The sequence below is a fragment of the Ceratosolen solmsi genome, unplaced genomic scaffold (genome assembly GCF_000503995.2).
Source record: "Ceratosolen solmsi marchali unplaced genomic scaffold, CerSol_1.0 scaffold10, whole genome shotgun sequence".
In the NCBI taxonomy this organism is placed as follows: Eukaryota; Metazoa; Arthropoda; class Insecta; order Hymenoptera; family Agaonidae; genus Ceratosolen; species Ceratosolen solmsi.
The window spans coordinates 3,543,120-3,603,563 of NW_011948412.1; the positions used below are offsets into that span (position 1 = coordinate 3,543,120).

Genomic DNA, 60,444 nt, shown 5'->3' on the forward strand with positions numbered 1-60,444 from the left:
TAAAACTATATTTTGACAAAATAACACAAATTTCATGTTTAGCTTATATAATCAAGCATTAATTCAATAAAATATTCGGAAAAATAATAATAAAATATTTCAAAAATAATTTGCATATAATACAAAGTAAAATTAAATATAAATTATTTGAAACTTATCGGATTTGACAATTCGTATCAACATTTAATTTTGTATATATGCATTATTTATATTCAACATAATTTTTTATTTATATAATATAGTATAATTTTTAATATTTGTATTATCTATATATAGCATATATTTTGACTATAAATTCCTTTCCAATGTTCACAATTTTAAGTTATATCAGTCTTTCTGATTATTAGAATCCGTACTATTATATTAGAATACATCCGTATTACACGAATATTTTCATTTTCTTTATATTGAAGTGAAACATGTTTCATTCTTCTTGACAGGCTCAATATGCGAATATTTAAATAACTTTTTTAATATTAGAAAAATTGATAACTATTTTGATACAATTAATTCAGTAACATCCTAATTTATTTTTATTTACCGATTTGAATAATATTTCCTGAGCGATTAAAAACATTTATTTTGTTAACATTTATTAATAATTACATATATAATCATTGCCGTAGTTATATAAATTTAACTAATTAATAAATTGAAAAATTAGTAAAAATATTGATAATACATACTTAATCTTGAATACAAAAACTAATTAGTGCATTTAAATATAAATTTTGTAAATAATTTCAATTTCAATATACTGATTAGCCTGTCATTTATTTAATTCTTTCGGTGCTAGTGTAAAAAATCATATTTGGAAATAGATTTATATACACCAGTCTTGTATAATAAAATATGTTAAAATTTAAATTAAATACATTAATCCCTCAGTACAACGAAGCATTTTTTCTATTATATTAAAAAATAAAGTAAACAAAAATAATCATAAAAATTGGACTTAAAATTATATATTTATTTGATACAATAAAATACCATATTTATTTATTTTAATTATAATTATTTTAATTTAAGTATCATTTGCTGATGAATTATATAAAAAAAAAATACTTGTATTTTATTTAGAAAAATAAGTAGAATCATTAAAGTTGATAATGAATGATGGAGATAATAAAAATGAAAATTATTATTATTTTTAATTATATTATTTTCTTAATACACCATTTAGCATATGGCTTTAAAATTTTATGATATATATAATCAAAAATAAAAAGGATTAACATTTCTGTAATTAATTTGATCAAATAAATATATAATTAAGTTGACACTACAAAAAGGTAACAGTTATGCTTAAATTAAGAAAAAAAAACTAAATTAAAAATAAAGTAGACGAAATGCTGCATACAACTTCTGGGCATTTATACTTGAAAAATCTAGGCAATACAATATTCTTCACATATTTAATGTATGCAAGTTCAGAATTACTTATTAATTACAAAAACAGTTACTTTATTTAACTTTTTCAATAACACTGTACATAGTTACTTATAACTCTCCATATTATGCCAATAAAATTAATTTATAAAAGTTTTAAAATTATTTTATAGTTTCAATATTGCCTTTTATATATAATATTAAGTTTACTTTTATATAACAAAATATTTTCAAAATATTTCAATTTAATCCAAACCATTCATGCCCATTTTCATTTAGTAAATTCAGTTAGAAAACATTAAAAAATCCTTATTTGTTAAAAAGCTAAAAATTATCCAACATATACGCTTATACGTACATAATATTTATGGCATCCTGAATGTCTCCTACCAAGAAGCACCAAAACGGGCGCCACAACTGTTACAGGTTCATTACATAGATCGGCAACTTTTTTGTTTAATCATTTTATATTAATAATATGTAAAATATTTAATTATACATTTCTTTTTATACAAACATTATTAGTATATAGTTAAATTTTTAACTTTTTTTTATAGTTTTAAAATATATGTTCTTAACGTTGATTAACAATATTAATACGTTATTATAAGTATGCGTTCATCCAAAATCGTATCCACAGTGAAGAACAATTTTTTGAAAGGCCTTAATTTTTCATTTCACTAAAATTAAGAATTAAATTTAAAACAATTTTTTCCTTAATATTTAACTTAATAAGAAAGAAATCTGTAATTTAGTTAAGATACAAATTTATTTGTGAAATCAATGAAACAAAATAAGTCATTGTCTTGATAAAAAAGAAATCTTAGCATAAATCAATCTACTTATCTAATGTTATTCTATATTATTCTATTCAATTTAAACTTGGTATAAAAATTATACAAAATTTTATTTTAAAACACAATATATAATGGTACGAATGATCTAAAAATAAAAAAGCTGACGATCTTTGTATTTATTAATAATTAACATTTTTAACGGTTTTTATCATTCTATATTATATTGATTTTAGCAAATCGCACTGAAACGCAATTCTTGTAAATCATTTTATTTCCTACCTGCTTTTCTTATTTTTACATGTAAGTTTCACAATATTTTTATAAAAGAGATTCGCTACACATTATTTAGGCATCGGATGATGCACTACGACTAGAAATAATGCTTGTGTAATCATCTTTCTTATTAAGCGACTTACGAAAAATCTTGTTGCTTTCGACTTACATTTCAATTTCTATTTCAGTAAAGTAATAATGTTTGTAATCGAAACTGTTGTAATAATATTCTTGATCGTACACTTTTTAGAATATAATAATAGCAGGTTGCTTTTTATGCTATGACAAGTGGCTCATCGTCGGAAAAACCACGGATCACAGGACTATCTTCTTCTTCTGTTGGGAAGAGAAAATATCGTTATTGGACATTATTTCAAATTAATTAATAACAATGTAATATTTATACATAAATTATATTATTTTAATTTTAAAAAATTTAATGTAACAAAATGACAGCACTTTTGAAGAATAAAGTAAATAAAAGTAATAGATTTTATTATTTTCATGCATTAAATTCATCTTTGAATTTTATATTCAAAAATTAAAGAAGAATGTTAAATAAAATGTATGAATCTATAACAATATTCTTCTGTTAATAATATTTGTAATAAAAGAACTAGAATTCGTCATTAATACTGTATATTATTCGATAATAAACACGTATATTTTACTACAGCTACGAAATGAATAAAAATAAAGTTGATTTTCTATCTTTAAAATATATATTTCAACACCTCAAAGTATTGTTTCCAGTTTAAATAAATGTAATAAGGATTTATAATATGAAAAATGAGTAAATAATTGTTTTTAATTAAAACAATGATAATTACCTAAACCAGCATCAGCAGTACCAGGAAATGTTGCTTGACCTCGTCTCGTATCATAATGACTATTAGCAAATTGTGTAAAACTATTAGATAATCTTCGATGTCGTATAACAAAGTATGCAAGTGCTGCCCCTAGGGCTATCACAAGAATGCAAATTGGTATGGCAAGAGAAATAATGCTTGATGCATTCATTGGTGCTGGCCATGCTACAACTAAAGAAAAAAATAATAATTTTAAATTATACATTCATAACAGAAATGTTAGTACTATGGTTTAATTTCATAAATCATTCATTTTATTATGTATATATATATATATATATATATATATATATATATATATATATATATATCATTTAGTATAATATTTACAATGTTCTGTATTAATTTATTTTTTCATTATAGACCATTATTATATAAAATGCTTTTATATTGATATAATGAAAACTTTTAATGTTTCATAGTTTTTTAAAACAATCTTTCAAACTCAATTTGGAATAATTTCAACTTTTTTAAGTTTTAAATTAAAGATTGTCTTTAAAAAATTAAATATTGATAAAAAATATATATTTTTTATACATTTAATTAATGTATAACATGTTTATTTTAATATTTAAGAACTTTGAAAATTTCATGATAATCATGAAACTGAAGACTATATTATTTTTTTCCTATATACTAATAAATTAAAAAATGCTTTTTTCAGAATGAATGGAAAAGGTAAAGATTCATTGCTTAAAAACTACTTAAATGATCACTACATTATCAAAAGAAATAAAATTTGCTTTTTACATAAGAAAATGAAGTATATAATTTACTAACATCGAGGTTGTTGTGTACTGAAGACTTCACTCTGGGAGCTTCTATATCCCTCTTCTGTAACTAATCTCACTGCGAATGAATAAATTGTATCTGTCTTGGCATTTTGATAAATGTATGGTGGCTGATTGGCTTTGAAAATCATCGCTGTGCTCTCATTAATTGTCCTCTCACCCTCGTTCACCAATATCTCATAATGATAGTTCGTTGTTCTGGAAATGCTTTCAGGCAGTTGGTGCTCCTGCCAATAGATAAAATAACTACCGTCTTCATAAATAACACTAAGTTGATGAGGAGGAAGAATGGGCGGAGCATTGTAAATGACCCATTGTCCGGGAATCGCACCGTCAACGTCAGTGGCTAGACTTATATTATAGCGACCACCGTATTTGATACTGCGGAATGGATGTTTAAGAAGCGTCTCATTCGTAGGTGGCAGAGTAAAGACAGACGTTTTATTTAGTGTTAATTCTGTGACTGTTAACTAAAAAAATTAATTAATCCTCATGTTAAAAATAAATTAAACATCATGGGTTCATAATATTTTACATTTAAAATGTTTGTTTTTATTAAGATTTTATTATGTAAGCACACATTGACTTTTTCCAATTCAAAAATTATTAATATAATTTTTAAATATTTAGGTTTAAAAGTCAATATTTTCATAAAAACATCTTAAAAATTTCTAGTTACATAGCTTCAAGTATATGAATTCCTTACCGTGTAACCGATTTTCTCATCTATAATTGGACAACTTGAACTCCACGAAACAATCATTGTATCGGCTTTTTCGGCTCGACTAACTCGGAGCCTCTTAGGAGGTGCTTTGGCATTGAAATGTGTTGTAATAGTTACAGGCTGACTTAAAGGTCCGGCGCCGTATTGTCCTCTTACTCCGACCGCAAAGATATATGATTCGCAAGCTTCAAGATCACGAATCGTGACAGTCAAATTCATTGTTAATAATTTAGGACCTGAAAATTTCAACGACTAATTATATTACGATTCAATATTAATACATTTTTTTGGTATAATTATAATTTTTGTAAAGAACGAAATTTATTCCATATAACTAATAATTATTTATAACATGTTAATACACCGATAACACATATAAAATGTATTTACTCTTGTAAAGATCCACCATGTTAAGAGCATAATGTATTGCATATTGCCACTTGATTTTTCTGTTTCCTTTCGGTGGATCCCAACTCAACTTCACAGTTGTTCCATGCGACTTCAGTAAATGTGGTTCCAAAATTGTCATTGATGGAAGTGGATGATCTTTTGTCATTCCAGTGATCGTAGCTGCCTTACCTACATAATTTTTCTTTGTTGCTCCTACTTCAAAAATATACCTAGTTCCAGGTGCTAAGTTATCCACAACGAAAGTATTAGACTTTGTGGTATCGCTATCGAGAGTTGGATAAGATGGTTGACCACGTGGAGTAATAATGTAACCATCAGCGGATTCAATTTTCTTCCAACTAAGAGTCACCGAATGATTGGTCATATCAATAACTTTCAAATCCTCAATATTATCAATATTAGCCGAACCATCGAAAGTAATAGTTGCAACATTAGAAGAGTCAGACTCGTGTTTTTTATTTTTGGCAATCACCCAGAATGAATAGTTTTTATCTATAAAATAATTTATTTATCTATATACTGATTGAAATACATAAAATAATTGAAAAACAAAAGTATAATAGTTTTAAACAAATGGCTATTGGTCATCTCAATTGAAATATAAATAGTTATAATTTTTATGAAATTTATGAAATTTAGAACTAATCCATGATTTAATAATCGTTTTTATTTGTTGATAAATTGTAAAAAATTTTTAAATATTATTACTTCCGAAATCAGAATTTTCATGTATAATAGTCATAAGTTATAGATTTAATTACAAATAATAACTTAAAAAAAAAATTAATTCTTAATTTTAACAAATTATATATATATATATATATATATATATATATATATATATATATATATATATATATTATACAACAATTATTTCATATTTTATTAAATATACTTTTAATTTTCATCTCATTTATTTTGTTTGTTAAAGTTGTTAACGTTATAAACTAAAACAGAAATATTCCTTCGTTCAGTAGTTGTTACCTGCTTCAAAGGCTTCATCTATTATGACAAATGTCTTCTGTTGAGAATGGACTGGAGCTGGCGGAATGGGCGGCGTCATAAAAATATCATAGCCAGTGATAATACCATTGGGATGCATTGGCGGCTGCCACGAAACTTCGATGCGGCTTCCATTTCTTTGTATAGCTGTTACATTCCATGGAGGACTAGAGATACCCTCGCCGGTCATTACAACCAAATATCTGCAATTATATTACAATTTACAAAAAAAATAATGTTATTCTTCTTCTTATTCACTAAATTGAACTGTATAATTACACATTTATTAAAAAAAAGTATAAGAATTTATATCTTCTATCTTTAACAACATGAATTAGTGTTTCTATTAATCATTAAAAAGAGAACCGTTAAATATATATATATATATGTACGCATAAAACACAAGCTACAACACATAAACTTAATTTTTTAGATTACCTTGAAGTTCATAAAGTTCACATTAATGAATTTAGCATAAATTCCTTTTTTTTTTTAATTTCATAAACGAACCTATATTTAAATAACATCAACTTACATTTTGTGATTTACAAAAAATTTACTTATGCATTTCATTACAATATATATACATTTGGTAATTAATAAGTAGTCATAAATAATTGAAAATAAAACTTATTATTCTAACATGAATATTAATATGAATTACTAAACAACGTTGTAACATAATACATATCATTTCCAATTCTAATGGAAAATTTTAATAAAAAGTAAATATGACCATTGAATACAAATTTTAATTTTAATTTGAACTTACCTAGCTGGAGGGAAAATAGTTGGCTGACCTTTTAGTTTTACATATACTGTTAAATTGTAACGTGTATAGGGTTCGAGTTTATTAAATTGATATTCCGTGTCCTCAATCAATTTACTAGCATTTGTCCATTTAGCATTGTGCTCCGCAAGTGCAATTGACGGTAGGAACTCAAAAGTGACATTGTTTGGTATCGGCATCCACCAAAATAAGAACAAACTCGTAGCATTCGTTGATCTCTCGTCTACACCAATATTGAGTACCTTCAATAAATATATAAGAAATGAAGAACGTATTATACAGATTTATCAATTTTAAAAACTTAATGCTTTAAAAGCTTTAAAATTTAATTAATTTTAATTTTAAATTAAATCTTTTTATTTGAATGATGTAATTATAATAATTATAAAAAATAAAAAAATTCTTACTTGATAAACTCTTGTATTATTTTTTTCACAGTTGCTTTCGTCGAATTCATCGTAACAATCCTGCTTTCCATTACAGTAGGCCGATAGAGGGAAACACCTAGTTTCATCGCAAGGGAAATAACCAGTGTCACACAAAACGGTCGAAGGACTTGTATGATGATGATCGCATCCTCTTTCATCACTACCGTCTGGACATTCGGCGATTTCATTACAAATCTTCGTAAGAGGAACGCACGAACCATCGGTAAAACACTTAAATTGATCTTCATTACATCTGCAATGATTAATTAAAATTTATTACAATTTTGTAAAATTTATTTAAAAATATAGGCATGTGAAAATAAAAATTAATTTTTAAATGCATATTATAATTTAAACAAATTGACTAAATTCTATCAGCATTTTCTACACATAAAAATCTTGTTATTCAAATGATTAAATATTTTTGTTTTCATGGTAATGTTCAAAATGAAGTTCCCGTATTAAAACATTATGTTTTAAAACTATGTAATAAAACATTCAATATGAACTGTTATTAATAGTTGATAAAATGGTTCTTAAAGTTTTTCGATAACGATTTATATATATACATATATATTATACAATACATCATATTATAATATGTTATTTTGCAAATATTAAAAATGATTTAAAAACTTTTTCAATAATTGAATACATACAGTAAATAAAAATTTCTATATTTGATATTTTCATTTTCAATTTGTTTAATTATTAAATGAATTGCTTACCCAAATCGTACATGACTGCAATAAAGTTCATCTTCTCCAGTGGCACAATCTTTTGACCCATCACACATCCAGGCAGTTTCGATACATTCCCCATCAAAGCACTGATATTGAAAGTCCCTGCAGACGTGTGGATGATCGTCTGTAGTAGACATAGTAGAACCCGTGATACCAGGAGCTTCGGGAAAGCCACAGCCTGTCTCGTCAGAGTTATCACCACAATCATCGACACTATCACATTTCCACCAGTATGGGACGCACTTCTTATTTTTGCACATGAACATCCATTCGTTACATTTACTGGAATTTGTAGGTAAGGGTGACGAAGCCGGCAATGTGGTGTATTCAACAGACGTACAATTCGCTTCATCTGCGCCATTATTACAATCCTTATCACCATCGCATACCCATGATTTATAGATGCAACGATGCCTCTTTTCTAAATTATAACAGTCAAATTGCCAAACCTACAATTAAGATAAACCATAATATTACAAATGTTTGATTAACTTCGCAATTGTTTAATTAAATTAATTGTTCTAAATAATTAATATTTTTATTGAGTTTTTGTTGGAATTCAAAACTAATGATAAAATAAACTTATATTTTATATTTTTCATTAACAAATGAATTATATTTACTTCGCATTCAAAACCTTTGCAGTCATCTTCATCACTGCTGTCTTCACAATCGGGTTCGCCGTCGCATTTCCATGTTTTCGGTATGCAACGATTATCTGATTTGCAAGCAATTTCATCAGATTTACATGTACTAGGTGTATAAGAAATGGAACAATTCTTTTCATCTGAATCATCCCGACAATCGTTCTCACCATCACATACCCAACGATGAGATATGCAACGACCATTCTCGCATCTAAAATAATTCATTGTAAAAAAAAAATTAAAAACAAAAGTTTCAATATTTTTTTACAAATAATATGTTGTGTAAATTAACCTAAATTGTGATTCAGCACAATTCGTGTATGTGCAATTCATTTCGTCCTTTCCATCTTTACAATCTCTATCAAAATCACATACCCAGTATCTTGGCATACACCTTTCTTCATCACAAGCGAATGTGTTTGGTTGACACTTGACCTTATTGCAATGATTCTCGTCCGAGTGATCATCGCAATCATTATCACCATCACACTTCCAGAACTTTGGAATACAAATACCGTTATCGCAGACAAATTGATTAGCAGCACAACTATGGGCAACTTGCGGACAACTTGAATTGGCATAAGGTTTAACTCCACCAGGACACATACATATGCCGTCTTGCATAACCATACCATCGGGACAAAGGCAAACGTAATTATTATTCGGAGCTCCGAGACAAATGTGTGAACATAAACTGCTATTGGAGCATTTATTTTGGCCAGATTGTACGCTATGTGCAAACACCTATATAATAGGACAAAATATTGTAAAAAATATACAGATTTAATCAAGTTGATTTTCAAAATATCAATATTAAATTAATACTACATATTATTTATAAACCATTACGGAAACTACCTTTAAATCCATAAGACCAGCAAGCTGACCGATAATACTCGTTACGCCAAAGCCATGATCTTTATCTGCTACAAAAATCATCGATTGCTTCCAGTCGTCCCAATACATATTATCTTTAAATACGGCCACCGCAAATGGGTGCGATACATGTTCATTATTTTGTATAATTTTTTTAAAACCATTGCCTTGAAAGTCAGAGGATCCGATGTAATCTTGACGAGCATCCACCCAATATATTCTTTCAGCAATGTGATCAATAGTAATACCTTACAATTTTAATTATTTGTTAATTGTATTAAGTAACTTTTTTCTTAAAATAAAGTAATTTGACATCACTAATAAAATATTTCATATCGTGAAAATAAAAATATAAATTATAATAGTTTTGTACATACAAATAAGTACAACATATAATTTTTTATGTTATGTTTATATTAAGTTTTACAGTTTTTATTTTGTTTTAAATAAATCAATAAAACTAACCATTAGGCCATTCAACTCTAGCATGAAAAAGCTGTTTAACATTGGATCCGTCTAAATTAGCTCTATTAACCGATGCGTTGCCAGGTGCCCAATCAGTCCAAAACATATATCCCATCATAGGATGTACAGCAATACCTCTTGGTTTTTGTACATTGTTTGGACCTAGAATCGTTCTTCTCATTCGTCCCATTGTAGATAAGTCAGTCCTAATTATTTGAATTCTCATCCTCACACCATCCACAAAATACAGGGCATTTGAAACCCAATCGAGCGCCATACCTTCGATCGAACTTAAATCGGTTTCCACAAGGATTTCGGGATAACTTTTTCCATCTTTAAAGCATTGGCGGCCAATTGTATCGTTTACTATGTCTGCCCAATATAGACAATTATTTTTCATATCAAATTCGATTGCAATAACATTTTTTAAATCATGAACTGGAAGGACTTCGAGCTTTTGTTCTTTTAAATCGATTCGAGATATACGTTCACGCTGTGCTACCAGCAGAAATTCTGACATTTCTTCCATAGGGCATGGTATCTATTATTTAAGAAGATTGCATTTATTATTACAGTCTGTTCTGGTTATATTTTCAATTTGAATTATATAAATTATTATTTTCAAGATATTTGTGTTATCAGTATAGTAAGGTTTTTTAAAACCTATTTATAAGTAATAATTTGAATTAAAAAAGAATATGATGAACGTCGTATAATAAGCATTGTGTTTCATATTTAAAACTAATATTTTAATTAATCTATCACGTTTCCCAAACAATTTTTTAATATTTAAAAAATTAATAAGGTGTTTATTCTTTAATTTAATCAAATTAAATAAATTTTCGTAAATTGTTTCAATTGTTCAATAGATAAAAAATAAAATTAACTTAACAGAACCATTAAATACGGTATTCGATGATTAGAAATTTATTTAGTCAATAAACTGCAGCCATTAAAGTGAATATAAATAGAAATAATATTTTTAAAAAACAACAAGTATAGTATAATACAGTAAAATTAAAATTAAAATTAAAATCCAACCTCATCGGGCTCATAGAATTTTGCTCTACCGCCAATGCAATCGTCATCTGCAATCTTTATATAACCCTTAGTACGATTATAAAATTTTCCAGGAGTACATGTATGTGGCACTACATAAGGATCATGATTCTTAAGTGTTTTGTTACGTATACACGTGTATGATGGAACCAATGGAACAGTCGGTCGAATGAAACCAAAATCACATTGATAATCTTGAGCATCACATGGGCATATTTCAGTTTTTATAGGATTATCAAAGTTAGTTCCCGTATAGCAATTTGCTCTAGCACTACGACGTAAATAAGTTTCTTTACGGCCAAGAACACAAGTAGATGATATTTCCTAAAATAAAAAATGATCCAATGAATTTACCAGTATTTATATAAAATAACTGATTAATGTAGCTTAATGTTTATATTGTATAGGTGTTATAAATTTATTGTTTGCTATGAAATTAAAAAAAAAAAGAAATATTAAAGATAAAATAGGTATAAATTGATTAAACTAGACTCTAATAACTTATAAAACCATCATTTAAAATATATTCAAATATTTCTCAAGAAACTTTACTGAATATATGGTGGTGTTGATGTACTCACTTAGTATTCAAAGAATATTTTAATAAGTTGCTGATTAAAATATCCTAATTACAATAATTTATTTATATCTTATTGAAAAAGAAGTTTAAGAACAATATAATTATAATTATTGTTATTAATATTAAGAATTGTATTAATTTCAAATATGTTATTTCAGTAGCATAAAAACACAACATTAGAATGTTGGTTTCAAATTTATATTAAATTTTATCAATGTGTACTACATAACTATGTATTTAAGAAGCATTATTTACCTTCGGTGAGGCAGGTAACCAATATTTGAAATCATCGTCAGTACAATTTCTCTCAAACACTTTGCTTAAATCTACTTTAATAATCAACCATTGATGTTCACCGCTTCCGGAACCAAACATCGTGAAAACAGTAGTATTTTCTCCAGGTTCAGTCATTAGTCCATATACCCTAAGCATTTTCTCGGTAAACTCCAACGTTTGCCAAGTTTCTCCTTCGTCAATCGAGTATGAAATATCCTTCGTTTCGCCCTTCATCTTAAAATATTTTACCGCTACAAGTACACCGCCATGATCTCCCATGTTAAAGAAATAGTAATCTTGTAGCACTTGTTTCCAAGTTAATCCAGCATCCCGCGATACGTACAATGCTGCATGTCCCTTTAAACTTGTACCGATAACTCCCGTCGCCATTATTAATCCGGGAGCAGATTTAGAACTCATAATCGAAGCTGCACGATATACAGGATAAAGTTGACTGAATTTCTGACTGAGATGCAATGAGCAGGTCTCAGGTTTGCATTGATTGTACAAACGCTTGTAACTGGATTCAGGTGCTTTTATACGATTCCACGTCATGCCATGGTCATAAGTGATGAGAGAAAGCAAATGTTCCGGTCCAATTAAATTTAGCTTCGGATTGCCTTGAACTTCAGAAGCAATATAAATGCCACGTAACCCTTCGACCTTGTAAAGTTCAGTAAAGACCTCATCCGCTACTTCGCTGAAATGAATGAAATTTAATTATGTTAATTTTTTTATAAAACATTGAAACAAAAAAATATTCATTACTTTGACTAAAAATATATAAATACATGTACGTAACAAAATTATACCCACAAAGTATTAGTTTTTTAAACTAATAATCAATGAACTTGACTGAATTTTAATTAATAATATAAGTATGGGTGTACGCGTGTACGTATGAGCCTGTATATGCCTGTGTGTATAGGCTGATATTAAAAATGTAGACAAATGTTAACTTATATATTTACAAATTTTTATTTTATTGCGAAAAAAGGCGAGTTTTTAATAAGTAAAATTTTTTAATTTCGCAAAATAAATCGTGAATTGTTAAAAAATTTTGTCTTCTCTTCTTATTAAAATACTTAAAATTCTTATTAATCAACAGTATCTGAGTCTACATTGCAAATATTAAGTTCTATTTCCCTACTCACATTATTCCATGCTACTTAAAATTAAATTTTGATAAAACAGATTTAATAAAAACATTCGTTCATTTAGCTTTAAAGCATTTATATAAATATTTTAGAAATCGCTATATCTTGAATAAGGGTAGAATATGTTCATTCGCTTGCTTTAGTAAAATCTGCTTTACTTTCTCCTTTCTTACAAATTATGTTTTTTTTTTTTTTTTTTTTTTTTTTTTTTTTTTTAAATTAATCTAAAAGAAGATTTCAAGCTCAAAAAATTCATAAAAAAGGTAGAGCAAACGAGTGTAATGAAAATACACTATGCAACCCGTATTTACTCATTAGTAGTATCATACAAATTCTTGAATATATAAATTTATTATAAAGCTATATTTGAAGATATTTATCTACAAGTAAATATTAAAAAATGAATGGTGAGATTAATCGAATATATTTTTATTATTTTTAAATTTATAATATTACACGATGTTCGGAGGAAAATTAAAACATAGCCTAAATGCGTATATTGCATTTTCAACAATCTATTGATTTTATTTTAATGATAAAACTGTAGTTTATTTGACATCGCATTATAATTACTTAATAGCGAACAATATATTTAGTCAACGTGTATATATATATAAGAAAAAGAAAGAAACAAAAATCAAATAAGCCATTCATTATATTTACTATTATGATTGGATTTATTTTAAAAAATTTTATAAACTAGCATTTTTACTTACTTTAGCCAACTATCACTCCATGTGTTATTCGGAAAGAAAGTTAGAATATTCGGAAGCGATAAAAGAAACTTCACGCCATTATGATCGATGTATGTAGATATATAAAGATTGACCAATGTTTCTGTATGAGACACAGCTACGAATATTCGATTGTTCGATATGTCAGCAACATGGTATTCCCTGCAAGGAAGATCCGTATCGAACAGTGCAGGTACAAATGGTTGGTCTTTATACGATATAAACAGTTCTAGACCTTGAGTATCGTTATTCATTGGCTAAAAAAATTAGGATTAAATATTTTATTAGTGGCTAAATTTTGTTTTACAAAACGTAGGCTTCATATTTATAAAAAATTTCATAAATATTTTTGATAAAGTTTTTTTAATATCAAATGCTCACGCATGAAGATAACATGTATTTAAAATTGGTCTAAAACCTATCAAAACTTGAATTACTAGTGTCTATTATGTTATAAAAATATTTTTTTTAAACCTACTACTTTAAAAACAAAATAATTAATAAAATTAACTTTGATTTTCATATATTATCAAATAATAATTTGTTGTTGTAATTCATTAATTGTAAGCAAAGGATATTGAAAATGAGTAAAAAAATTATATAAGGCATAAAAATAAAAATCAGTTACAAGCTAAACGACACTTAAGGTTACTATTTAAAATTTTAATACAAAATTTTTATTATTATAAACCTTTTTTGTGGCGAACATGTAATCACCACGTATCTGGAAATCCTCGACGTTAATTATGACTTCGGTATATCGTCGAGGTGCCCATCTCCATCGAATTCTACTTGGTCCAAGATCAATTACATTATTTTGACCCCCCGGTCCCGTACGTTCGATTAATAAAGATTTTGGTTTGGTGTTCGTCCAAAAGAAAGCTTTTACATACTCGTGCACAATTTCCCATGATGTACCTCCATCCAACGTCATATACAACTAATTAAAATTATTAAATATATAAAAATTGTTATACTAATGAAAAAGGGAAAACACGAAAATATTGTTCAGTGGGGTACGAAGCTTTCAATAGTTTAGTAATAAATTTTAATTGAATATGTAATAAATTATATTATTTATTTAATAAAGTATTTATAGGTATTTTTATTTATAATTAAAAGATAATCGTTAGAATAACTGCCAACAAAAATGAATAGATGAATATCAATATAGAAGAAATTTAACATACTTTACGCATTGGATCAACCTTATCCAGAACTAGAATTGCATGGGAGGATCCATAATGGTCATCACCAAAAGCAATTTCGCTTGGTGTGAAGTCGAGTTTTATTCGCTTGACGTCAGAAATACGATACGAGTGTGTAATGAATATCAATTTATTCGTACTGTCCGCAAACACGCACTAAAATAAGTCGAATAAACGAGGTGATTAACGATGTATTGTTTCTAATTAGTAATACATTAAACATAATATAATTTTATTCATTTTTACAATAAATTTATTTACTTTATTATACTTAGTAAATATGAATACAAACTTTTTAAATTTTATGTTTTCAGATTGTGGTTATGTAAAAAATTGAATTAAATTATTTCTATAGAAAAATATTTCTTCCTCAGTCATAAACTGCTAAGAATTCGTTGAATCCATAAAATTTGGTCTATTACGGTACAATAGTTATCTTTATTATGCATTTAACTTATTTCAGAATCAGAAGAAATTTTATTTCTTACAGTGCATGCGTATATTTTTACACATCAATGAATACTTATATTGAATTCCAATAATATTTATCAGATTAGATCATATGAGCACTATAAATATATGGAAATCACTTGATTAATAATATGTAATTAATAATGATAATAATTATCTCACGTATAAACATCAGCTAAAACTACCATATAATTTTAAACTTCGTGTTAAAAACGACTGTTTTTATTTATAATTTAAATAACTCAAAATTATTATAATATAATATTATTTAAATGCAAAAAATTATCTAAAAGTTGAATATACAATGCTGTATATGTAACTTTGTACACGTAAATAATAAATACTCTGGATATGCAAAAAATAAAAATTTATAAAAAAAATTTTATTTTTTTTTAATTTATCTTTCAGTTAAAATGTCAAGATTAAATAATTTTTTTTTAACTCCAATTCTCTCTCTTTCTCTCTATTTTGATATACTTTATCAAAAAAAAATAAAAAATAAAAAAAATAAACAAAAAATGAACATGAAAAATACATAAAAATATGTTTATTCTCTGGCAATACGTACAAGTCGATTATAAGTCGGATGATTATAAAATTTATCCACAATGGCGTATTTAGCGTCTGGCTCGTCGGATACCTTGAAGCTGTTCGTTTCGTTGACAAAGGTATCGCCATAATCGTAACTTACATATACAGCACTGGGATTTACAGTTGTGTACTGTTGCCACGTTTGGTACGTCTTGGGCAGTGGATTATCCCTAGCCAGACATATTATCATATTCGAACCCTCACCTATCCAGTGTACCATCAACTGTTGATGCGAATCGTGTAACTCGTTCACCTGAAACATGAATACGAATTTAAAAGAAAACAGTTCCTCGTATCAATTATTATTAGTAAATAAATATTAAAGGTGGAAAGAATTTAAGTACATTGATATAAACAAAAAATTATAATGAATTCTTCATAATCGATACAAGTTTTTTTATTAATGAATTATGCAGATTTTACTTTATTAAGTATAAATGGATAAAGCATATTTAATATAACTATATGTTATAATACTTTAATTGATATTCTTATCAATATAACTATATGTTATAATACTTTAATTGATATTCTTACTATCAGCTTAGTTATAAATTATGATATATTTATTGATATACTAAAAATATGAAAGAAATCTTAAAATAAAAATTTTAATAATATATAGTTAGAATTAATGAGTTAGCACTTGCGCTGTATTTATAATCAATATTAATAGTAAGCAAAATATTTTAAACAGTACATAAACAAAAGTAACATGTAAAAATACTAATATGTAAAACTCTTATAAGTAATATGTTAAATTTGAGGCAATCACCAGCTTTTTAATTAATTTTTAAGTAATTAATTTTATTACTGAAACACTTTAGTGTTGCTTTCACCAATATTCCATATTGTATTTAGATTATGCAAAAGTTCACATATTTTTATAACTTTATAAACAACGTCAAATGAAACTGAGGATAATATCTAAAGACTTGCTGCAAAATCATTAAATATTTGTCTAATTCATAACTTTATTTGTCAATAAATTTATGGGTATACAAAATTACAATAAAGAATTAGAATTTAAAAGCTATTAATTTTTTTCATCGACGCTCTGTCTTTCCATCAATTGCCTTATCATCCTATTATATCTGAATCTTTGTGTAAGAGAGCATGTATAAAGCATATAAAAAGAGGCGACCCATGATGAGTCATAACATTTTATCTCTCCTGTTGGTCAGCCTCTGCTAAAGTAAAAACATTATCAAACACTCGATTACTTTGTCGGCTAAAAGTGCTTGTAAACGAGTATTACTTGGACTAACCTCGCAAATTATTATTTTTTTTTATGTATAGAATTATATCATTATTAAGTAATTTAATACATGCAATTATATTCAATAACAATTTATAAAATTAGTTATAAAGTAGTATAACAAAATTAACACTCAATATAAAACAAATACATATAAATCTGAGTGTGTAGTTGTTTAGCAATTTGTAACTGATACAATGACAGAACATAATATATTTTGACTTTTATTTATTATTACCAAATCAGTAGTGCGATTATAACTACATTACGAAAATAAAACTATGCTCTTTTTAATTCTTTAACTAACATTTTTTACTGCTCTAAAAAGTTATATAATAACATGCATTTATCAATATTATTTTTATAATTTATATATTAAACTTTCATTTATGTAATCTCGACGTTTAATAATCATACATATATATATATATATATATATATATATATATAAACATGTTAACTAAGAATGCTTGATACGAAATAGCAAATATTTGTCGGATACAAAATATTAAATATTGATGGTTATCTCATATTTTAATTATAATTTTTATTAAAGTGCTTATGTATATACAGTAATAATAATAATAAGATGTATCAAATTTATTTAACAATTAATTTTTTAGCTTATAACAATATTCGAGATAATTTAATGATACTTAGTATGATTTGCTCATTTTTCTATTGTGTTATTTCTGTCATATATGTAAAAATGCAATGCACATACAAATTTAAATTAAAGTAAAGAAAAAATAATTACAATTGAATTATCCTTTTTAGTGGTAAAAATTTCTAACATCTCAACAAAGAAATATTCTAAGGGATATCTATATGAATTTGTATATTATTACAAAAACTCCTCTGTTTATATTTTCTTATTGATTTTCAAAAGATTCTACATTGTTAAAAAAATCTCACAATTTTCTAAATGATGATGTCGATGCATTGAACCATTGTTCAAAACTTTATTATTCATAAATAAATAAAATTTTTTTTAATTCAAAATAATATGCTATCCTTAAAAATTATGTTTTATATTAATAAAGATTTAAAGTACAATAAATTGTTCATTATAATAATTATTAATTTTACTGATTTGTAATGTTGTTTAAAAAATTTTAAGTAGCTATCTACATAAATACATTTAACAGTTATAAATTTGGCTTGGAATATATAAGTAATTCATCACATATAAATGAAAGGCACTTAATCCTTAAAAAGTATGAAATCCTATTTTATCTTAACCATTTTGTAAAATATGTTAGTAAGTAACACAGTGTTCAGTAAAGCTTATAGCAATATTTTCATTTTTTTACTATGAAGCTTTCGATAAACAAGTAACATGTAAACTTACTTATATTAAACTGATATATTATTGATGATAAAAAGAAATTATATTTGTTGTTTAGGATTTCCATATAACATTATCGATTTTTAAATTGTATATAACAAGATCATCTCTTTAAGTCTATTGTTAAGTTGAGTACTAATGATAGTGTAAAAGATCAATATTTATAATTCTTCGGAGCAAACATAATTTTAGCGAGAATATATTATTCACTCAATAATAAATAGCTAGAAATAATAACAGTTGACAGTAATATAATTGTATAATATGATAGGTGTTGTGACATTAATAAAATTATTGTAATTCATTTAATAAATGGGATTTTTTTTAATTTAAAAAATATTTTGTTCCTTTTCTGCTATTACATTGACTAAGTATATTAAATTTCTAGTAAGTCTAAAATATTTAATATTTTTAAAGCAAATTATTTTGCTCATTTCACACAGTGCATTTTCATCAATTATATTTCTGAAATAAATTTACAAAAAAAAATTTTAATTAACTCCCATCTTTATTTCTATATTTAGTCAATATAAAAATGGCCTATGAAGCGATATCTAAATGATTGTGGAATATATTTCTTTTAAACTGTATTCTATTACGGAAATAAGATAATTTAAAAGTATTTTTATAAAATTGATTTATAAACATCTGTAAATTAACCAGTGGTGTATGTCAAGTATAGGGAAAATAATATTAAAAATTGTTGTTACATAATAACCAACCAAATATTTTAATTATATAATATATATTTTCATTAAACATACACATTAATTTTGCTATTTTTCGATTCACTCATCATACTATCATGATTATACTCATATATGGTTAGACGCTTATAAGATTTAAAAATAGTTTTGTTCGTTAATATATAAGTAAGTAACAATAGATTGAACAATATATTATCAGATATTTAAAGAAATTTTATTAACGAATACTTTTATTTTACTTTTAATAACGATGAATTACTGTTATCATTGAAAATAAAAAAAAAAAGGTTTTAATTATAATTATATAAGTATTTACTTTGATTGACATATTCAGACATTTACTAAAAATAAGTAATTTTAAACTATTGTGAACTAACAAACTTTTAAAAAATACATTGTGATACATACAGTATCCGACAGATTAAAATTTATCATGATACTCAAAAACTATTGAATGATAAATAAAAAGTTGCACAAAGAACCCTTTATGCAATTTGAAGTCAATAATAATTTAATAATCATTTAACAAATAGCCAATTTATCTGTGTGAATTTTATAACTACAGTTTAAAACTTCATTAAAAATCTTTTAAATAATCAAATTGTATTATTGTTTCAAAATATTGTGCATTCAAGTTTTTTGTAAAATAAGAGTAATGAGTAAGTAATGTTATAATAAACAATGACTCGTCGTGATAAAATAATCATATCATTAATAGAATAATATTGAAACCAAAAACTACCGTAGAATTTAAAAATGAAAAACTTATTAAATACTCCATGAAAATTAATCCTTTATAATTTTTATAACAATGTATAATACAGTAAAACAAGCACTTAAATTTTTGAAAATCAAATCACGTATATAAATACCATCCACTTTCTTGAACAAAAATTAGATTTATCTCAATAGATTAAATCATAATGCAACTAAATTGATGCGATTAATTATTGCTTAATAGAAACTAATAAATTTTAAAGTCTTCTGCGTAAAGTTTTTATAATAAAGTTTATTATCTATGTAACTTTACAGAAATTTAAACTTACTCGCATCCGCAGAAAAAGATAAGCGAGAAAATGAGTCAGTTTAGTCCATCACTTGATTTCTTCGAAAATATCTGTTAAATAGTAGTGGTCATAACGCGAGCAAAAGTATAACTTCAACTCTTGATTTTACTTTTTGTGTTTTTTTTTTAATTGCTTTTTAACTGCATAAATAAATATCAATAACTTTGTATGCCCATTATTAATTACCAAACAGACAGTGAATTAATGTATGCTATTTACAAATACTATACATTCACTGATAATGAGATATTAAATTTTTTTATTTCAATGAATGAATAAAATGTTATAAACTTTATATTTTGTCATTTTTTCCTACTAATCATTTATCAAATTAATTAAATTGAGATAAATTATAATACTTATACGAAGAAATATGTTTTATTTGAAAAACAATATTTATAATCCTTTCCAATAAGTATTTTATATGTTTTAATATTTTTGTGTATTACATTTATATCTTTAGAAAATTATAATTTTTATAATTTTATTAATGAATCCTATATTTTTGCACTTTTTAATTTCTGTACAATACATACATACAAATTTTAAATTTTCGTGTATTATTAACATCGTATCGAGAGCATGTTGATAGCTATCTTGTATATAATTGGTATTTGCCAACCAGAAGTTAGGACACAAACATGAAAAAATTTAACATACTTAAGTGAAAGACATTATATCCTCGGATAAATTAAAGAAGGAAATATTGAGCAATGACCTGCATTAAAATGACTAAAATCAATTATTTCTTAATAGAAATTGCTTAATCAAGAATTGATTTCTACTTTCAAACGCTTTAAAAAGTTGATAATCCAATTTTTGTATAAAGCAAACTAGGAATTAACCTAGGTGTTGAACGGTAAATAATTTTATATTTTATTAAATACTATTTTTTAAAGACAATTTTAACATTGTGGTAATCTAGTATGAGAATTTAATAATATGCTTTAATTATAATTTAAATACAATTATTAATTAAATTAAATAATAATACGTGAAAGTTATCATTTTTTAAATTCATATAATAGTTTTTAATAGAACAAACTTATGGAATATTAATTTTCGTTATTATCTTTCAATCAATGTTATATTTTTTATTTAGTATGGAATTCATTACATTGATAGGTAAGTTTATGATTATTCAAAATAATTCTAACTAATTTTCGAAAACAGCATTAAAGAGAAATTTTAATGCTTCGAAACTTTTTGTTTGAAATGTATTAAATATATTAAATATATTATATACATTTTTCAAAGGAAATCAATTTTCAATCATTTTTAAAGTTCTAAAATGTATTTAAATTGATTTAAATTTGTTAATTTACTTCCAATTAATTATAAATCTTGATAATGTTTTAAATAGTTTTAGGTTTATATCTTACAAAAAGGATAAATGATTAAAACATAATTACAATTGAAATGAACCTACAATTTTTATATTTTAGTTATTTACACAAAGATTATTAAATAACATACGTCTTAAATTATTTATTTATAAATAAATTCATCACTTGTTACTTGAATTTTAATTAATATAGTATTAATATAGTATAATTATTAAGTAGTTAACAAATGTTTCATTTTCTTAAGGAATATGTATGTGCTCGTTCACCTGTACATGCATTCATAGTACTAACCAGTAGAACTATATTATAATAGATTAAATTTATTATATTTAAAATATTATAGTTCATTACATGTTTTACCTATTTTCAACAACTTCATAAATTCATTTAAATGCATTTTAAATAAAAAAGAATGCGTATAATAATTTATATATATATATATATATATTTTTTTTTTTTCATGTATTAAACATATGCGTAATTTATAAAGCAACCAAAATTTGAATGGAGGGTGCTCTTTAAAACTATAAGTATAAAAATTTTCGTTTTATTTAAAGATTTATTACTTACAATTTAACAGTATAAATAATTTATTAACTGTTAAATAAAAAATAACATCAATATATATATCGATAGCAATACATCATATTTATAATATTTATTAACAATTTATTCTAAATCTATTGTTTAGTGGCAATTTACTTATCCTAATGTATGAAGATTCAATGAACTCCAGAATAATACTCAAGCAGGCTTACTTAAAAGAAGATATTGACTATATATTCATTAAGAAACACATCTTTCTTGTTTTTTTTTTGTAAATGGCTTCGTTGATTGTCTTAAAATTAAATAGTTCTTTAAAAACATAGCTGAAAGCTTCTATTTCTCTCTTAATAATCATATATTCAAAGCCAACGATTTTAAATAAATTCCAATGTAATTAAAATTCTACAAACTTCAATGAATTTGTTCTACGAGTATACTAACAATTACATTACTAGCATCAAATAATTCAATATTAAAACAACACTTAATTAAAACTTATTAAAACTATATTCTTTACGTTACGCAAATATCATTAAATTGTTATATGAATATTATATTTGTAGTTTCTCGAACTTTTATAGACCTTGTATGTTTTTTGAATTTAAAAAACAGAAATCAATATAATAATAAATATATACGAATCTCTTCAAATTTTTTTAGGTTTTTGAATAAAAAAAAATTAATATTTTATATAAAATAAATATTAATATAGGAAATAATATAATTGAAATAAACTTTACGTGATACCGAAATTTATTAATTTACTATCACATATATTAACATTTAATATTAAAATCATATAAATTTCAAGTAAAATATTGTTTTTCGGACAATTAAAACAAGACGTGCATATTTTAATAATTGTTACTTTTTAAATAAATACAAAAATCTTTTAAATAAATTTTTAAATAAATCAAAAACTTTATAAGTTCGTATAAAATAATTGTTAAATCAAACAAAATAATAAAATTTTTAAATATTTTAATTATTGTTTTTTTAAATTAATGTAAAACTGATTTTTCACTGCGTATACATAAAAATTCTGCATTACCATTACGAAAAGAATACTATAAAAATTTTGTAATACTCATTTATCCTTTAGAATTAATTGAAACTGTTATTCTGTTACCAAAACTAAATATTATATAAATGATATTTGAACGCACGAATCTGAACACATGATTATACTCAAATTAATTAAATCAAAAGTTTACATTATAACAAACCGAGTAAAATTGTATTTATACTTAACAGTATTCTATAAATGTGTTTTTGTTCGCAAGAAAGATTTTTAAAAAAGCAAGCATTTGTTATATTTTCACGCTAGAGATGTTGAATCTGATAAGAATGTTACAGAAGCCTGTAACATCGCACAATCGACAGGGGCAGACAAATCGGCCTCTGGAAATTTCCAAGAAGAACGTGTGAAGAGAATCAGGCGGGTGCATTCATTTTCTAATTCCGTTCGTAATTCATGCATCCACCGACACTTGTTAGTTCTTTGGTTCCCCTTTTCGCCGACTCACTGTGTAGCATATCCATCGATGTTACGAAGCGTCTCTGACAATAATTGAGCACCGTTGCTTAACGAAATAATATAATAAGGAAAAATTTACACTAGAGTTTATATTCTACGTAAATTTGTAAACATATATATTTGAATTTGTAATATTCTTAAATTTGTGAGTTAAAAATAATTTTTAATGAAACTTATTTGGTTGTAAATATTCCAAATGTAAATATCTTTAATAGAGAAATCTACGCTGCATTTTATTAATTATTTAAATATTAATTAATAACTTTAATTATTTAATATCTTTAAATATTCTTCCATTACTTCAAGCAATCTTTAATGTAATGTATTATTTTCAACGATAATTATTGACACTTCTAAATTGATTTATTTTAAATGAAAAAAATTAATGCATATTTATGTTTTGCATATACTTATATTTTAAATAAGAATATATATTAGCTATAAATTTTGTTTGCTTATTTTATATCTTTATAATAAACTATATAAATACATATATCACTAATGAAGTAAAAATTCTTCATTATATTCCATTTTTTACTATAGTTGTGCTTATAAAAGCAAATAATGAGACAAAGCTTCCACGTTCTAGCATTTAAAAATAACAGTTTTAATTTTTCTTGGTGATTAACTTCTGTTAAAATACAGTACTCTCCTTTTTTCAATCTTTGCACATATACGTAGTGTAAGGCGACACTCAAGCTAAACGTCACCGTCATTCCCTTACTGAAAAGCGACGTATACACTACTTCCATAGTCAGAAAATAATTATGTATCTAAATTAAGTATCTTTTCATTTTTTAAAAACCTGTAGAGTATTTATATAAGTATGACGTTTTAGATAGGTTTCAGGCAAATTCAAGTATGAGGGAAGAAGATTATCAATAAGCAAAACAATTTTTGTAAGTATATGTGAGTGTATTTAACAAACATAAAAGTATATGAAAAATGTCAGTTCAAATAAGAATAATAATAATTGAAAAATCCTATACTTTAAGAAAAAATTGAATTCCTAATTAGTTAATAATTTACTAATAGTTTAACTTAATATATAACAATTTTGCATATAATCTAAAAAAGAGGGAAATCTACATTAAATACTCAAATAACAAATAAAAAAATTAATTGAATTAACGTAGGGAATATTTTTTAATAACAATTTCTTTATATTATATTTTTATATAATTAAATGAATAAAAATATGAGCTACAATGACAACTTGTACTGAATTTATATTTCACGTATGAATATATATTAAATGACGAAAACATACAAGTCAATACTGTAGAAATATATGCTTTCAATTAACTTAATGGTTTAAATTAAACCGATATTACATATTAAGCTTTTTGAACAAATTTCAATATAAACGATCTTTGAGATTTTTTAAAATTCTATTTAATAAAAAAATTGTTGAAATATACGATTCAACATCAAGAATTCAATAATAACGATACAAGATAGGAAGAAACAGATTGACTTTTGTTATATCTAAGATTGTATTGTACCCGCAGGAATCGAATACAAAAGGATCTCTTTCACAACAATGTTGATAATAAAACGTTTACGATGTCAGACATCTGGGAAGGGGAAAGACCCCATCATCTTGAAAAACTCTACTTCCGCTGTTGAGAGAGTGGGAGATTGGGATGGAAGGAAGGAGAAAGTGTACAAGTGAGCGACGGAATGAGTAAGGGAGGAAGGAGCAACAGTCATTAGAGAGCTATTATGGTAGAGATACATATTGTACACTTGTAGAAATTATTTTTAGTTTATATCGATGAATACATACGTATTCTTACATACATCAAAATAAAAATGATGTGATTGTATTTAATAGACACAATAGTAATAGACACAATATTTTTATTTTCATATAATTTCAATTTTAGTCACGAAAAAAATATCATTAATGTTTTTAAAACTATACTTTAAGTTAAAAATGTTAAAAATACAAAAAAATTTAAGTTAAAAATGCAAGTAATTATACAATGTTAATAATAATTATTTTCATAAATTATTTTTACAAGTTAGTTAATCAGTTAGAATATATTTAAATATTATTCGAAGTTGTAAATTCTAATTGATTTATATGCATTAACTTAATAAAAAGAGTTCTAAAACTTATTTATGTTTATTAGTGTAAAATAAATTTAAAACTATATTTGATTAAAAAATTCATTTAGAAACATATTTAAAATAGCCACAAGCATAAAAATATTAATTTTGAAACCTCCTATGATCTATAATTCATTTAATTAATTTTTTTATCTAGTTAATTTTAAAAATTTAAAATAAAATAAGCAATATAACACCCCTAAACTATTATACCATTTTAATTGTTAATTGCTCAAATTTGAATATAAATGCCAAAAAATTAGAAAATATCTTGCACTTCACATTTGCAGTAATTATAAAAAATATTCAAAAACAGATACTGGTTAGATACGATATATTAAATGTATTTGCAACTACAAAAACAAATTTTAATGTTGAAAAGTACTGAATAATGTACTATTATTAGATAAAGAAACAATCAATATTACAATCACCTTGAAGAAATATAAAGTATCAATGTTTGTTAAGATTAAATGTACGTAATCAAAAGCCTATGTTACAAGGATATTATTTTGAAACTATAAATTATTCTTTAAACGTTATAAGAATTTACTTTAGTTATTTAACGTTAAATAAATTTGTTTAATTAAATAGAAAGCTATTTATAACAAGTGAATATGTTAATTTTTATAATTGTTATTTAAAATTTTGCAAAAAAATATTTTATATTTTTTAATTTTTTTACTAGTTAATCCATTTGTTTATCTGTAGATTTAGCATAAAAATAAAATTCCTCAGTTAAAAAAATGAGAAGTAAATCAAATAAAAAAAAAATCAAATTAAATAAATTTTGAATTGTTCAAAAATGTTGAATCCTTAATTGCACCCTTACAATTATACATAAAAAGGAGTCGTAATTTTTTTTATTACAAAAATTACAAAAAAAATTGTATTTAGTATATTTACTATATTATAACTCGATTATGTATATTGTTTATTTATTTAATAATTATATATGCTTATTGTATATACTTATCTTTATATCATAATGCATAAGTGCTTTATTTATTAATTTATTAAGTCTTAATTATTTCTTCTTTAATTTCACTATTATTGTATAAAACTTCAGGCTGTTCCAAGAAAACTATTGGCTATAAATCTAAATAATTTTCTTTATAACGTGTAAAGAAATTGTTTTTAATGAATCTATTATCTTATACAGTTCTCAGCAAATTACTAGTTTTCTGTATAATTTAATCGTTTGATCTATGAAATAATGCATAATAAATATTTTATAATAATATTTATTAATATTCTTAACCTTCGTTAAATATACAAAAGTGTTGTTGTTAGTTAATTAAGCACAGAGGAAAATATTTTAATAGATAATTCTAATCTATGGCCATATGGACATTAGATTAGTAATGCACTTCATATAGAAAATGCGGGAATATATCTTATATGCTTATAATGCTGATATGAATATATTCCAATCGTAATTATAAATACTAAATTTTTATGACACATAATAGAAATCAAGTCCCCTCAATTTATCGGTTTAAACATGTTTGATTCAAAACGCTTCTTTGTTTTCAATAAAATTTTATAAAATCATCAAAATCAACATTTGATCATTACACGTTACATGTTAAGTTATCAAAATAGCTTAACAAATTATTACAACTTCGAATTAGATTTAATTTTATATATATTTCTTTTTATCAAAATATGAAAATTAATTTTCGATACTTTTTCTATATAAAAATAAATGTAAATAAAGAGCTAAGAAAGGCAGATCTAATAAATGCTGTAACTGTAGTAACAAAGGTATAAACCACAATAAATAAGTATCATAGAGAGTTGTAAAAACCATTTTAACAAATAAATAAAAAAAATTATTATCATATATTATTAAACTATAAGTTTTAAGAACACCCAATTCATCTTTAATTACATTTTCATGCTCTAATTATATTGTACAAATGTGCGTGGAAGCCGTAAAAACTCTAATTACCATTTTATAATTAATAGTATTAAATTGGTTGAACAGTACTGAGTTCTGAATAAAGGGTGGGTCACATGTATAAACTGATTTACAATTTTTTTTTGCTATTTTAACAAAATATAGACATATATTCTATATGTATAAAAATGATTTACAATTTTTTTTTTGCTGTTTTAAAAGAATATAGACATATATAATTTAAAATTATAAACATGTAGAATGAAAATATACCACTATTCCACATATGAACATATAGTGTCTCGTATAATGAAAGTCTGCATACTACATTCGTTACATAAAATCTTAAAACTACTAAATTTTAAAGTATTAATATGTTTAAAACATTATTTATTTATAATTTGGATGTATGAAACTATTGTTAAGAAAAATTAACATTTGTTTTAAACTAAACTTCAATCCATCACAACATCTAAACATCGTTTAAACACTTCAAAATGCAATGCTTAAAATAATACAATAACTAAAAAAAAATACTTAAAAGTACTTCTATAAAAATGAAAAATGTAAATAAAATAATTTTTATATGAAATATTAACTAATATATATATATACTTAAAAGCAAATTAAGTTTGAATATGAATATTTCACCTTACAACTTTTAATATAAATAAAAACTAATATAAAGTAATTGTTCATAGTATTTGTAACTATATAAGGTAATAATAACCAGATGAAAAAGAAAGTATATCTGTATCCATAAAACATTTTATCTATTCGGACAAATAAATTATACACAAACGTTTGAATTGTTTCAAAACAAAAAAACAGTTATGGAATCAAAAGAGTTGGCCTAAATAAAAAACGGTACATATATATACAACTGGTTATCAACTGTAATGTGAGAATTGTATATGTGGCCTTCATGCTTTTTTCATGTTCAATGTCAATGATTTACATAAGGATTAACTATTTTTATAATACTATATACTAATTTTATTCCAGCTGCAATTTAGATATATAATTGTTCACAATTATTAAAACTTTAATCATCAAACCTAGAACTAACATCCAGATTAAACAACATATAATGTAAAAAAATATGACGCACTTAATGCATTAATAACAATAATTTGTATAAAAAAAAATTTAATGACATTTTAAACATATTTTTTTATAATTCAATATAACTTTGTATTAATTTTTAATAATATTTTAATATATATTTCGAGTTAATTAAAAAAATGTTACATTTTAGGAAAATTATTAAATCTTTTTTTTTACTCCTATAACTATTAACAATTATACTGTATAATATATTAAAAATCAAATATTTAAATAATTATTTCTTCGTGAATTATGCTGCTATGAATACATGACTAAAATTCGAAATATTTTTAACTGAAATTTTTCTATCTTAATAATACATATAATGAGAAACATAAAAACGGTCTTTTAAGATGCATACAACCATAATATTATATACTTCTCTATGTTCAAATTAAAATTTATTACCCAGTGGAAAAAAGATATACGAATAAGTGATGGGGCTATTATCATAATAGATGTAAGGTACAAATAATTAAAGTAATAAAAATATAATTAGATAAAATAATCTAATTAGAAAGATGAATATGGATTGATATATAGAAAAATGGTTCTTTTCTAAGCCGCCGTGTTGTGTGGAATACCAAGAAACTGACAACAATATCCATATGCATATAAACAAAAATAAATTCGTTATACGAGGCCTTTCAAAATAAGTTATTTAAAAGACTAACTTACATTTAGTTGCAAAAAATAGAATTTATGATGACAAAGTGCGAAATTTTGATTGCTGAGTTTGTTTAAAAGTCCAGTTTGAATTGGATCGGTTAAACTACATTTTTTTCTTGTCATTTTCTTACAATGTCAAGGATTATTGTAGCTCTCTTTCTTCAAAATAACAAATTACAAATGATTAAAATACACATTGAATAATGAAGAAAGATTTATCTAAATAAGAAAGAGAAAAATAAAACAATCATTTTAAATTAAATTAATGTATTAATTACGCAGTTTTTACTAACGCCTATAACTTTGTAAAATGGAAAACTTATGTAAAATATTTTCTTTCGAAATAGAATAGAAATTTTATAAATTTCTTCAATTTATCCCTATTAACAATCTGAAAATACTAAATATATAATTCAAAGCTACGTAAATTATCATCAATTGCCCTTATAAAACGCGGGAGAAAAAAAATCAACGTTTTTTTCCAGAATCAAATGGGAAAAGAAAAGAGATTGGGAATGACGTGAGAAAGTGCCAATTCAAGAATGAACAACGTCTGCTTGCCTACTAGCGTACACGAAGTACGTTGGCCGATACTATTACAAAATTAAAATATTTTGTATACACCCTTTAACTTTGTTTATAATTATATAATCATCGAAAATAAAAATGGTTTCTTCAGTAAAATTTTTTTTTTTAATTGTTTAATTTTCTAGTCGAAATGTATTATTACAGTTTGCATATGTATAGTGCAAATATTTGTAAATGAATGAAATTTCTAAAAATATAGGAAAAATAGAATTATTTCAAAATATATACGGTCATGTTACGATGACTTATCAAATAAATATTTATCTTTTACCACTGCAATGAATTTATTCAATTTATATAAAGAAATAACTAGAGTTATAACATTTTGTGTAATTACAAATTAATCAACTTCGATCTATCTATTATTTTGTCCTTTTATACAGTTAAACAACCATTACATTTAAAAATAAGAAAAATTATTTGAAAAGGATAAATACATACTACGTTCTTATCTGCGAGCAGTTGGAATAATCAAAATCTGTTCGTGCTGCAAAACCTTTTATATAAACATTTTTAATTGATCCGATATGAAAACAGAAAATAATATTTGATATATTAAAATGAATTTTTCTTCAACTACATAAATAATACCATATATGCGTTGTTCACGTATTATGTTGTGATTGAAAAAAAAAGTATTAATAAATATATTTGTAATAAATATATAATGTTTTGTATTTAAGCAATATTTATAATATATATATATTATAATATATTCAAATCATGAAATAATTTTCATTATTATATGATAGTAAAAATTCTATTTAAAATTTTGCGAATCGACCTTTATTATTGAGATGCAACATTCAACGTATAATTCACGCTACATGTGAAAAAATCGCGGTCGCAAATGTATTCATTCTCAAACAAAGAAAAGTCAGGCCGCAATGTCACGTGCGTAATCTAAGACCGATAAGAGAAAGACTGTCCTAACAAAAGGAAAACCTCTTCACCGATATTTTGTACGTGCATCGCAAAATCTACAATCGTGTTGAGTCGTAACTTGGGGCAAAAGAAAACATTTGACGAACGACACGGACAAGCAAATTTAAGCAGTTTTTACATTTAGAAGATTATGTTGAAAATTTTTAAAAATCTTTATTGATTTCCATCAATTCCTTTCGATATAAAAATAAAAATAAATAAAAGAAAGAATAAAAGAAAAAAGAAAACAGTTATATAGAAGAACGTGAAATAAAAATTTACATTTTATTTTTATCAATTTTTATACGCACGAAATTTATGTTTACACATAAAATTAGTAGACAATAAAAAAAAATTGTTCAATTCATGTTGTAGGTAAATTAAAATTATCAATTTAAATTTAAATGCAATATCAATGATAAAGTAAATCACAAACATGTTATATATAATTTCATGTAATCAAGAAGCTATATTTCGAGCACTTATCTTATGATTTATTCAAAAAATTAAGATAAAGTTAAAACTTAGTTGAAACTTAGTTAAAATTATATTTATCTTAAATAATCTATATATATATATATATATAAATATATATATATATGCTTCGAATTTATTAACATAGAAAGAATACAAATTACTTTTCTACTTTTGGGGCATTTCAATTTAATTTTACAATAACAATATATTTGTGCTCCAAGTAATCTACAAATATAAAAATTATAATATTAACATTTATAATTCAAATTAATATTAGAAGGAAGCGTATTAAATAGAAGCAGACATTATGACTATAATTTTACATAAAAATAAAATGATGTGGAAAACAAAGTTTACTATCGCGATTCATATGCATCGCAATAATCTTTTTATTTATTCAATTTGTTAAGTTTTGAATTTTTATAATTTTTTCTTTCAACGTGCGAACATTTTAAAATTTATTTAAACAATAAAAATGTGTGCGTAAAAAGTATTTTATGGAAAATAACATAATCAATAATTGAGCAGCTTTCAAAATATTAATATATACATTTTCGGAGAAACATTTTAAGGCGACTTCATTATCTCGGCTACCTCGATGTATGTTATAATATTCAATGATCAAATAACATGCATTATATTAAAAAACTTAAAATATCAAATTTTGCAGGTTGTATTAATATATTATTGCATGAAACAAACACATATATACGCCCATGCATGGAAACTCGCCTAACCGCATACATATGTGTATACGCTTTCGAGTTACATGCGCATATGCATGCACATATGTATGCGTCTAGGCACGTATGCATTTACTAATTTAATGAAAAAAGTTTTAACGATCTGTGATTTAATAAATGAAAGTCTAATAAATTTGTAGATGGAAATTGAAATGATGCTCCTTTCACCAAGAAAGATGTTTCGACACAATATTTTTGAATGTAAACAAAAACCTCCAGACAAAGCAAGTATCGTAATACCTGAAGTAAAAAGAAAGGCAGAAAGGCAGAGCTTAAGGCGGCAAGGCCTAATAAAACGTATCTCAATCGTCAGCAGTAAACCGGATAAGAAAACAAAGTAGTGTAGCCTCTATGAAAATATTTTTATAGAAAGTACGGCAAATTTATGGGGAATTAATGACAAGCTGGTGAATGCTTTCAAGAGGTAAACAATAAGGCGGCGGCGACGGTCGCGGCGGCGGCGTACCTTAATGGTTACATTCGGGTTGTTGATATGCTGCGGCGTCGAAGAAGCAGTCGTCGAATCGGCAATCGGGGCGGGAGTAGTCGATACATCTCTCTGTTTGCGACCTAGTATCGAGCCGTCGTCGTGCCAATTCCTGTCGATGACAAGGGGTCCGTGATCCCGGCTAAGCCCCTCCTCCACGTTCACATGAAGTGTTCTGGATCTGACGCCGAAACGTTCTGCCCCGCACAACGTAATCAGCATGAGGAGGGCGCACCCCGATGCCAAGGATTTGCAGCTCCGGGTGGCTGGATACCCTGCTGAAGCGGCCATTTTGTGCGGACTGCGATACTCGGGTACTCGTACTCGTCCGGCTCTCGTATATTATCGCCGTTATTATAGGGGCGCGCGCCACGGCGCCGATCGGCTTTTTCAGATGCGCGACGCAAGTCGGCCCTCGCACTTACACGGGGCAGCCGATCTTGCAACTCAAGCAAACGAGATAGACGGGACAAAACAAGAGAAAACAGACGCGCACGCTCCTGCACGCGTCACAACAACGAGAGGACAATGACGCGGAGCGACGCGCTCAAACGCTGGTGATTCGGTCTCTGTGGCCTCGACAATCACAGACGCCACTCCGAACTCCAAAGTCCGAGTCTCTGACTCGCCGCTCAAGCAGCGCCTAAAAACTTTCCGAGGAAGTGTTGACGTTATTAAGGCATTTGAGCCCTGCGCATGCGCCCCTCCCATACCCCCATTTTCATTTGCCTACTTACAGAGTGGCGCTCGTTATGATCCCGACACAATTCAACTTCCCCAAGCCTAATTGTCGAGCAACATTATAAAATTAATACATTTTTACCCCCATTCACGTTTCGTAGTCATTGGCATTGTTTACAAAATGCATTTATATATAAAAATCAATTTTTAATTAATTTTATTTTATTAGAAACTATAGCGAAAGACAAATGCATGACTATACATAATAATAACCTAATAGAATAAAATAAAATTTTACTACATAAGGTTAGAAAACTTTTCCTTTTTTGTAAAAGGCGACAAGAGACAATAAAATCTACAATAATAGCTTAGCAATTACTTAATTTATTGCATTATAAATTGTTATGTAAACTTTTGTTTCTGTAATTAAACATAAAAATTACTAAAAAGCCTCATAGTTTTCATTTAATATTACGTAATCTTACCTTATTAATGAAACAATATGTACATTTTTTTTCTGTATCCAAAACAAATAAACTATTAACAAGAATTTATCACCAAATTTTACATTTAGAATATTTATATTTAATTTAAAAATATATTTTTTTTTTAAAGTATTTGTTAATCTCTTAATATATTCGTATCATAAAATACGAGATAAATAAAAAAACTTTCTTTATTTTATTTATTTTATCTATAAGTAATAATATGTGTATGATTTTTAAAAAACTCAATAAATAATGCGTTCAAATTTTATAAATTTTGTTTATTACAACGGATTTATCATTATTTTAATATTTTTACGAAAACTTTTATGACGAATTTGTATAATAAATATTTGAATCTAATTAAATTTATGAATTTATGGACAAACAATTATTATAGGTTATCATTCTATTATAAACAAATTTTTATCTGTAATTAAGTATTCTTATATTAAATTAAAAATAAGTTTTTTTTAATAAATTTGAGAAATATTTGTCAAGTATTTATGTACAATCAACATTACTGAAAATTTTGATATATTCAATACTAAATACCTAAATTATAGTAAAATCTAAAAAAAATTAAATACACTATAACATACTATTTATATTAAAAACATTTTTAAAATATGTAATTTATATAGTACATATTGCAATATTTTGCGATGTATATTTAAAGATGATTAACAAATTAAAAATAAGAATATTATGTATTATTATATAAAATTTAAAACAATATATCATATTCCCAAATATAATATAAAATAAAAAGATTTATATAAGCGAAAATGGAATAATGTAATTGTAATAGAAATTTTATAAAATTAATAATAACTATTTATGGTTTCTGATTTAAAAAATTTAAATTAATATTGTATCTAATATCAAATTAAAAAATATGATTGTATCAAAAAATGATATATCTCAAATATCTCATTTTATTACTAACTATAAAGAAAATTTATGAACTTTTTAAAATTAAAAATGACAAAACAATGATAATTGTTCCAACAACGATTTATTATAGTAGTATGTCGCATTTGATTTTTTTACTTATGACAGCTATTTTTCGTACAAGAAAATCTAGTCTCCGCAATTTTTAATCTTAACAGATTGAGACTAGATTTGTAATATATTAAGTTCAAGGTTGAAAATTTTCATTCCTTGGCAGTTTTTCTCTCTTATTTTCTTAATTCAATAACTTTTTTTATGTATTCCTTGTTTCGATGAGTCACAATAATAGCAAGCGGAACATTTAAAACATTTCCTTTTTAAATTGCAGACGAGTTGAGTATTTTAAACTTAAAAATACGCATCGCATTCATTAATATTTATGATTTTATCTATGTTGATTTATGCACTGATATTTTTAAATATGATAAAATTTGAAATTTGAATTTTCTTTTATTATCAAGTTTAGTTTTTTGATCAGGGAAAATTACTACTATATATTCATTCTGAAAAACTGACCGAGAGTTTTTACAATGTACAAAATGTTTATAGAAAATAAAAGAATTATATAAAGGATTATTTTTAATTCATATATTCTTATTATAAAATGTTTAATATATTTTTAAAAAATTGTATGCGACAGAACAATTAAAAGTAATAGAAAAGCATAGCAATTATAATTTGCTTTTATTTATATTTCTTTTAAGCAATGCAACTTTTAGACTTAATTATATATACAGGTATACATATTTTTCAATATATATATATGTATATGTATATATATAATATAGATCTGCGCAAATAATGCAGATGAAGTCATTTAAAACAAAGAATGTATATAACATATTTCTACTTTTACTGTCTCTCAAAAACATTCTTGTGCAACAAAGATTCACATATATCTTCTGTACAACTCTCATAATACAAGAATCCTAATATTTTTCATTTTTACTTTCTCTAATTAACTTCATTCTGAATAACATATGACTTGAGGTAAAGTTAAGCAATGCTTGATTCTCTCCGTTAAGTTTTACAAAGATACAACATAATATCACTATACATAATACGTTTGAAAGTCAAGACATTTTTATTTTCATAACATATGAAGAAACAACATTATAATCCAGCTAAAGTGTTACTTTTAATTATTGAAAGTAAATTACTTGAAAATAATTCATTCTAAAATTTTTTAATTTTTAGGAAAAAGAAACATGTATTTCTCAAATATACTACACGGTTCGACTTGACGAGGATCCACACAATTCACATTACTTATTTAAGTATATAAAATTTTTGCAAATTCGTCAAATCCATTTTATATGTGTATAAAAGTATATACACACATATTTGCTATTTACTTATCTTTATGTGTATGTAATTTATATTATTGAATTGGATTTATTTAGGAGAAACCTCAATTTTCACTAATCATTACAGACAATTTTTCATCTTTTCAGAATGATTAAATATTTTTACTCTCTTTCTCTTTCTTTACTTAAGTCTTTCCTTAATCACTCTTCCTTTTAAGACAACGTAACAACCGGTAAAAGCTATATCTCACATTATCCCAAGTTAGCGCAGCTAAGGTTATAATAAAAAATACTTATGGCAGTCAATGATTGCCGACGTAAGTGTAAATGACGAAGACACACATATATATATATAAAATTTCTTATCAGGCAGTGCATATAATATAAAGAATCTTTTTAAGCAATGATTTTAAAAACATAAAAGAACTACAGAATTTCTTTCCATACAAACTTTTTGTCTCTGCGCATCGCCTTCAATTTTACATAGTTTATCTCTTACTAAAAATAAATATATACTGATTATCACTTATTAATTTTTTTATAAAATTATTAGCAAGTTATAACAGTATAATTTCATTCATTTCGAAAGAAAATTATTCATAAAATTAACTCTCAACGTACTTCATTAAAAATAAAACTGGTGTAAAAAGTCCTTGAAAACTTAATATCTTTCACTATTTTTAAATGGTAAAAAATTCGTTCACACGGGCTTTATCATTCATTCATGCTCTTGAGAATATTATTTTAAATGATATTATATCCGGATATAATTGTAAATAAATTGGTACATCTCTTTCGTTATTTGTATCGTTTGATAAATAATATAATATAACGTAATAATAGAATAATAGTAATAATAATATTAATATTAATAATAATAATAATAATAATAATAATAATAATAATAGTAATAATAATAATAATGATGTTGATGATGATGATGATAATGATAAGTTAGTCAAAAAAATTGAAAGTGATACAACAGACAATCCATCCTTAATCTACTACTTTGTAGTACTTTTGGTGCGTAAAGTTCATGCATCGTCATGAGTCATTGTAGTACATACAATACATAATATTTATGTTTGTTTTTTATATACGCCGACGATATTAAAGGGATAGATAAAAGTGAATACGATGAAGTTTGAAGGCATATTATTTCTCAGTAGAAAATCGCACTAACTTGGGATATTATTAATTTTTTTTTTATTTTAAACATTATATCTTTATTTTTATTTTCTCTACTTTAGCGATAACTTTGCGCAAAATGACCCCTACAAAATCGTATTTCAATGAATATTTTTTCTCTAATAAAATTACGTTTACTATCGCCTTCGTTCAAAGGTGGACAGTTTTATCTTTCACCTTCATTTAATTATTAATGTTGCTTTATCCAAGTAGGGCGACGAAATATTTTTTCTTCTTTTGTTTTTGAAGTTTCATGTATATATTTATGTCTATTTTTATATGAATATGTTTTTATGCAGATTTCTGTTCACGTAGTCTCATAATGCAACTAAATTATTTCTTTCATCAATCTTTTACTCCAATTTAGCTGAAAAACAAAATATGTATATTATTATGATTATAATTTTGTTAAATTACATTGCTTTGAAAAATATACTAATCAATTTTTAAAAAATCACCAAAATATTAAATGTATATTGCATAATACATTAATATCTTATTACCAAAAAGGAAATTTATATATATATAATACTGTAAGCATTTTATGATATATTATTTATATATTATAATATTTAATAGTCATATGTTATTTGATATTATAATGTCTACATAATGGGTTACACCAATTTTAAACACATTTCAATTATAAAAAACAGAAACCAATAATTTAAAAAAAAATTTAAATTAATCTTTCTAAAAATGTTTAAAGGGGAATGCTACTTTTTTCTATTTTTAAAAATGTTAGTATGGAAAATAATTATATAAAAATAAACTATCCGTTCATTACACAAACAAAATTATAATTTCCATTTTATTAAGTATAAAAGAAAATTCAAAATTCAATAGCATTTTACATAATAAATTTCTAAATCTAGGATATGTTAAATAATATTATAAATTATAATATCTAATAATACTACTATCAAAAAATGATTTTGTATTTTAAAATTACAATATATTTTGATATTATAAATTTATATTGGCACAAATCACTAATACTTCAGTATTTTACTTTAATTTATATAAGAAAATTATTTTTGTATAAGCAAAGAATTAAAATTAAAAGACTTGAAAAGGTAAATAATGTGACAATTGGAGAGCTAAATTCTTATAAATATATACTTGCGTATTTTATTTGTTTTTTAAGCACCATTAAAAATATGTGGTATAAATTAATTGAATAATTATAAAAAACTATTTTGAAGATTTATCTAATTGCTTTAAAAAATTAATCATTTCTGATTTAATTGTAACATATAAATGAATATTTTAAGTATTGAATAAGTTTTAATTACGCATACAATATACAATAATTAATTGGCAGCAAAAGCATTTTGAGGAGAAAATGGAGTTGATGCGACAAAAAGCAATGAAAACATAAAATGAATGATATCCTAATGTTTTACTAACAGTGATACAACACAGATATTCAATAATAATGTTAACAATTTGCTGAAAACAATTATCATAATAAAATTTTTTTTTTAACTACTGAATTAAATTCAACTAAATATAACAAGCGATTTTATGTGAGTCCGTCGGATATTAATTGATAAATGGACAGTATTGTGATGTTTCATACAATATACATTTAAATATATTATAAAAGTATTTATTTATTTTTATTTATTCTCATACTTAAGAATAATTATGGCAATTTTGTTAATAATTCATGTTTATAAGTCTTAATATCTTAATATAAATAATTCTTATAGACATTTATATTATACTTGATGAATTAAACCTTAAATTTGAATGTCTTAATTAAATTGATTGCTTTCTTAAATCGATTACATTCTGCTTGAAATAAAATTAAATGCACAAATTTAAAAAATATTTTGTAAACAACAAATATGTTTTATGTAATATAGTTTTCCATATTAATAAATAATTTATCTATTACATTTTTTGATAATCATATGAATCACCAAACATTATAATTGCTTTATGAACTCACTATAGTATGTCATTCCGCATTCACAATTGGAAGAACATTCCTAAAACGTTTATTTCAAATAAAACAAAGCTAATGAAATAAAAAAAATAATATTCATAGTAACAAAACGATACTACAGTAATTATTTTACTATTATGTATTGTATTATATAAGTAATTAATATTTTCATTAAAAATGATTAAAACAAAGTTATAAATAATAAGTAATACAGAACATTTTAATATTCTTCGATCATTATTCATTTTCATCAATTTATTATATTTATAAGAAAGCTTATTAATAATTTGATATTTTGTAAGCACATTGTGATTTTAATTAATAAATGTATCTTTATCGTAAATATTTTTCATGAAAGATTTGTATAGAAATATATTTAAAAGAACAAATTAGAAATAATACATTAAAAAGGGCATTTTATTTTCAACTTATTCAATATAATTTACTACATAAAATAATAATATGTAAAAACATAGTATCTTTTTATTAAAAAATAATAAATAAGTTATATGTTACTAACAGAATAACCTAGCTACGATTGCTTAATCGTGCAGTATTACAACGGTAATTTGTTGATAGTATGGTGCGACGGACTCACCGCATTTCTAAATGTTGTTCCAATTGTGTGATACTCTTTTTCTTATTGATCATTGGCTATCGCTTTCTACTTTTTGGCTTTTCTAAAATATGATAAATGTGAATATGATCGGATGAAGTTGCGGTGTGCCCTGTTTATATTTTGATTTATTTATTGTTTTACAATAATCTTTTATACTCCATGTTCTACAAATGTATGATGAAAGCTAAACATAATATGAGCAAGATGGATATGGAAATGTATTGTCGTTGCGACATTTTATAGTGTCAATGACAATAAGATAAAATATAAAACTTATAAATGATTCAAGCAATTAAAAAATTAGCTATATCAAATTCTATTTCTAATATTTCATTCATACAATAAATGAGAATATATACATTAAGATTTATCCTTTTATCTTTTTATTACCTTCTATTATAATAGTTTATTAAATGCCATATACATAACTATATACTATAAAAATGTTATGATTATTTATTGTAATTGCATTAAAAATTAAAAATCAAAATTATATTTTCCATAGAAATGATACAATTTTTTTATTTTAATTAAGAATCCGAAACTTAGATAATTCAATTTGATTTTATAAACTTTATTTATTTTTATAATAAATATGAATGAAATAATACTTTAATAAACGGTGGCTTAAATTTAATAATTCACAAAAACTATATTTAGAAATATATTTAGAAATATATTTATAAAAAACATAGTCGATACATCTATTTAATCAATTATAAATTTTTGAATGAAAATTTTTATAAATAATTACTTCATTTATATAGAATTGGTCATGTGTACAAATTATAAATAAAAGCAATTTATTAACGTGGTTTGTTAATAAATAATCCGAAAACTCAATATGCACATATAAGGTTATAATCAACATTTTTGCAAAAAAATATTACACCACATTTGACAAAAGAAATGCCCGCTATATTCATGAAATTTAAACGTTACTTAAAGCAGAAATGCAGTTAGACTCGTCCTCTCGTTTAATTATCTCTGCAATCGCATACTATAAGGATATATGTGCGTACGCGTGAATGTGTGTATTGGGAGTAAGGAAGAAAAGAAACGATGAAACAAAACTAAACGAAACTCACTTTTTCTTAAGAGTAAAAAAGCTGCGTCGCTTGGTCTCGGCTTGAGTAGGTGCAGGTAGTGTATGTGCCCTTGATGTACTGGCTACGGAGGCGCCCTGAGCCGCCTGATTCAGCACCGAGACCCAATCATTCATCTCGGCATCATCTTTGGCCTGGAATAAGAAATCGGCTCCGCTTTGCGTTCTAAAAGATAAGTGAAGTAAATTAATTTGCAGACGTTTTATATTTTAATTTAAAATAATCATATTTTTTAATTTAATAAATAAATAGTTTTTCATTAATTACAATGGTGCAAAGTGCTAAAAGTATTATTAAAAATAGTAAATATTTGAATATTTGCAATTAATAATAAAATATTTTCAGTGTATAAAGAAATACAATGCTGGACTTATAAGGTGAAACTAATGATTTAAATAAACCAATTTTAATTATTTACAATATCAATAAAAGTAGAATTAATTAGTTTAACTTTAAATATTTTAAATCAGCAATAAATGGACAATTAAAATAATACTTACTTAACACGGAAGACATGTTTCTTCTTGGTGTAGTCGCTAGCAATGACAATGATGGCACCCTTCAAGTCAAGCGGCATTTCACCTTTGTACAACTGATCAGGAACTGATTTATACGACTTCTGATCCTTGTAAGCTACGAGTGTTTGACTCCTTACGACCATGTAAAGTTTATCCCAGGATCGATTGGACGCTTTTTTAGTTGTACTCTCCCATTCGTGTTTACGTGCCAAAACACCTTCGAATTCATCATCACTCGGACTTCGTGCTTCTGTTATTAAGAAATGCAAACATAAAATCTCACATACCTTTTATACAATTAAGAAAACAAACAAATAAAGCAAGATCTAATAAATGCACTAGCTCTAACATTTAAGTTTGTAAATTACATTTACATTAAATATTAAATATATGATGACAAATGTTTAATGATAATTATTATTATTTATTAATATTTAATGATTAATTATTTAATGGAAGGACTCGAAGGCAATGGATCGTCTAAAGCAGCAATTTATTAATTATAAATAAACCTGGAAATAAAAATGATTTATTATATATTTATGATAACTTTATGTAATTTATGTACTGTATAGATAACCTAACTGGTCAAGTAAATATATTGTTTGTTTTTCGCTACAAATTAGATATTTATTTTTACAATATCTAGTTTTATTTTTTATTATTATTTAAAATATATTTTTTGTATGAAATTACGAATTTATAATTATTTTGCAATTTTTAGGTAAAACTATGTTGAATCGAATAATGTGTGTGTATTAATTTCAAATAAAAATATCTCCCAAATAATAAGTATATTGATATTTCTCAAAAATAATTTTAGCACAATTTAAAAATTTTTCCTTCGATTGCAAAAGCTGCCATTTTAGCTGTATATGATTTTGATAATTCTATAATATTAATTGCTCGGTATTAATAAAAATAAAATTAAGACAAAGAATCCAATTGGAAATTTGTACTATTACTTTAAAAAAATTTAATCATATCTTAATAAGTTATTTTTATACAAATATTTGTATTGAATAAAGTAATGGATTTTAAAATGAAAAAACTAATACTAATTCCATAACAAACTATAACGATAAAAATGATACTAAAACAATTGTTTTTGTATGTTTTATTATTGGCTCTTTTATAAACAAAAAAAATTGCTTAAAACTAAAAATATGTAAAAATATAAATAAATGTATTATTCTACATTATTTATTACCGTATCAACAACTTTTTGCACTCACAACATACGTATCGCTGAAATAAAAATATAAAATATAAATTAGTTTGATGTGAACGTCCTTGAAATTCGATATCACCAATAGATTGACAACCAGTTTCTGAACTCGCTGCCTGCAATGTTTTACACGACTGCGTAAGGTCGACTAATCGTATGGCTTACCATATTCGTCGTCGCTTGCACCACTGCGATCAAGACTTGGTGATTTAGCGGTTTTCTTCCAGCGGAAGCTTCTGAAAGGTGACTTGCTGCGACTTCGGTCCTTGCGCCTTAATGTACCCGATTCTGAGCCTCCCTTCGGCACTGGATCATCGCAACAAAAACGACAACACAACGAGCAAAGAAAAAAAGACCATTTTTACTTAGTACCAGTGTCTGTTTATAAATTCTTATCATTATTTGAGTACAATTGTTTTTAATTTTTTTTTATAATATTTCTTATTATCTTATTTACTGAATTTTGCTTGCTGTTTTATCGATATTCTTATTTCTTGCAATATGAATTCAATAATGAAGTCGATCAACTCTACATACAACTTCTTTTTTAACGCGTTACAATTATTTTATTTATTTGAATTAAAAAAAGTTTAAAAAAATAAAATAATATATAGAATTGCTTAAGTATAATGACGATCGAAAATATATATTGTTCTGTTTATCAGAATTCGTTCTTTTGATCTCTGATATAGCAAATTCATTTAATAACATTTAGCAAATGCGTATTACTATTATCATTAATAAAATTTTGTATGCAAAATTATATCTGAACATCAATATTTTAAACTTAACTAATTTCAGCTTATATACAATTATAATAAAATAATATAAATTACGATATTCGATAAAACAGAATACATTCAATTTTGCTATTTTCTTGATCAATTTTATATTTTCTCTTTTTCTCTCTTGATTCGATATAGCGTGTAGTCTTTTTTCCAATTCATGAAAAATAGTAACAAATACTTCCAGTTCAAAGATCTCTACAATATACGTGCAAACATGCGCATGCATCTTATATTATACTCCTACAGTAGACACATTTTTTAATCAAAACCAGCTGAAAATAGTATCGCAATCATTATACTATTTTAAACTGCAGTCGAATAAATACTTTTTCTAATTGGAGCTTCTAAAATTGATAAATATAGACAGATACAAATAATTAAAATTTCATTTAGTAAAAAAAATATTCTAGATTTGTTTTTTGTTATGTAAGTAAATTTATTTGATTTGATTTATTTAATAATATATACTTAATTATTAATAAATTTATTAATAATATAAATACATCTCTATAACAAAAATTAAGTTTATTCTTAAAAATGACCCTATTTCTATTGTATAAATTCACCCGATAAATATCGTAAAAAAAATTATTTGAATATATAAAATAAATTTGAGTATAATTTATAAATTATAATGTGTATTTATATTGTTTACTTAGTTGCAATCTAAAATACTTAATATTATAATATTATAGATTTTCGATTACAACTAATTAAACTTTCATTAACATTAAAACATCTTTATGAATAAACAGTACTTTACTATTGTTTAAATATATTAATTAAAATAGAAAAGTTAATGAAATTTGTGATCTATCTATTAATTTTAAATTATGTCGGTTATTAATTTTTAATTATCAAAATGAATGATGAAATTGATTCAATACATTACGATATAATTCAATATTTTTTAATTATTAAAAATATTATTATACATAAATTACTTGTATAAGTCTGCAGCTGTTATAAAATGATCTTCAATATATTCTTTTTCTTAAATTAACTTTAAATTTCGCTGATATTACAATGATTTGTTTAATATTGCCACAAATCTCAGAAGGATTACAAGAAGTATGGAACACTCGAATTTCCTTCTACTTGTTTGTCTCGTTTATCACGTCGCGCTATCAATTTTAATTTAGCTATAGAATAAATTTTTTCTAAACTGAAATTAAAAATAATAATGTAATTTACTTTTAAATTGACAATAAAAAAAAATACTTGTATGAGGCAGTTTTAGATATTCAACTTAAAATTTTGGATCTTGCCAAGTTTATTATGTGCAGAATTCATGCTAAATATATATATATTTTTTAATTTCGTTTTAAAAATTTATATTTTAATAAAATACATACCAAGTAATTGGATAATTTTTATGTTCATTTACATTTTTATTTTAAATTAAAATGTCTACTTTCACGATAAAAATGTATATTTCCTTTAAATATTATTCGTCTGTAAACCTTATTATGTATGTGTCTTGTAAATGTATCATCAAAGTATTTTTTCTGTTAATAATTTCATAAATATTTACAAAATAAATATAAAACATTATATTTTTCTTTCAGAGAAATAGAAGTATTAGCAAGAAGAGAATATAATGTAGCTTTATTTCAAAGGGATAATATAGGCTGGGAAATTCTCGTCATTTTATACCTTTGACAATAACCATTAGCAATTTAGTTTTACAATCTCTATTTATAGTATGTGTAGATATCGTTAAAAATTTATGTATCAATTAAAATGACAAATTAGTTTATACAAAAATGAATTTAATATGATTTTTTGGCATTTTTTAAAAAATTTTTCGAATAATATTTTATGATACTTGCTCGACTTCCCCTTTTAAATTTAAAGTCTAATGTAAGTTTAATATAAATGTCAATTAATATAATAATCTAAATACGATATTAAAAAATTTCAATATAAATTGTACTAAAATAATTAGTCTTTTTAAAATTATGTTCATATAATTAATCTTCGATTAAAATAAAATAAATTGAAAAAAATAATTTATCATGGTTATTAAATGTTATTAAATGATATCATCATAATAATAAAATTACTTTCAGAAATAAATAAAAAAATGATCATAAATATAAAAATTAATATTTTACAAACCAATAAAAATAAATTTTATACAATGTTTAGAATGTCGAAAAAATTTTAAAAATAAAAAGCTGTTATAGAAATAATTATAAAAGATTTAATATTTTCACAAAAGAGAATGTTGTGGTATTATTAAATAAAGGAAGTTATAATAATTTTTTATAATAAAATACCTTTTTCATTTATAACATATTTTTTCTATATTTTATCCCACATTTTATCACATATGAGTGATATTAAAAAATTAATGAAACTAAAACAGCATTTCAACTTACACTTACTTGTAAGAATGGGAGGCGTAGTTCGATGTTTCGAAGAGGATGGTGATCGTATTATGGGTTTCTCAGTCAAGACTTGTCTCGATTCGCTCTTTTGAGCATGCACTACTCCACACCAAATTGATAGAAAAAACATGCTTTTGTTTTATTTACGTATGATTAAATTCCTTGTGTACAAAAATTATATTTAAGCGTTAGAAGAAAAAAACTTGGATGGCTAAATAGAAAAGTTGCTTTAGATGAAAATTCCAACAATAACTTATTAAAATACTTGAAAATATCTATTAATGTAACATAATCTCATCTTTGAATGAAATGATATGTATAATTTATGCAAATTATAACAAGACCTTTAAGAAAAAAACGTAAAATAATATGTTAAACTGATGTTCACAAGAAATTTAAAATAAATTAATAAGTAAATTAAACTTCGGGTATAGAACTTTACAATACTTTTCTTAAAATTACTTTATAATACATTAATAAATACATGAAGAAACACATAGTATGAAATATTATAAAAGCTAAAAACATTAATAATTTATAGGCAAGCAATTGAAAAAATAAATAAATAAATAAAATAAATGAAAAATTTAACTAACAATAAATAGAAAATACTACAGAGTATTAGTTCAAGTACCTACCATGTGCGAAGAAATTTAATTTAATCTGAAATCTATGACTACAAAAGCTTATTAGTAATTAAAATGTTAAACGAAAAATCTGAAAATGTATGTGATTTATTTGACATAATAAGTATTGAGATAATATTCCTATGAAGTGCTCGTCCATCACCTATTTTTAATAGTGACATTGTGAAAAGTATACATGTGTTATAAACCAATACCAACGGCTTCACGATGATTATTATATTAAAAATAATAAAATATAAACTGAAAATAGAAAAATTTAAAAACTGATATACTTGCTTCGACGTTCCATCACCTGAACGTAATATACAACCAAAAACAATGATACAATAAATATTATTAGTAAAGTTAGAGGGAAAAAACTAAATAGTTATTTATAGCCAGCCAAACAAATATAAAAATATATTTAGAATATCGCTTTCGTATACTATTTTCGAATACTATTTTATGTATTCTTTTCAGTTCAAATTTCGGCTACACATAACAATAGATTTTTTTCCAATTATAAATAAAAAATGAATATAATAAAAATAATAGTTGATAGATATGAAATGACAAAAGACATTCAACAATAGACTAAATGTAATATGGATTTATTAAACAACGGCAACGGGCAGACACTCACCTTCCTTGGGCTTTTCTTGAGCTTGCGAAGTTCGCGCAGAAGTTTTACGTTGTGCCGCTGTGGTTTGTGCATTCCGTGCCGCGTTATTTTTTGAGGTGCAATTTTATTTTGAGGATTGTTTTTTGTTAGGAATTATAGGATGGAAATATATTGATAAGGTGGATAAAACAGAGGTAAAAAGAAACGTGCTGTTAGCAAGAATCATGCTTTGTTCATAATTAATTACACCACTTCTTATCAAACTAGAAGGTTAGTTTTTACTGAATTATAGATAACAAGAAATTCAACATTTTTTTACAAGAGATAAGAGAATGAACCTTCTAATTTCATATTTAAAAATTTATTTTGTAATTTTATTCGTTTTCTTTAATTAAAACAATTTAAAATTTCTTAAAATTGTCAATTACTTTTAAATAATTGTAAATTTAAGCTTGAAAAAATTACTCCTTATTAAAATTAATTTTAATACTTCTAAACAGATTTTACGAATTCTTAAAAAACGGTAGAAACGAATTTTTTAAACTAAATGCACAATAAAACTATTAATATGTGCTGTACTCTGCAAGGTAATTAATTTATTTTTCATTTTACGGACATTGCTTCGAAATTTTAAGATAATAATTATGTTAAATTAACATCATTATACAACTTACCATGATCATCGTCGCGATCTCTGCTTGGAACACCATCGGCTTCCATTCTAAAATGATAAAGACAACATATTTTTAATATTGAATTACATCTTAATTATGTAAATTTCAAAAATATTATCTATCTTAAATAACAATTGAGACAAATTTGAATTATTTCATAAAGTAATAAATTTTAAATGCACTATTAGTAATAAAATATGGATAGTGATTTTGTAAAAAGACAACCATAATAATGATTAAGAAGTTCTTTGTTAGAATTATATTTGTATAAATTATATTACCGTTCACCGGACGGTTCATCTGGACTAGCAACTGGAGTGGCTTTAGCCAATCTGGCAGCTTCGGCAGCTGCTGCTTCCTCTTTCTTCCGTCTTTCCTCTTCTTCCCTCTCCTGCTCTCTTCTTTTTAATTCTCTCAGTTCAAACTACAAATGAAAGTTATATTATAATGCATTTAATATAATGACGATAAACAAATAATATTTATTGGTGATTTAGTATGTACCGTTGTTAGACGTTGTAAAGCACTGAATCTTTCTTCTTGTGCAGCAGCCGATTTTTCAAAGGCTTCATGCTTCTTCATTAGATTTTCAACTTCATCAATTGTGTGCTATAAAAAATATTTTAACTTATATATACCTTCAAAAATTAGATTATATATCCATTCTTAAGATTAATTTTTGTGTGTGCAACAGAATTAAGTTTATAATGGAATATTAAATTGTAGTATGTAAAGACTTCTTACTCCAAGTTCTTGACTCATAAGGTACGGTTCTTGAGCAATCAGCCAAGCTTCTGCAACAGCAGCATCTCTTGCGAATTGATATACTTCCAATACTGTGATAAAAGAAAATAGTTTATTTATACTTATATTTTAAATGCTTTTTTGTAATGAGAAAATTTTATACATAACATTAAAAATAAGACTCACTAAGCTGAAGATTCTCCCAACGTTCTTCCCAGCGAAGTAATAGAGCATTTCTGTGATCCGTAAGAGCTGTAAGTTTTTCTTTAATTTGTGAACTAGCATAATGATTTCTAGCCAATAAATCCTTGCCTAAGTTAATGCAACTTAAAAGATTATCCTCTCTTGTATCAATCTCAGCCTTCAGACTCTGATGATTATTCATTAACAATTCCACTCCACTAACATCCCTTGGTTTTTCACTAGTATTCATTTGCCTAACAACATCATCCATCCAAATCATTAATGTTCTAACCATATTGAAGAATCTGAATAAATCCCCGGTATCCTCTATAATAAAAATAAAATTTCATTTATAATTTGTTGCATTAATGTTTACTAGATTAATGATACAACCTATTTCTCAAAATACTTTTACTACACATTTCATAAAATGTTTAAATATAAAAATATGAAAATTATATTTCTATAATAAATAAATTACTTATAAAAATTATTTTTAACGTACCAAGTTTATTCTTACGCGCTTCGCAGAGTGACTGCAAATTATTCCAAGCGGCGACAACCTCAGCCTCGCGATTTGTAATTTCGCGTGCCTTATCACCTGCATAGCTCGCCTGCAACTTTGCAGATTCTTCTTGAATCTGAGATACCTGACTTTGAAGAGTTGATAAATCTTGAATAAAATTGCCATGCTTGCGCTGAAGAGCGGAAACCGAGCCGGCATCTCTACCAAGTTCATCTGACATAGCATTTTGTTTCTCGAGGATACGTCCAAGTACATCTTTACAGTCATGGAAAAATTTGTGAAGTTCACGACTAGCGGCAAGCATCTGGGTACGTGTCTCGATCAACTCTAATAAGTCTTGCCAAACCTATAATTATTAAAATTATATCTAATAATTTATATTGTTAAATAATTTAAATGCATATTATATACAAAGTATATTTACAAATCAAATCAATTCTCAGTTAAGAAATAAAAAATTTTCATCAATATATTATAATCATAATAAAAATTCTATTACTTAATACCTCGTTTAGTCCATCTTTCCATTCTGCTATAGTAGCGGCGTCAGAATGGCCAGTATTAATGAGTGAGTCAGCAATACCATTTACAGCAGCCACTCTTTCGGATCCTATGGCCTCTGTATCGCGAGCAAATTCTTTGAATCTCTCCCATAATAGAGTTACGTGGTCATAATCTTGACCTAGCTCGTGACTACCTGCAACAACTTCACGCTCACCAATCCACTGTTCTAAATCATCCACTTCACGATTCAACATGAATAATTGAAGTGCTTCGTCTAATTTTGCTCGGCGCTCACCAGCCAAATCTTTCAAACCAGCATATAACTTATCAACCTATAGAGTAATAACTCTTTAAGTGAATGAGTAAAAAATAGTAAAGTAAAAAGTAGAAATTCAAAGTCATTTTACAATAATCTTTTTAAAAATTTATTTAAAAAGAAAATAAATTTAATATTTTGTTGATTAGATTATTTTATATATTATATTTATAACATACCTGAGACTGCTTAACAGCAATTTGATCTGCGAGAGGATGTTGGTCGCTGATAAGTTGTCTTGAAGTTTCGCCAAGTTGTCTGATTGTATCAGCATAATCTTCAACAGCATGTTCTAAACTTTCATGCTTCTTCATTAAATTTTGTGCAGAAATTTCATCTTTACCCCTATCTTCAACCATCATATACAATTCCTGCTCGCTCATCCATGACTCTGCTTCAGTTGCATCAAAGAAATACTGTTGAGCTTTTTCGTTTTGTGCCAAATGTCCGTTCCTTTCATCTACAGCATCCTTTAGTTCTTTCCATTTCTCATTTAATTCCGAAATGAGTCGTTCAAATTCCGGAGTTGCTTCATGACCTTCATTAATAAGCTTTTGACCGTTGTTACAGACAAGATTGATACGTGGTTCGTGATTATCGATTTCCGTGCTTAAAAATTAAAATTAAAATTATATTTTTTTTGAGCATCGTTTGTGATATATTATAAAATCATGGGTGTTATGATATATTATAAATTTATGAATACTATGATATAAATTTATAAAGAAAGAACATAACTTATAAAAAGACAGTAGTTACCTCAATGATTGGTTTTTCTTCTTTAACATATGCACATTGAACAGCGAATTTCCATACTCTTTACTAGTCGCTTGTGGCATTTTTTCTGCAATCCAAAGTTTTTCATCCTCAATATCGCGCCTAAATTGAAAGGCCTCCTTCTTTTTTTCTAAATGACGCTGGCGGTCGATAAGCGGTGCTTTAAGTTGTGCAAAGCGTTGAGCAACCTTTTCCTTTTTGCATTTAATTTCTTCCATTTTATCATCTGGCACAGTGCGCTGAAGATGCTCGGCTTGTTTATCGAGTTCTGTTACCTGACGAGCTTTTACAGCCATTTGAGTCTCAATCATTTGTTGCTTCTGCATAAGAATATTAACAGAAGCTAAATCTGAACCCGTATCTGTGCTCTCGATTTGCTTTTCTAAAAACAATATATTATTAAAATATTAACGTATAATTATATTAATACTAAACTGATTTTGTAATATCGAATAAATTGATTATTTCTAATTATATTAAAATTAACGTCATCATACTACCTAATTCATTCATCCAAGAATCAATGTCGTCACAAGTCTGATGAATGAGAACTTCACGGTTAGCATCAAAAAGTCTCTCGCCTTTGTCATGAGTAGTCGTTTCAAGTTCTTCGAATTGATCAGCAAGTTCAACAACCTTCGGCTGAATGATTTCAGTTAATTCAGGCTTTTGCTGAACCAGCTCATCGGCTGCAGCTTGCAGTTGCTGCAATCTATCTTTGTTGCTGGCGATTTCTGCCTCAAATGCTTGATGTCTCGTCCACTTGCTATGCACGGTTTTAGCACTGCGGTATGTCTCATCTTGAGCAACTATATGCTTCTCCTGTATCCATTCACCCAACTCTTCACAATCTTGCAAAAATAGCTGTAACTGCTGTTGATCGCGCAATTTATCCATGAGCTGCTGGGCTTTTTCGCGATTGGCATTACGACGTTCGTTTATGGATTCTGCTTTACGTTTAATCTTATCGGCAGCAAAGTGACCATCATCAACGAGTCGCGCCGCGAACTGTACAACTGAATTAATCTTTTCATCGTTTGCATCCATAGTCGTCATGAAAGCCTCGTGGCGCTTAATCATATTTTCTGCTTGTTCAAAATTGCTTGGACTTTCATCCTTTACAAGTTGGTGTTCTTGTTGAGATAGAAGAACCTCTGCCTGTCGCGCATCTCGATCAAAGACCTAAACAAAAATTATAGATTCTTTATTTTCTATATAAGCAATAAACATTGATAAAAATTTGAAGAGAAATAAAAAGTTCTTACAGTACAAAATTTCCTTTACTTTGTTTCATCATTAATATAATGGAAAAATTAAATGATTTCAATATTTTATATATATAAAAAAAAAAAAGGATGTTCCACAAAATACATAACTGTATTACTTTTAAAATAGCACGGAAGAAGTTTAAATAATAATATATTTTACTTTATTACTAAATACAATTTTATTGAAATACAACACATCATTAAAAATGATTAAATAGATTCATTTTACAATAGTACTTATTAAATAAAATAACTGCATTAAAAACACTTTACCTGGAAATTGAGTGAATTGGAGAGTAGATTCTGACGATTAGCCCACATCTGATGTAACTCTTCCCAACCCATTTTCAAAGCGTTTAATCTCTCGCGCAAAAACATGTACTGAGTATCACCATCCCCAGCTTCAGTGGTTAGTTTTTCTCCGTATTCCATCATTTTCTGATAATCATCCGTGTAGTTGTCGATCTCTTCCTTAATATTTTGATGTTGAGTTAATAACTTCTCTGCATCGGCCAAGCTGGTCGGTTCGTCTTCACTTGCTACATCGGTTTGTGTTTTTGTCAACCAAGCCTAAAATATAAATTACAATTGCTTGTTATACTTCCGAAAAATAATGCATAAGATTATTATTACCAATACGAATAACAATACGAACTTCGAAATGCTAATTGTATAAATAAATAGATTTTAAAAGATCGCAGTTCATATACTGTAAACAAAATTAATTTACTAAAATTTAAATATTACAAAGTAAACGAACTATCAACTATCTTATTTGAATGTAAAACGTGATTTAATCACAATAGTAAATGACTTATATATGATCCGAATCAAAATTTGATAAAAGAAATTCATGATATACTTAATAGATTGATAAATTCATGAATTACAAATCAAAAAAATTATGTTAACCAAAATTTACCTGGAAATGATCGAGGTCACGCAAGAAGCGATGTAGATCTCCAGCCTCTTCCAATTTAGCATCCCTTTCCTTGAGCATCTGCGTAAGCTGTTCCCAAATTGTATGTATTTGAGTGATCCTCTCCCTGATGACTGCTGCCTCCTCAGGATGATCTTGCTCGATAAGCTGTGCTTCTTTTTCGAGAGCGTCGAGCTTGGCTTGAATTGCCGCCAAGTCACGTTCCATGCCACTAAGCCGACGCTGTAACGTCATAACTCCAGTGAGATCCATTTCAAGACTGTCAGTCTCTTGAAGTATACGTTTTTTATCTTCAATCCAGGAGACGGTCTCTCGACATTCGATATGGAAGGTTTGTACACCATGAGCTGAATTAAGTGCCTCACGTTTCGATTCTGCTTTTTCTCGTAATTCTGCCCACTTTTGATTTAACTCATTTTGACGTTGAACTATTTGCTTAGAGTTTGGATGCTCAACGTGCAATAATTGTCTCGCTGTTTTTTTTTTAATAATTGTAATTATTATATAATATATTGATTGTAAATAATATATAAAGTATTGAAATAATATTATAATTTCATAATTATATAATTTCATTTTGAGATATTACATGTAACTTTTAAATACATTTCTATTTTACAGATTATTCTAAATTATGATAACCTATACGCTAATCTTTTATTCATAAATCATTTAAATAATGAATTGCTGACTAAGTAAAATAATATTTTATCTCTTATTATTGTAAAAGTTATGAAATTAATTTGATTTTTCTTTTAAATAATATCTAGTGAAATTTTCAAATTACATGCATTATTTAATTTACAGAAACAAGCAATTACCTAATTGGTTTACAACGGCAACGCGCGAAGCATTAGCATTCATCTCTTTTTCAAAGCCATCGTATCGATGCTTCATTATTTCTACATCTTCAATATCTTTGGCAGGTACCATTGTATCCAACATCCTGTTCTTTTCACCAATCCATTGTTCTACACCATCGGCTTCACTAAACAACTTATAGAGAGATAGAGCATCTAATAACCTTTGTTTTCTTAATTTAGCTAGTTCCAGAAGTTCCTTGTAGCTGGCATCAATTTTTGCCAACCTATCGACAACCTCTGGAGATTTCGCATCTTGTTCTCCAAGTTGTCCTAAAACAATAATAAGTATCACAATAACATTAATTTCTTACTCCGTTTTATAAGGTTTTTTTGTAATAATATATTAAATTTACATATTGCTTTTTTATATTTATAAGAATATTTCAAATAAAGAAAAATTAATTTATTACCTAATTGCTGATGCAATTGTTCTATTGTTGTAGCATAATTTTTAAGTTCGTCCGTAACGTCTTTATGTTTCTTTAATAAAGATTGCACATTTGCCTCATCTCTTCCAACATCTTCAGAAGTTACTAATTTTCTTGTATCTAACATCCATACATCAATATCGTCAGCATCAGCGAATAATTGATGATAGTCTACTGCTTCTTCAAGCCTCTTTCTCCTAAATGCTGCCAAATCCAATAAATGATTCCACATTGTCAAAATTTCTTGTAGTCTTTCTTGAATTCTATCCGATCCAAAATGTTGTTGACGAACTAATTAATTAAAAAATAAAATAAATTATTTTAAAAAATCTGATTTATTAAATTAAACTATTCTTCTATCTTTTCAAATTATATTTCAAAACGATAGTTTTCTTTTTGAAAGAAAATTAATATTTATTAAAATTATGTTTATTTCAATATTTATTCAATTTTTAAAATAAAAATTAAATTAAACATAACACTCGCTTCTAAAATTATTATTTCAACATTACAATATTAAACATAATTCTGAATAAAATATTAGAATAATATTACGAAAATAATCATTTGAATCTATAATATAATTATAAAAATATTATACGAAAAACTTATCTATTTTTATAATTTGATATTTAATATTAATGAAAAATAAATTTGTACATAAATACCTAATTCATCTCCAACTGATACAACCGACATGAGCTGAGGATCGTGTGACTGTATTTCGTGCTCTAATGCCTTATGCTTCGAGAGCAAGAGATTGATGGTTGTAAGGTCGTGGCCAATGTCACCTGTAGACACAATCTGTTCCTTCTCCTTGATCCAATTCTCTTCATCAGCCATATCCCAATAGAATTGCCACAGTTTACGTGACTCTTCAAGGCGCGCGCGACGCTCGACAGCTAAACGCACTAGTTCCGAATAAGCGTCCTCGAGTTGTTGTACTCGCTCAACGATGATTGTGGGGTCACATGGTCTATAGCCCTCGTCCTGAAATTCGTTTCAATATTTAGTTCGTAACTAGAAATTTTTGTGCTTTCACAAACTTAAAGAAAAACAAAATTTGTAAAAATAATATTAACAAACCAATTAATTATATTTTTTTTATTTTCAATTTGTATAAGGATTAATGGAAATTCTTCAAATACTACATATACTTAAATTAAAATTAGAATTCTTGTATAGTTATTTAATTGTTGAAAAAAACATGCATTGTATTATATTTTAACTAGTTAGAAAAAAATATACCCTAATATTCGTTACGTAAATTATCAAATAATTTATAAAATATAAAGTAATTTTTATTTATTTTTAGAATTATTATTTTTAAGATATTTAATTGATCTTACTTAAATAATGAAAATTTAATTTTTCCAACAGAAATTTTTAACAAAAATTGTTGTAAGCTGTTTTTATAAAATATTAACAATAATTTATTTTTATTTATATTAAGGATAAAAACTAATTAATATTACCTGTTCAAGAAATCTTTGACTCTGTTGAACTACCGCCTTCACTCTTTCACCCAACACATTGATGTCTGCCTCTACCAACGAGTGCTTCTGTAATAAATCTTCCACACCCATGAGGTGTTTACCATAGTCGTCGGTCAACAATCTCAACTTAATTTCTTCCATACTATCCAAAATGTATAACATCTCCTGGAAATTTTGTTGTAATTGAAGTGATAATTCTAATCGTGATCTGCGGGCACGTAAAAGTTCGAGTAAATAGTTCCAAAGACGTAGAACATTGTCTTTGCGCGCATTTATGCGTTCAATATCATGATAATTCTCGGCTTCGAGTTCCTGAGAAACGGCCATAACAGCCTGCACACGTTCTTCGTATGCAAAGATATCGGTTTCGATAGCTTCATGTTTCTTTGCAGCAGCTTCAACAGCTGCTAAGTCAAATCCAAAGTTATCCTGATAATCAAATTATTAAAAAATTACAAGATAATTGATGTTATTACAAAATACTATGTTTATTAGACTATTATTCTCTAAAGATTTGAAAGTACACAAAAATAAAACTATTTTAATTAAATATATTGTAATGGTTCAATTTCATTAAGTAATATGTATGTGTGTGTTTGTGTGTGTGTGTGTGTGTGTGTGTGTGTGTGTGTGTGTGAATTCAGCTTTTTTTATACGAACGTCCACGAAATTTTTTTTAATTCTATTATACAAATCTTCTTTGAAAACTTTTGTTATTTATTCTTTATGCTAAGTGCTTAGTATCCTAATATTTACATTTGTATCTCATAGCATTTAAAAAGATATACATAACCAGTATATTAATTTCAAATTAATAACTTTGTTAATTAATAATTTAGAAATAAATCGTATTCTTAGTATTATTTTAAATAATAAAATTAAAAGATGAAAAGCATACTTGTGAAACGAGTCGTTGGTTTTCTGATAACCAGGTTTCTCTCATGCTGGCTTTCCTATTAAATCTAGCTGCTAGTTGATCAAGCTTTTCCTGTCTAATTAACTCCTCTCTAAGAGCTAGTTCCCTTTCGTGTTCAGCTTTTTCAAGTCTTTCCCAAGCCTTGTTGATATCAGATATCATCTTGCCTTCTTTAGGAGTGTAAGGTTTTTGATTGTTGGCGCGCATCTTAGATTGTAGTGTGAATAATAACACCTCCAGGTTACCCTTTTCTACAAACTTGGGTGGCTTTTCAACAGTACGATAATTTGAAAATTGGGAGAGTTGAGATTGAACGCCCAAAAGAGAATTAGCAAATTGCCGATCACCCAGGGCAGTTATTGTTGATTCGATCCACTTCAGTAAATCGCTCGTTAAGCTTTCATACTCACGGATCATACGATCATTTTCCATCGCAATACCAACAACTTTACCTATTCTCTTACCTGTAATAAAAAATGACTTCTTTTAGATTGAAATAACATCTTTGTAAAAAATAATTCCTAATTTAATTTAATGAATTCCAATACTGTTTGTGTGACATTGATTGACTTACCTTGCACGGTTTCTTGTTTCATTTTCGAGAAGTAATGGTAGTAAGTTACAACATACGTTATGATGGATTTTTCATCAGGATGATCCACAAAAATATCTTCAGCATCCAATAATTTAGTTAATCCTAACTTATCTTCAGCCACATTAAAAGCATTATTCAAATTATAAATAGCATTAGACTTAGATAATTTATCAAATTGTATAAGATCTGGCCTATGCTTGTGTATAATTGCATTGAAAGCCAGTCCATCTCTCCAAGAAGTCGTGAAATTCCTTACATTAACATTGTGATAACCAGCAGTTTTCATCTGACACCAAAGTAATAGTGCATCTTTAGCACTCTTCGTCTCCTGATTATCCGTTTCCTCAATAGTAATATCTTGAATCTGGAAGCGCAGGATTATCGTCCAGATAAGACCTAAGGTTAATCGTGGATTTCCATCCACAATGTCATGTGAGCCCATATTTTCCAAATGGACTCGTTGCTCACGTAAGAAGTACAAAGCCTTGTCGACATTTTCCAAACAGTGAATGCGCATTTTACCCTTAGTAGGCCGGGGCAATCGTTCGCCAGATAATATTTCGAGAAGTTTCGTCAGCATCTTACCATCGCGTAGATCAACGTAAAGATCACCGATGCGTGCTGAGCAACGTACCAAGTGAGAATTTACCCATTTTTGAAAAGTTTTCTTCTGTACCAACTCACGTTCACCTATAACAAATTTAAAAATTTAAATTTTATTAATATATAGGTTTATTAATTTTTCATACAAATATTTAGTAATTTAAAATTTATTATTTCAACTATAAATTTAATAATCAATTACGAGAATAAGCAGTTAGGAAATCAGAAAAATTTTAATTAATAAAAATAACAAAAATATCATTTTAAATGCAATGAAACAAAAAATTCATATTTCCATAAAATTTTAAACATATTTGTTTATCTTAATGAAATTATGACCGTTATTGTTGATTATACATGAAACATTTAAATAATCTTTATTAATTTCTAAATATCAAACTTATAACATTAAAAATTTTGAAAATAATGTGATAAAAATGAAATGATATTCGAAGTACGATATTAAATACCAAAAATAACATAAAATGTTCATTAATTCCAATCATCTTCATTAATAATAAATTATAAATAAATGAACATATTTTAATTTAATTATATATGATACAAATTTTATAAAAATTAAACATTTCATTAGAAAAATAATAAGGAAATAATTATATTATACAACATTATTGTGAAAAAAATTCTTTAAAATATTATAATTTTATATTTAATTTAATGTAAACAAATATTATATAATATACATAATTAGCAAATATATTATAAAAATAAAATAAATTAATAGTTGATCTCCAAAATAATTATAATAAAATCATTCAATCAGAATATAATATGTATGTGTTGTATAAATATTGCATAAGAAGGCGTCGGCTGGTAAATACGCGCATTCGCTCACGTATTTATACAAATGGTCATTTATATATAGGAATTAGAATCGAAAAACATCATACATAAAAGAGATACAATACCAAAGTTCGTCTTAAAAGAAATCAAGGAAATGTCACAAAAATTTTTTGAATTTCGTATTCAATGATTAGAGGTATTAAAACTTATTAATATTACTAACTTCGTAAGAAAACTTATTTTCCGTAAATAAATAATTTCTCATTATTAAAATTTATGTGCTCCTTTAGTTAAAAATTATATTTAGTAACTATGAAATTTTAATATTTTTATTTTTAGATATTACGTATTGATTTTACATCACATATAATTCAAGAAAAAACTTGAAAAGTATAATCTGTTTATTAGAATGATTCATTCATTTCATTCAAATATAAAATTAAGGTGACCAAACATTCTTTCTTTTTAAGATTAAATAGTTAAATTTTCTACAAATTGAATGAAAAGATTGTATACTAATAACATAAAAAAATTATTCTTATAGATAATTATGAATTAATATAACTATTGACTAATATAATAAATAAAATTATTTCAAATATCAAATCAGTCGAAGCTTCCAATGACATTCTATAATCAACTAATAGCTGAATAACTACCTCACAAGCCTATAAAAACATACCAACATAGCTATTTACCGCTCCGTTCAATATGTAATTTATAAAACAAAAGTATCCTAAATAACTAAGCTATTGATTCCAAAAATAAAAAACAACCGACCTGCGAGAGCCTTGATGCGCGATCGTTCAAAGAGCCTTGAGCTGGAGTTGCCCCCATCATATTCATACTCATCGACGATCTCTTGTTGGAGCGTCGGGTCCCAACCCGTACGTTGCACCGAGATGTCGGTTGTCATTTTGCTGACGTTGCAATTGCTGCCGACGCCACCGCCTTAGAAGTCAACGATTAAACCGTCTCAATCTTTAAGGGCACTCCTAAAATCATAAAATTTTCGGAACATTAATGTTAACAATATTTGTTGTGTTAATTTTTTTTTTTTTTTTTATTTAAAATGAATGTTACATGTACATAAATATAATAGTTTATGCCTATTAATACGAACGTCTGTGTTCAACAATAAATGAGATAAGAAATATCTTCTAATGGTTAAAAAGATTTCTATTAATTCATAATGAATATTCTCTATAATTAAGATTAAAGGTGAAAATGATATT

At 25.7% G+C, this 60,444-nt stretch overlaps 2 protein-coding genes across 5 annotated transcripts; both read right to left on the reverse strand.

The window, feature by feature from the left end:
• Nucleotides 1–2,352: 2,352 nt before the first annotated feature.
• LOC105367472 (sortilin-related receptor) lies at nt 2,353–33,887 on the reverse strand. Its single transcript, XM_011506196.1, has 20 exons — nt 33,083–33,887; nt 16,259–16,534; nt 15,202–15,375; nt 14,682–14,951; nt 13,994–14,268; nt 12,100–12,820; nt 11,247–11,588; nt 10,206–10,746; nt 9,723–9,988; nt 9,157–9,608; nt 8,841–9,075; nt 8,203–8,666; nt 7,454–7,727; nt 7,029–7,288; nt 6,239–6,459; nt 5,234–5,746; nt 4,826–5,079; nt 4,109–4,589; nt 3,290–3,499; nt 2,353–2,795 (listed from the first exon to the last, which is right to left on the reverse strand). The coding sequence occupies exons 1-20, from the start codon at nt 33,392–33,394 to the stop codon at nt 2,734–2,736; spliced, it is 6,603 nt and encodes a 2,200-aa protein (XP_011504498.1). The 5' UTR covers nt 33,395–33,887; the 3' UTR covers nt 2,353–2,733.
• Nucleotides 33,888–37,452: 3,565 nt separating this feature from the next.
• Nucleotides 37,453–60,199, reverse strand: beta-Spec (spectrin beta chain). Of its 4 annotated transcripts, none has more exons than XM_011506216.1 (25): nt 59,990–60,199; nt 57,782–58,492; nt 57,190–57,671; nt 56,271–56,720; nt 55,464–55,785; nt 54,778–55,086; nt 54,326–54,637; nt 53,487–53,977; nt 52,838–53,134; nt 51,797–52,478; nt 51,279–51,678; nt 50,699–51,128; nt 50,206–50,535; nt 49,679–50,045; nt 49,177–49,500; nt 48,991–49,082; nt 48,751–48,855; nt 48,528–48,670; nt 48,247–48,293; nt 47,594–47,650; nt 46,322–46,423; nt 43,309–43,449; nt 41,898–42,165; nt 41,380–41,562; nt 37,453–38,085 (listed from the first exon to the last, which is right to left on the reverse strand). In XM_011506216.1, the coding sequence occupies exons 1-25, from the start codon at nt 60,123–60,125 to the stop codon at nt 38,082–38,084; spliced, it is 7,185 nt and encodes a 2,394-aa protein (XP_011504518.1). In that variant the 5' UTR covers nt 60,126–60,199; the 3' UTR covers nt 37,453–38,081. The 4 variants fall into 4 exon arrangements, with proteins under 4 accessions (XP_011504518.1, XP_011504510.1, XP_011504527.1 ...); XM_011506208.1 differs by having other exon boundaries at nt 46,316–46,423; XM_011506225.1 differs by lacking the exon at nt 47,594–47,650 and having other exon boundaries at nt 46,316–46,423.
• Between the last annotated feature and the right edge of the window lie 245 nt (nt 60,200–60,444).

What these genes read in the sequence shown, in the direction of transcription:
- beta-Spec (XM_011506208.1), bottom strand. Translation starts at nt 60,125, where the DNA reads ATGACAACCGACATCTCGGTGCAACGTACGGGTTGGGACCCGACGCTC. An exon ending in TGCCGTTGTAAACCAATTAG is followed by an intron (nt 53,978 to 54,325) that starts GTAATTGCTTGT and finishes AAAAAAAAACAG; the next exon opens with CGAGACAATTATTGCACGTT. An exon ending in AGCGCGTAAGAATAAACTTG is followed by an intron (nt 49,501 to 49,678) that starts GTACGTTAAAAA and finishes TTTTTATTATAG; the next exon opens with AGGATACCGGGGATTTATTC.
- LOC105367472 (XM_011506196.1), bottom strand. Translation starts at nt 33,394, where the DNA reads ATGGCCGCTTCAGCAGGGTATCCAGCCACCCGGAGCTGCAAATCCTTG. An exon ending in ACCCGAATGTAACCATTAAG is followed by an intron (nt 16,535 to 33,082) that starts GTACGCCGCCGC and finishes TTCATGTTTCAG; the next exon opens with GTGAACGAGTTACACGATTC. An exon ending in TACTGCTGATGCTGGTTTAG is followed by an intron (nt 2,796 to 3,289) that starts GTAATTATCATT and finishes TCTTCCCAACAG; the next exon opens with AAGAAGAAGATAGTCCTGTG.